Below are 56474 nucleotides of genomic sequence, written 5' to 3' on the forward strand. Positions count from 1 at the left end.
GCTAATTCCCATACAATACATGAACCGAGATAGTATCGCTAATTCTACGTAGGGTTGGATTTTCCCCTAACGTATTGATCCAGAAACGCGAGTAGAACCCAATTCTTCCACGACCCCCATTTCCTTCTCTTATGAGATTTTATTTTTAAGATCACATCACCTTTCATACCAAAAAGAAATCAGTACTCCATCTCCATCATTGCATATGGGAATATAGAAAGTAAAGAGGAAAAGGCATGACATCATCTCTCAGTTAAATACAATGTTAGTAGCACATTTAACTTCTTGTTTTCGGTGGACCACATACAATATTACAGCCGATGATTTTAATTTTATTTGCTTCTTCAAAAAAAAAAAATAACGTAAAGAAGTTCCTTTAAAAGTTAGTATCTTTGTGTGGCGTTCTCTCTGCAATCACATCCCCACAACTGATAATTTAATCGGGAGGGGTGTGAATATGGTTAACTTGCAACTTTGTGTGGGAAGGTGTAGCAAACATGAGGATTAGGAGTAGATGATTATTGTACAGGAGGGTTAGGATTAGGAGGGTGTAGCAACTGAGAATTCAATTTCATTTTCAAGACTATAGTGAAGATTTTATAAATGAAGGATGTGTGTCTTTATGAAATAGATGATTTTTGTCGTATGGATTCTTGAGAACGGTCTTCGTCTTAATAAAGGGAAGAGGAAGGGATTATTCCTCCCCCCGTAAGAAGACATGATTGGAATGCGGAGCAATATTTCTTATTCAGAAATGTAGTCACGTGTTTCAACTAAATATAATCTTTTAATCTCAACCATTAAATTGGATTCAATAGATATAGATGACTCTAAAAAAAAAAGTCATTCTCATTTTATATATATATATATATATATAAACAAATTTTAGTATGCTTTATCTAATGCTCTAAAGACTTGTTAACATTTTTCCAAAGTTAATGTCAAATTTTTGCATCTTCATCTAAATAATCTTGAATAAAACAAACAAGACACTCTTCAACACATATTTTTATTTGCTAAAATTTACAAGACCCCACCATATAATATGAGTCCTGTATAAATTTAGTGGGACACAAATGAGGCACAATTGCAGAACTCAGCTCCATTCCATCAATACATAGCTCCTGCATTTTAGAAATATAAAAGTTTTTTATTGTTTTGCAATATCCAAATAAGACTTAATAGAAATGCTCAAATTATTAAGGTTAATCACTAAAAACATTAAAGATACAGCTTAAGACAATATCATTATGTTGTAATTTCCTATTTTTATTTTAAATCACAAAATTATAGGCAAGCTTTTTCTTACCAAAGTAGATTTTTTGAAACAAAAATATCTCATATATCACATATTTTTAGAAATTGTCTCAAGAGAAACCTGTAAAATTAGAGTCTCCAGACTTTAAGAGTATGCCTAACAAACATTCACAGCTAACAGGGTCCAGTTCCAAATGTCTCAACATTCCAAATGGAGGAATATCTTCAAAATGTTTCGTTACTGAAAACAAGACAAACTACAAAAGTCGAACAATTGTTGGTGTTAGGACAATATATCGAGACCATGTCCATATATTGCCTATCAACAAAGTCTACAAAGCCTTTTTTCCTTATCTTGTTCAAAGAAAAATGTTTCGTGTCGTCAAAATCTAGTTTGGTGATAAATTTCCAGAGGTATATCCACTTCTTTGATAAAACGCTAGTACGAACTGCTTCCTTAGTAGGAAGAAAAAAAAGAATGTAACCAATAATGTGGTCAGGTAGGTTGCTTATCAAGTCTTGACCCTTGATGGAATTTTGCCTCTTAGAAAGCTTATGCTTACGTCTACCAATCGCATCAACGGAGATGGAGGTCATTTTTACAGCAAGTTCCTGCGAAAGCAATTAGATACATTTTAAAGCTCTATATATTTCCACATATATATCACATTGAATACATTGTAAGGCTCTATTAATACCAATATAATTAAGTATCACACAACAAATAGAATAAACCTCATACTTCTCAACTATTAGGAACAAAAACTAATGCAAATCTTCTCAATCTGCTTAACCAAAAATGAGAAACCCATTAATATGCCCAATTAGTTCATTCTAATATGTGAGTATTGATTAGGACTATGGTTGTTTTCCAGCGACCAGCGTAACTCACTATACTCTTTGTACTCAATTATAAAGCAAAAGCAACAAATTACATGTAAATTTTTTGGAAGCATGTTTAAAAGTATCAAACGTATCAAAAACAAATTGTATAAGTTTTCTCATGTTTTGCCACTTTATTTGACGCTGGGGTTGCGCATCCCACAGTAAAAACGTCGGTCCCAGGTATGAGTACTTTTTTAAGTATATTTTAGAGTAATATAATAGTTGACTACTCAAAACAAATAACACTATGAAAGAAAGCAACAGAGAGTGCATAGCGGGTTAATCACTCGAACTCAAAATTATCAAACTATTGTTACGTAAACAATTTGAATCATCATAATCAGGGACGGAGCCACCCCCCAGCTAGCCTGGGCACTAGCCCAGGCTCAGCTTCTACTTTCTTTGTAGCAAGTCCGGCCGTTACTAGAACCTCTCACTTTTCCTGCGGATTTACCTGCAGATTTTGGTGTAAATTCCGTAGGAATCACGTTTCCTGTGGATTTTGCCAAGGATTTAGGTTCCCAGGTAAATGTAATACCTTCGTGGGTAATTGTTTCCTTAGGATTTTAGGATCCGCAGGAAAGGTATATCCGCAGGAAATGTACAATTATCCGCAGGAAGGAAGTAACATTATATAGGAAGTCTATAAAATTATCGGTAGGAAATGTGCAATTTTTGCCCAGGCTCTATAAAATTCTTGGCTCCGCCATAATAACTTACAAACCAGCAAAGTCAAATAATTCATTAAACTAGTCGACTTTGATTAGTTGTTACATGAGAAGAAGAAAGAAAAAAAAAACTTATAGATTGATTTACTTATGAATTCTGATACAGAGGGCTGGGAGAGGTTGAGAAAAACGAAATGCTCAAACCGTGAGAACCCTATTTAATATATGCTAACAAATCTTTTTTTAAAATATTTTGAGTCCAAATCTTTTTTAAGAGAATTTAAAGTCCAAATCTTTTTTTTTTTTTTGACAAGAAAAATCCAAATCATTAACATTAATTTATGCTCATCCATTCTTAATAAAAATTGTTTTATTAAATTAAATAGGTTTCAATTTTACTCTTTTTCCGTTGGTTTCAATTTCCGTTGGTTTCAGTTGTTTTCAAATTTTTTTCAGGGAGGAGGTTTACCTTATAGTGTCCTTGCTATGGAGGTTTTGTCCTTGTTCTATCCTGATGTGTCCTCTAACAATTTTACTCTTAGGTTATGTTTGCGAATTTGGAGGGGAAGGGAGGGGAAGGTTTGGGAAAAAAGGAATGAGCAGGTGAAAGAAATAGAGAAAAATGGGAGAGGAGGGCTTTGGGGGGTTAACCTTTCTTCATAATACAAAACCCTCCTCATTTGGAGGAACTAAAAAATTGTATTGGAGGAGGGTTTTGGGGGGTTTTTGGAGGGCTTATATGAATTCTTCAAATTCAATCAATGTTGTTATATTATTTTTTAAATTAAAAATATAATAATCATATACATTAATTTATCATTCTCTAAGAAATTACTCTTTTCAAATTTTTGAAAGATTTCTCAATTTTCTCTCATATTTTCCACCCCTCAAAACCTTCCCCTCCAAACTCGCAAACAAAGCCTAAAAGTATTTGAGTGTAGAGTAAAACTTGATCCTAAAGCCTTAAAATGTGTCTTTACATGGTATTTTTCCATCTAAATTGGTTACGAACGTTATCATCAATAATCTCATAAATTCTCTATCTCTCAAGATGTAACCTTTTATGAACTACTTTGTTCAAACTCATTTTTAAGGAGAGAATAAAAGTAAGAAATATCACATACCCATAAAAGCCTTCCTCATGGATTTGGAAAATGGAGACACTGTATAAGACAAAGGCATATAGCATAAAACGCAAAAGGATTACATACGAAGGGAAATAACTTCTCATGATTCAAATTAAGTAGCTCATTTGATATTTAAGTTTTAGACTCACTTTCATATATAACTCACTAAAAACTGCATGTAGCATTCTCTAAATAAAATTTATTGATAAAATATGAACCAGAAAAAGATGATATTCTTATTTTCTATAAAAAAAGTCTCTCAGGTAAAATTTCTATAACAGCTGACAAGAACTTTTCTTAAATGAAAGTATCTCTTCTTGAAACATCCGGTCACAGCGAATACTAATCCTCTCCAATACCTGACCATTTTCTATGAAGAATTTGGCAATACTTAATCCATGCTTGTAGCGACCAAATTTCTCAAACTTGAGCACTTTAAGAGTAGATAGCAAACAATGAGGCACAATTGCAGCAGAACTCAGCATCATTCCATCGTCACATATCTCCTGGAAATCATAAAATAAAAGTTTTTTACCGTTTGGCAATGGCAACGTCCAAATAAAATTCAGCGGAAATGCTCAAATCCATAGTCTACACAAAAATTTAATGTTATAGCTTTAGACAATATTATCATGTTGTAATTTCCTGTTTTTATTGCAACTCATATTCCAACAGCCGACATTAGGATCTCGTTGGAGGCCTATCCTGACGTTGGGACTCAACTAACCTAAGATTTTTTGGAACAAAACTACCTCATGTATTAACATGTTTTTTGAAATTTAGAAATTCTCAATTACAAACCTGTAAAATTAGAGTCTTCAGACATGGCGAATTTAAGAGTATGCCTCTCAAATATTCGCAGCCAACAGAGTTTAGTTCCAAATGACGCAACATTCCAAATGGAGGAATATCTGCAAAAGAATGGCTCATTCCTGCAAACATGACAGGCTACAAAAGTCGAACAATTGTTGGTGTTAGGATAATATATAGAGACCGTGTCCATAAGATAAACTAAAACACTTGTCAATATATTCATTGAAAATAAAGGGAGACACAAGAAAAATATAAAACATACCTGGGAACTACAACTATGCATCTGCAGCTTTAGAGTTTCTGGATTAATGCAGAGAAGTTTAGTAACAAAAATCCCAATTTTTTTAAGACTATTCTCGTGATCATCATATAAAGCAATATCAGCAAATCCTACACTATGTGCCTCTAACAAAATTGTATCTGACATATAGCCAGAATAACAAAATTTTGCAGGGCGCATAGTATAAAACTTAATTTCAGCATGCAAAGTGTGATAGAAGCGAGAATATCTTATTGAAACAACTTCAAGAGGCACTTGTAAATTGACACTCTTCACATGTGAAAAAGTGCAATCTAATGTCTCATAATGTCTAAGAGCTGGGAAATTAAGTGCCAAAGTTTTGAATTTTTTAGAATAGTCGCAAAAAATATTGATTCTAGACAACTTCAGGATTGTAAGGGATGAAAGACAAACAATGCTAGGAAGTCTGAAGGCACATCCATTCAGAACCAATTCCGCTAAGGACTGGCATTTAAAAAGGGCATCAAAGGACGCAAATATTTTTTCCTGCAAATAGACGCAAAGATTTTTGACTCTCAGATTTATAACCAAAGATATCCACTTTTCAATATAAGAAGAATTATATTTCTCTAACATTGAAAGAGAAAAACTTCCGATCTGCGCACTATTCAGATCAATAAGTACCCTATCGACAAAGTCTACAAAGCATTTTTTTCTTATCTTGTTCGAAGAATGGTCCATGTCGTCAAAATTTAGTCGGGTGGCAAATTTCCAGAGGTTTATCCACCTCTTTGATAAAACACAAGTAGAAACTGCACTCTTAGTAGAAAGAAAAGAAAGAATGCAGCCAATGATGTGGTCAGGTAGGTTGCTTATCAAGTCTTGATCCTTGCTGGATTTTCGCCTCTAGGAAAGCTTATGCTTACGTCTACCAATCGCATCAACGGAACTGGAGGCCATTTTTAATGCAAGTTCCTGTGAAAGCAATTAGATACATTGTAAAGGTCAATATATTTCCATACATATCACATAGAATACATTGTAAAGTTAGTTTAATACTAGTTCTGGTGCCACACAACACATAGAATAAGTGTCAAACTTCTCAACAATAAGGGACACAAACTAATATAAATCTTCCCAATTTTCTTAACCAAATATAGAAACTCGTTAATGTGCCCGATTTGTTCATTCTGATATATCCGTGAGTAGGACTATGGTTGCTTTTCAGCACAATTCACAGACTGATTATTAACCCATCTATTATACTCTTTTTACTCAATTATAAGCAAAAGTAACAAACTATGTACCAATTAAGAACGGCGGTTGTCCTACAAGTACAGTGGTAAAAGACTGCAGAGATATTTGATATGTTGGGTCACGTGTTCGATCCTGTGATTCCCTACTTTTCGGTACTTAGAGTTTCACCCATAGGTTCTTAAGAATAATAACATTAGATAGGGTGAGAAGTATTAGATTTTGGTACACCAAATATGAATACTTATACTATATGTTAGAGTAATACTAGTTTTCTACTGGGTAAACCACCAAATTCGTCTACGACTTTGTATGACGCTCTCAAATAAGTTCATCGGAGCATGAATATTTCAAAAGGTTTATTGATTCCGTCGAATTTTACTCATATTACTCATATTAGTTCATGTTAGGAACTACATTGATAGTACGTGGTTAAATATAAAGTCTAAATTATTAGTAAGTTGTTAAAATATATGCTCAATAGCAATTTTAACCCCATAATTTTCCCAAAGTTGCGATTTTGGTCCCTAAGAAAAAAAAAACTACAAAACCGCCCCCTAAGTTTTGCATATGTGGCAGTTTTGGCCCCCAAGACCAATTTTGACGTGGTCTATGCTGACGTGGCACCCTAAGTGAGGTGTCACATGTTTTTTTTTTTTTTTTTTTATTTTTTACCAAAAATTGGCTATGGGGCCAAAACTGCTACAATTGCAAAACTTAGGTGGCGGTTTTGTAGTTCTTTTTCTTAAGGAGTTAAAATCGCAACTTCGTGAAAGTTAGGGGACGAAAACTGCTATTAAACCTAAAATATATGGCCTTAATTGATAGTAAGTGGTTAAATATAGGAATAATTGGATCAACCGTACAGTTTAATAGAATAGGGAATCTTTTTGAAATATCAATCTCAAGGGTCTATTTGAGAGCTTACTACAAAGTCAACGACTAATTTGGTGATTGTACTTGTTTAGTCGACTAATATTATTCAAAACAGGGAACTGCACTATAAAAACAATAGAAAAGTGCAAAGCAGGTTATTGATCACTCGAACTTATTATTACAGAAACAAATTGATTCATAATAACAGACAAAAAAAATCAAATAATCTATGAACTTAGTTAATTTTGATTAGTTGCTTGATGAAGAAGAAAAAAAAACTTACAAATAGTATGGATGAAGTATATCGGAATACTGATGCAGTAGCCACCAACCAGGCGCGAAATCCAACCAGAAAGAAGTGAGAACCCTACAGTTAATTGTGTAGGTGGAGTATATTTCAAGTCCAAATCTTTAATATTTGAACCATACTATTTTTATTTGTTGGTCTTTTTTTTCCTATGATATTTATTAGTAGTTTTTTTTTTTTTTGGGCTTTTAAGAAATTTCAATTTTCAACCCATTTAGAGTGTGTTCGATTTCAAATTCAATTCTTCTCATATGCCAATTTGAACGAGTTAGTTTACCTTTTAAAAAAAAAAAAATTGAATTTCATTTTGGTAACTTTGGTTTTTGTGAATTTTTTTCTCTCTCTCTTGATCAATGATTCTTTTTCATCCAAACAATTTATTTTAATGACAATAAGTATTAGTTTAGCTGACAAAAATACCGAAATTGTAAAATTGGATATCATGATCGTGGTTTGAACTCCGACCCTCTCAGTAGTGTTCGTGAGTTTTAATGATTATTTGTTTTCATTTATCTAAAAATAAATATTTTAATCAATCATTAAATACACTCAAGTCACAACCTCCAAAGTTAAGTGAAATCCAAAAAAAAAATAGGTGAGAGGATGATGCCCAAATGAAAGGCATGAAAGACCATCGAGTTTAAAGGATACTTACAAATATATTTATACTTACCTTCATCTAAATACACTATAATATGGCTGGAAATCGAAACTTTTGGGTGAAAGATTTATGTTTTTACTACTAGATCAAACTCTTGAAGATGTTCGTATTATTATAAATAATACATGTAATAATCTATTGCATAGAGAGAAATACAAGAAATAAGATAATAAACAATTTTTTTTTGAGCAAAAGATAATAAACAATTCTTTTTAATAATAAAAATAATTAATTCACAAAAAAAATTGAAGATATCGTTACAAAACAAAACATAATTGATTATAAAAATAAAAATAAAACATTTTTTTGGCCATTTAATGTTGTAATAATCTCTAAAATGCTTGTAATTTGCAACGTTTTACTTTAGTTATGACTGAGTTTTGAGCTTTGTTTATGAATAATATGATTATATCTTAGAAAGCTCAACCTCCATTCGGCCCTCCTACTTCAAGAATTCTCTCATAGATCAAACAAATTGAAATTGTGAGATTGAAAATATTTACGGAGGACTCAAATCGTTTTGCGGATCATGATCGTCATGTAAATCTTGGTCATGATGGCTAGCTTTATTTGACTGAGTTCTCATCTCCTCATCCTTCTTTACTTATTTATGTTTGTAGAGGAGGAATCTTTTTCTTTCGCATTGTTGTTTTCGTTGTAATTTTCTTTGTTTATAAATTAAAACTTTTGTTATGAATGAATCAAATATATAAACTAGAGTAATTTAAGTAATGAAAATAATCTTTAATAACATCATGTGATTAAATCATTTCCAATTACATTAATTAGTTATTTAATTTGATTAATTTCTTCCATTAATAAATTATTATAGATAGATAAACTCTTATAAATCATTCATGAAAGTGACAACTTTTGCAAGTCCTTACGTATATCTCCTGATATAAATGTTAAGCAAAGTTAAAAACAAGTACTGTGTTACAAAATTATTACACACTCATTCACAAGAAAAAGTAGCACATAGAGATCCAACCAAACCAACCATCCCATGCTGTCACGCACGTGCCAAAAGTGTCCTCGCCGTAATCGAGATTCCATTTTCCTCTCACACTCAACTCAGTCGTGATTATTGACACAACATAGACATAAAACAAAACAAGAAACAAAAAAGCTTCCATTCATCTTCAACACTTCACAAATCTAAACTATACCCGACCCGAATTCATCGATCCAATCCTGTGATCTCAGGCAATGGAATCGATACTGGGTCGGGCACTCGAATACACTCTCAAATATTGGCTCAAATCTTTCACTAGAGATCAGTTCAAATTGCATGGCCACACCGTTCACCTTTCCAATTTAGGTAAACCTTCTTCCATAATACCGACACTTCTGATTAAAGACGTATCCGGTATCAGTGTCAAACACCTACACATCTGATTACTTTCAATTCTTATAGATTATAACTTGCTCTGTGTCGTGTCTGGTGTATGTGTCATTCAGTGGTTTGTAGAAATGTTCAAATCTAAATTGAAATTCAGATTCGAGTTAGTTACAATTCGATTTGTTTTCAGATATCGATGGTGATGCTTTGCATTCCAGTGTTGGATTACCGGCGGCGTTGAATGTTGCATCAGCGAAAGTTGGAAAGCTCGAGATAACGGTTGAATTTCCGAGTTTGAGTTACTTGCTAACTAACTTCTTTGAAATGTTTCATGTGTTGTTGATTGATTGTGAATTTTGATTTTGTGTAGCTTCCGTCGGTGAGTAATGTGCAAACAGAACCGATTGTTGTGCAAATTGATAAACTTGATCTTGTTCTGGAGGAGAATTCTGATTTTGATGCATCTTCAACTTCAAACAGGTAAATGTGAAACAAAATTTGGCTTGGAATGATACTCAACTTGTATTTGGATAGATAGCTTAATTAAGTGATTATATATAAGCTATGAAACTGTTTGGATGAACAACTTAATTATGCGCTTATAATTCAAAAGCTTAAAATATATTGTGCTATAGTTTATGACTATGTTTGGATAAACAGCTTAATTATGTGCTTATAGTACAAGTACTTATGTATATATAATTTATGATTCTGTTTGGATAAAATTTAATTTACTGCTTATAGCATACGTGCTTATGTATAAGCTATTTCAATGAAAAAAGATAAAATAAAATCAAACTTTTTATATAAGCTATAAGTTGGTTCATAAGCTATTTTGGAGAGCTTATAAAAGTTATAAGCTGTTTATGGACATGTTATAAGGTGTTTTATAAGCTCTCCTAAAAAGTCTCTTAAGTGTTTATGCCACTATGTAAGCTCAAATAAATCAAACCAAATGCTATTGGTTTATTGATTTTCTTGGTTGTATTCTTTTGTTTTTGTGCAGTTCCACCTCTTCGCCTGCGCCTGCCAAGGGTAGCGGTTATGGTTTTGCTGATAAGGTTTGAGTTTGAATCTGATATTTTCTAAGACAGAGTTTATATGCATGATGAAGTGTGATATTCTAATAACACCTGCCATGTTTTTTATTTAGTTAGTTTTAGACACTGGGAAATGGGGATGTGGTTTGGGGATTTGAATTTGAATGTTTATGTTCTAAGTGACATAGATAAAGGTGGAGGCAAAGATTAATTTGTTGACTGTAGGCAGAGGTTACTGGATCTTTAACAAATATCGAGTGGAACAGGATGATAAGGATTAAATGAACAGGAACCGTAGGATAGTTAATAACTTCTATTAGTTGGTAAATTGGTGAGTTAGTTACAGTTACGAACCCTGTTATCAACATTGTTACATGTAGTTAAGTTTTTATCCTATGCTGCCTTGTATATAGGATGTAATACTAATATAGTAATATACTAATATGCACTTTTGTAAATCAAATCATTAATTTTTTTTTAAGAATCCAATCAAATCATTCAGTTAATCAGTTGATTTTATAAATCTCATAAGGAAACAAATCACATGCAGTGTTGTCAAATATCAGCCATGGCAGATATCAGTGGCGGGTTTTTGGCTTTTCGCCATGGCCAATTTTGTGAAGGATGGCGGCGCCACATGTTGACCAGTATGGCGGGTTTTTGGCTCTCTTCCATGGCTCGCCATCTGCCATCGACAGCGCTGATCACATGTCTCCCTTGCACATCCCTTTTCACGTCCTTCCAATTAAAAGATAAAACTTCACTCAAATTAATGACTAAGGTAGAAAATGCTGATATTTAATAGAGGAAGGGACAAACAGGGTAAAGGTTATTTCATTCCTAGTGGAGATATGGTTTGCTGCAATGCCTTTCAGCCTAACTCATTCGTTTCATTTAGATTAGGTAGTTCCTAGCAAATGCCAATCACTTGTCCACAAACACAAATATCGTTTTTGGATGCTATTTGATTTGATCATACTGATTGTGGGCTATCATTAGATTGCAGATGGCATGACTATACAGATTCAAACAGTTAATCTATTGCTAGAAACTCGCGGTGGTTCTCGTCGACAAGCGGGAGCAACATGGTAAGTTCCTGTTGTCAGCTGATAGAACTTTTGTATGGTTGTGTAGCATATGTGATAGCACATGTTTAGTTTTCCAGTTAATTGTGGCAGCTGTATGCATTCTGTTAGAGCTGTTTGTAAGTAGTTGATAACTGTTCCTTTTCTCTGTATTCTTTAAACACAGAGTTGTGTACTATTCTATCGTGGATAATGAAGATTTAATTAAATATACTTTTAATCCCCCAAAGTAAAATAAAATATTATTACACTCGGTCCGTCAAAAAAAAAAAATTTGTCAGCTTTTGGCACTTCTTTTCTGAAAATAATTACAATTGGTTTCTCTTTGTACTCTTTTGGTCAGCCTTTAGTCCCTCCTTTTTTGACAGAGAGGAGCAAATTGTGATCATTTTCAGAAAAGAGAAACCAAAAGGTGACAATTTATTTCAAGGGACCAAAAACATTGATTACTTACTTGAGGGACTAAAAAATATTTAAGCCTATAATGGATTACAAAATTATGGATTTTATGCAATTTTCAATTTCGCTACATCTATCACCCGAACTCCTAAATTTGATTTCTTCAATTTTTTTAATGCACTACCAACACTGCCAACTATTATGAATCTCCACAAATTGAATTTGGTTTTAGCATATTATTCTCTGCTTGGTGGGACCCCTTCCCGGACCCTGCGTATGCGGGAGCTTTAGTGCAACGGGTTTCCCTTTTTTATTCTCTGCTTGAGTTGCAGTATCTAACTACAACTTGTAAATTGTAATGAAATAAAAAATACAATAGGTAATTCTGTAGGGTAACTTTAAGCATAAATACGAGGAGTGATGACTGATGAGTTTTACTTTGGTTTTAGCTCAAAGATATGCTATAAGTTTTATCTTGAATTTTATATATATAAGCATCTCCATTCATTATCTCTGGCTGCAGGGCACCGCCTATGGCATCTATGACCATACGCAACCTTATGCTGTATACCACAAACGAAAATTGGCAGGTAATTACTTTGAAACTCGGTTCAATAATTTTCTGAATCTTGATTGGTGTAGCATTTACTGATTTTTTTTTAACAGGTTGTAAATCTTAAGGAAGCACGGGAGTTCTCCAGTAACAAAAAGTACATATATGTCTTCAAAGTAATATATCCCTCTTCCCTAGTTTTAGTATGTATGTGTAAATTGCTCTTATGTATTATTTCTCTCCTTTTCTTGCATGTTTTTATAATAAAAAAATATTTTCTGTTCTCGGTGATGAGGATAATGTCTTTCTTTTTGCTTTACCATCTATTAGTTCTCATTTTTTTGTCCTGTCCAGAAACTGGAATGGCAATCTTTGTCCATTGATCTTTTGCCACATCCAGACATGTTCGCAGATGTGGAAGAGGGATCAAACCAGAGGGATGATGATGGCGCAAAGAGAGTATTCTTTGGAGGAGAGCGTTTTATAGAAGGAATATCAGGAGAAGCATATGTAATAAATGCAGTTCCTCCAAGTTATTTTATAAATATTCTTTTTATTATAGAATGTCAGGAGTCATAAAATATAGGTTGGATGTGTATGATTACCAGATCACAATTCAGAGAACTGAATTGAACAGTCCACTTGGACTTGAGGTTCAGTTGCACATCAATGAAGCTGTTTGCCCTGCGTTAAGTGAACCAGGTACGTAAAAGGGCTCAATTTTTTTACTGTACCAGTATTGAATTTAATACAATGCATGGATATAGCACGAGGTTAATACAGCATATGTGAGCAGGACTTCGTGCACTTCTACGCTTCATGACCGGAGTATATGTTTGTCTAAACAGGGGTGATGTTGATTCAAAGGCTCAGAAGGTTTGTTATTGTCTTAACATTTTATTTCCTTTGAGAAGACTAAGTCTCAATAGTATTTTCCTTTGTTGTACAAAATCTTGTTGTTTTTGTTGCTTGGTTATGGTTTTTTCTGAGTCCCTCGGTAATTGAATTGTAACAGCGCTCCACTGAAGCAGCCGGATGCTCTCTCGTTTCAATTGTTGTAGATCATATATTTCTTTGCATTAAAGATGCTGGTTTGTCTTTGGCCTGTGCATAATTCTTTTTATGTTGATCTTTATCTCCTTCAATTATTATTGAATATCGTAGGGATACTAGTGTTATGTATAAACTCACCTGAAAAATGATCCAACAATTGGCATTAACTTGCAGAATTCCAGCTTGAGTTTTTGATGCAGTCCCTCTTCTTCTCTAGGGTAAGTTTTTTGATATTTTCTCTTGAATATGAATATTTCTCATTAATCTTGAAAGGAATGAAAACCAACTATTTATATACATGAGATATGATCTAAATAGGAATGCAATCCTATCATAACTCCTAATGATACTAACAGATCATACTATATTAAATATAATAATTATCAATATCTCAACACTCCTCCTCAAGGTGGAGAATACATATCATATGCATCTATCTTGTCACATATGTAAGTTATCCGAGGACTTCGTAGAGATTTAGTAAAGATATCTGCAAGTTGATCCTTAGATTGACAAATGAGGTTTTGATGACTCCAGAGAGAATCTTTTCCCTAATGAAATGACAGTCAACTTCTATTTGCTTTGTTCTCTCGTGAAAAACCGGATTGGAGGAGAGGTGTAAAGCTGATTGATTATCACATACGAGTTCCATCCATTTGACCAACCTCACAAAAACTTAATTCTTGCAGTAAATGTTTTAACCACACAAGCTCACTTGTAGCATGAGCCATTGCTCGATACTCGGCTTCTGTACTTGATCGAGCAACGACTGTTTGCTTTTTGCTCTTCCATGAAATGAGATTTCCACCCACAAAAATACAATAACAAGAAGTAGACCGTCTATCACTCGCATCTCCTGCCCAATCGGCATCTGAATACCCAACGATATTAGTGTGGCCTCTATCAGTGAAAACAAGTCCTTTTCCAGCTGCTCTTTTGATGTACTTAAGAATTCGAACAACTGCATTCCAATGACCGTCACACGGAGAATTAAGGAACTGACTTATTATGCTAACTGGAAAAGATATGTCAGGTCTTGTTAGGGTAAGATAATTCAATTTTCCCACTAGTCTCCGGTATCTTCCTGGATCGGAATAAGGCTCCCCCTGGTCGGGAAGGAGCTTCACATTAGGATCCATAGGAGTGTCGACTAGTTTGCAATCTATAAGACCTGTCTCCTCTAAAATATCAAGGGCATATTTTGTCTGAGAGATAGCAATGCCTGACTTTGATTGAGCCACCTCAATCCCAAGAAAGTAACGTAGAGGACCTAAGTCCTTAGTCTGAAAGTTTTGAAATAGGTGTTGTTTTAATGCTTTGATACCTTCGTAATCATCTCCTGTAATCACAATATCATCAACATAAACTACACGATAGATATATTGATTTGATGATGAAAATTTAAGAAAGACAAAATGATCTGATTCGCAACGGGTCATCCCAAACTGCTGCAAAACTTTGCTAAATCGACCAAACCATGCCCGAGGTGATTGTTTCAGGCCATATAAGGACTTCTGCAATTTGCATACCAGACTACGCCCCCCCTGAGCAACAAACCCAGGAGGTTGCTCCATATAAATCTCTTCTTCCAAGTCACCATGCAAGAAAGCATTCTTGATATCCAACTGAAATAAAGGCCAACGTTTCATGGCGGCCATAGCTATAAAGAGGCGAACAGATGTCATCTTCGCAACTGGTGAGAAGGTATCGCTGTAATCTTGACCATAGACTTGAGTATAGCCTTTAGCCACTAATCGAGCCTTTAATCGATCAACTTGTCCGTCAGGTCCCACTTTGACATTAAACACCCACCTGCAACCAACAGGAGGAGGTGAAACAAGCTCCCAAGTATGGTTGGATTCTAGAGCTACCATTTCATCAATCATGGCTTGTTTCCATCCTTGGTGAGATAATGCTTCATGAACTGTCTTAGGAATTGAGACAGATGACAGAGCAGAAACAAAAGCAAAGTAGGAAGGAGACAGTCGGTGGTAACTCAAAAAGTTGTAGACAGGATGAGGATTAGCAGTTGACCTTTTACCTTTATGAACTTTTACCTTTATGAAGAGCAATAGGTAAGTCATTAGAAGGCTCGACCACAACAGGAGAGGAGATTGGAGCAGTAGCCGAATCACTAGAATCAGTAGTAATAGTCTTTGGAGCTGAATCACTAGAATCAATAGGAGATGTTTCTGGTTACCTTGTAACTGTGGACAACTTTGAGTAGAGACAGGTGGCTCAAATATTGGGTGAAATAGAGGAATAGGTATCACCTGAGAATCGGTAACATCTGTTGTAGAACTAGTTGTAGTTGGTGAAGCAAAGAATGGTGTATCCTCGAAGAAAGTAACATATGCTGAAATATAAAAGCGACGTTTAGATGGAGAATAACACCGATACCCCTTTTGGGTTCTAGAATAGCCCAAAAACACACATTTGACCGCTCGTGCAAACAATTTATCGCGACCAGGAGTGAGATCATGAACAAAACATGTAGAGCCGAACACACATAGTGGGACTCTGTACAAAGGGTCCTTAGGAAATAAGAGTAATACCGAGGATGGCATACAGTTTATCAAATAACAAGCAGTGAGAATAGCATCACCCCAAAATTTAAAAGGTGCATGAGCATTGATCAATAAGGTTCGAGCTGTATCAACTAAATGACGATGTTTCCTTTCAGCGACGCCATTTTGTTGTGGTGTGTGGGGACAACTGGATATACTATAATAAATATCAATATCTAAACATTTTCTTTGTTTTGACATCATAAATTCTTGCACTCATTCTTTCTTTCTTGGGTACTTGTCCATACTACTCTTAATACTGTTGGTGACACTACCTTAACCTTATAGAACAGGATGTATTTTAAGCCAAACTTAAGCCAATACTGTTCTTGGCAACACTACTCTCAATACATATTTTGCATGATATGTTTTCTTCTTTTAATAATCAGGCTTTTAGTGGCAGTAGACTCATAGTGTTTGATTGACTATCCTTGTAGGCCAGTCTTTCTGAAGTGGATAACGACAAGAACTTGACCAAGATTACAATCGGTGGATTATTTTTGAGGTTTGTATCTTTCAGCTAATTTTGAACAACAACTATAAAAAAAATTAAGTGAGCTGTGCGTGTACGCATGATTGTGGGTGTTTATGTCGGTGTATATAGAAAGCAGGAGCCAAGTTTGTGTCGATGTATTCTTTGCTCATAGGGTTTGATGGAAACCGGTAGCCAACTAATCTGAATATATTAGTAATAGGTTATGAACCACTGCTGTTTTAGTTAGATATTCTGGACTGGAATGGGAGAAACTAATGCAATTGAAAAAGGGGGAAGGAAAAGAACATAAATTGCTTATATTCTTTAGTAGTAATATCCTTAAATAATTAATCATTTTGGTGGCTCTTGATAATTGAAATGACACAATCTTCTTCCAGTACTTAATGAAACTAAATTATAGTTTCCGTTTATTGGAATGCAGGGACACCTTTTCTTCCCCTCCATGTACTATAGTGCAACCATCAATGCAAGCTTTCACGGGAGAGGCTTTTCATGTGCCAAAATTTGGTATTAAGTTATTAACGCACTTGAGCAATTTTGATGTATTGTTTTTTTCTCTTTTTACCGGATGTATCATTTGTTAATTATTTGTTTTCTTTTGACAGCTAGAAGTTTTTGCCCTCCAATATATCCTCTAGGAGAACAACAATGGCAGTTGACCGAGGGTACCCCTCTAATATGCCTCCATGCTCTCCAGATCATACCTTCTCCACTTCCACCATCCTTTGCTTCTCAAACTGTTATTGACTGCCAGCCTCTTATGGTATGTGCAGGTTTTTAGAATAAATGCTCTATTATGGAATTATAATGCACCATTTTTATTTATTTTTCTCAATCACATTATTTGAAGCTTTTTTTCTTCTTCCAGATTCATCTCCAAGAAGAGTCATGCCTGAGGATATCCTCTTTTTTAGCTGATGGTATCGTTGTCAGTCCTGGTGACATTTTACCGGACTTCTCAGTGAAATCTTTTATTTTTACTCTCAAGGGACTGGATCTTACAGTTCCTTTTGACAAGGACAAATTGGAAATTTCTAGAAGTGTCATGGACAATACAACCAATACCTCCTTTACTGGAGCAAGGCTTCATATTGAAAACCTTTCATTTTTAGATTCACCTTCATTGAAACTAAGAATACTGAACCTTGACAAGGATCCTGCTTGCTTCTGTCTTTGGGAAGGTCAACCAGTTGATGCTACCCAAAAGAAATGGACTGTCAGAGCATCGCAGCTTACATTGTCTCTGGAAGCATGCACGGGTACAGCTGGACGTCAGACTGCAGGATTATGGAGATGTGTTGATCTGACAGAAGCTTGCATTGAAGTAGCCATGGCAACAGTCGATGGAAGCCCGTTGTTAAAAATTCCTCCTCCAGGGGGTATTGTCAGGGTTGGAGTTGCTTGCGAACAGTATGTGTCCAACACTTCTGTTGAGCAATTATTTTTCGTACTAGATCTCTATGGTTATTTTGGAAAAGTTAGTGAAATGATGTCAGTTGCTGGAAAAAGGAAACAACTGGAGGACATTCGGGACAAATCTTCCAGTGGAAAGCTTATGGACAAGGTTCCTAGCGACACTGCTGTGAGTTTAGCAGTGAAAGACCTCCAACTTCGATTCCTGGAGTCTTCATCAATAAATGTTGAGGGACTGCCATTAGTGCAATTTGTTGGAGATGATCTGTTTACCAGTGCCACTCACAGAACCCTTGGTGGGGCTATTGTTGTTTCATCTTCTCTACGCTGGGAGAGTGTTGAGATAAGTTGTGTGGATGCTGAGGGGAAGTTGGCATGTGAATCTTTGAGTTCTAGCATAAATGCTCCTTCACCGAGTGATAATGGATATCCTCATCTCAGAGCTGTATTCTGGGTGCATAAGAACGATAGACATCTAATGGATAGAAATGCACGTTCTTTCCCTTTTCTGGACATAAGCACGGTTCATGTCATACCATTACACGAACAAGACCCGGAGTCTCATAGTTTGAATGTCTCAGCTTTTGTATCTGGTGTTCGTCTTGGTGGGGGAATGAACTATACTGAAGTCCTACTGCATAGATTTGGAATACTTGAGCCTGATGGTGCTCCTGGGAAGGGTCTTTGTAAAGGGTTGGAAAACTTACAAAAGGGACCATTGTCAAAACTTTTTAAGTCAAATCCTCTGATTGTTGATAATTCAGAAGATGGTATGTAACAATGTCACCTGATTTTCTTTTGTTGATCAATTTGATTAATACATAATATATTTATTCTCAGTTCATATTCCTTATGTTCATATATCCATATCTTCATATGCTTAGTTTAAATTCAGTTTTCTTTGTTAATAACTTCTTACCAGTTGAAAGCACGGGCGATGGGAAAGAATCAGGTTTTCCCCACTTGAAGAAGCCAGATGATGTGGATGTAACTATAGAATTGAGAGACTGGTTATTTGCTCTCGAAGGTGCCGAGGATACGGCTGAAAAGTGGTGGTTCTCCAGCCATGAAGATGAAGGAAGAGAAGAGAGATGTTGGCACACATCTTTCCATAGTTTGCAAGTAAATGCAAAAGGTAGCCCGAATAATGTTACCAGTGGAAAAGGACAAATACATAGAATACGGCATCATCCAGTAGAACTGGTCACGGTAAATTAATGCTTTTTTCTGATTTTTTCTAAATTTATGTTCCAAACTACTGCAGAATCAAACATTTACTATCTGCTTTCAAGATTGAAATTATGTTGTTTTACACTATAATAGAAAATAACAAGATTAACTATTCCGGGAAGAAAAAAAGCCCGACATCATGCATTATATCGGCAGGAATAGCAAAACACAAAATGCCATATTTGTAATTCCGCATCCATGATACCATTTCTCCTTCATTTGCATGAAAACCATGCAAACTACTAGAATTAGGCTGAAGATATACTTTGTTTTTTTGTGGGATGGGGAACCTTAAATGGATCGTTTGATTTTGACCTGCTATTCTTCTGTTGACTGCCAACTACTGCTCTGTTTATAGAGAAACAATTCATTTATGATAACTGAAAAATAACCAACCTCTGCTTGCAAACATATATAGTCTCTTTCTTTTAATAAAATAAACTTCTCATGCTTGAAGTTTATTGAAATATTATAAATATTATTGGTAACGGTTTATGATATTGTGTTATTATGCATTGATTATATTTATTTAGCTTTCATTTCTCAGTGGACTCTTTCCCTAATTCTTGGGATTGATCATGTGTCTATATATTTGTACATTTCCCTTACATAATATAGACAATATATTCAGTCTCAAGTAAATTCATAATCTTTTAGTACACTCTTTTCTGAACTACCTTTCCTAATTAACTTTTTTTCTTTACAGTTTATAATAATACATCTAATTGGTTTTTGTTAGCTTTAGAATCCAGTTTTCATAATTTGTATAAAATACATGCACATGGACTATAAATCTATGATTAGTCCCGCATGAAAGCACTAAACGGGGAACCCAGTGTTTTATATCAGATCTTTGGAGAATGGTCGAAAGCATACACTGAATTCTCTCGTCAACAAAATTGGTATTACAGTTTTAAGAGCTTACCTGTACACAACCTTTAACTGACAAAATTTGCAGTTTGGTGCCTGCTTATTCATTGTTGTCAAAGTCGGAAGAAGAGAAAGTTTTCTTACATGGATTGAATGGATAAAGACGAGGCTAGAAGATTTTATTGTCACATTTTAGATGAATTATGATGATTATTCTTTACGACTGTGTATAATGATCAAAATACATTTGTTATATATCTCTGAAAATGTTAAATGTAATCTATTATGGGTTATATCTGATTTATCTGCTCTTGGTTAGAACATGTTAATACCAATTATCCTTATTTAAGATTTTCCTTCGTCTATCTTCTCATTTCTGTTGTCTGTATTTTAATATATGTCCTACACCTATCATACGATCTTACATACTGAGCCTGAACATGCAGGTTGGAGTTCAAGGGCTGAAAATCCTGAAGCCTCGTTTCCAAAAACACATTCCTTCATCACTGGTAATAGGCAATGGGGTTAAGGAATTTACTGATGCAGTTGGAGGAGTTGGTCTTGAAGTTCGCTTGATATTATGTGAGGAGGATGTTGATGATGAAACAACTAACTGGGAAGTGGAAAATCTAAAATTTTCTGTGCAACAGCCGGTAATGAGAATTATAAATTTAAGTATGGGCTGTCTCTATTTTATTAGATGGCTGTGTGTAATGTTGATTTTACCTTGCAGGTTGAGGCAGTTGTAACAAAGGATGAGCTTCAGCATCTTACTTTTTTGTGCAAATCTGAAATTGATTCAATTGGCCGGATAACTGCTGGAATTATACGGTTGCTTAAGTTAGAAGGCTCTGTTGGTCAGTCTGTAATAGATCAACTAGGCAACCTAGGTATGTTTCCAAAGTTTCTTATTTATTGAATTGTTTTTTTTACGTAGAATCGATAAAACCTATTGCCTTACCTTAAAGTTGGGAAGTAATAAGGCTGTTTTATCTTTAGATTTTTATCTTTAGATCATTGGACGAAAGATGTATTGGGAAAAACCCAAGTCCCACATCGGATAGACAAGACTCTTGAGAAGAATTTATAAAGAGGAGGCAATCCTCACCTTACAAGCCGGTTTTGTAAGGATGAGTTAGGCCCCCAATTTCAACAAGATGGAAGATGGATTTTATATTTTAGGTCTAGCCTTCTTGACTTGTGGTAGCATATAGATCAAAGAGAGGTGCACAAGACTCATTAATCACTAGCCGCAAGGGTTTTATTAGTTTTTTTTTTTTTTTTCTCTTTTAAAAAACAAAGCTATAGGAAATGGATATTGCTTCAGAACAAGGTGTCTAGAGTCCAAGTAACTGTAAAATTGATAAGTAACTCGGCTGGATACCATATTACCATATAATAATACTTCAAATGAGCAGTATAAACCTTGTATTGGCTAATGCTGAATTTACCCTTGAATTCATAGATAACAAGCACCTTGCAATGTGTCAGGAAAAACAAAGTCCTACATAGAAAAGATATAAGGCCTGATAAGACTTTATAAAGAGAGGCACCCTTGCAAACTGGTTTTGTAAGGACAAGTTAGACCCAATATCAAAACCTACTATGGTATCAGAGCCTATTGATTGGGCTGCCCACCATTTATAAGGATGAGTTAGGGCCAATATAACCTAATACAGCGGTATAAGTAAATTCTAATTCGCTGGAACTGGAAATGTCATGCTGATGCACTCTTGTTATCCCTTTTGTCAACTGTTATCGTCATCATCTAATAATGGCACGGTGATTTGCAGGAAGCGAAGGCATTGATAAGATGTTCTCCGGTGAAAAGTTTAGTAGAGACGGTAGTATTGGTAGTAGAGGACTTTCTCCGTTACCAAACCTGATAAGCGAAGGACCAAACAAAACTCCGGAACAGACATTAGCTTTGCTTGAGGAAGCAGTTATGGATTCACAGGCTAAAATCAATGATTTAATCAATGATGTTGGTACTTCAGAGTCTTCTTCCTCCCAACACCTTACCATCGTCAAACTGAGTCAAAAGATAGAAGCTATGCAGGGCTTATTAGTGCAATTGCGGGATCAACTTTAAGGTTCTTCTACCATTTTTGTTGTACAAATATATAGTCAATTGATTTTGAATTACATAGGTTATATACATATATTAATGTATAGAGGATACAAGTCCTTGTTGAGTGTTTTTTGAGCATGGCAGACGTCAAGGCTCCAATTGTAACAGGAAATTTTGTTCCCTTGAGCGAAAATTGCAAAATATTTTCCAACCATGTAATTAAGCACCGAAAGGGATATCATTTTGACAATTTCGGTGACTTGTTTTCGTAAAATATATAGTAAGGTTTTTTTTTTGGACACAATATATACCTAGGTTGAGAAGGATATTTGCTTGTATCATAATGAGTTGGGAATGGCTTTGGCTTGATGAATTATTATATTGAGGGCTGCATCATTGTCTTGAAAATGAAGAAGCTACTGGTAGAAAGATCCCAATTTTATTAAACAAAAAATAACTAAATACAATATAAACTTTGGTCATTGATGAATTATTATATTCAGGGCTGCCATCACTGTCTTGAAAATGAAGAAGGTACTGGTAGAAATATCTCCATTTCTTAAACAAAAAATAACTAAATGCAATAAATTGTTACATAGTATCTCGAATAAATTTGATATTTATACAACTATTTTGGTGTAATATTTTATTCCATTTCTTTTGGGACATAAACAATAGAGACATGATAAATAATTGAACATTCAATCCTTAAAAAAAAAATTGAACATTCAATTTGATCCTTGAGAATTTTGAATTTTGAATTTTCTTGCAGCCTATTTATTATTGGACGCAAATTAGTATTCTTTGATCTCAATTATAAACAACTTTTTACTTTAGATTCATTAAATAAATAATGTATGTGGTATATATTCAATCAACTTAAAAAGTGAAAAGTTGTTTATAATTGAGATTGGATGAAGTATAAACTGGTCCTTGCCATTTTAAATTGAGGACAAATTAGTCTTTTGTTATAATAAATCGAAGATATATGAGAATGTTATAAACTAATTTGAGTGTTATTTTTTGTGAATAACTAAGTTGAATCGCTAGAAAATTATGATAGGGTACTATTTATGTATTATGTGTGTAATATAATATATGAGAAATTGCATAACACAAGACCTGCACAAGCATAAAGTGTTGGTGATAGCACTATTATGCAAAATCAAAAATCTTAACCACAGTAGAAAAGAAAAAAAAAATCACACTCTCTCTTTGATAAGTAACTCACTTGAACTCTTCATACTCTCTTTGCTAAGTGAACTTCTGTCCTTTTTTCTTAATGTTGTTTATAGATATCTCGTGTTATATTCATTTCTCATTGTGTTTTATAAATTTGTTCTTCATACTGAGATTTGTCTTCATAATTGTGCTTCATGCTCTAAATTTGATGGTGCAGGTGGACCATTAGAGGACAATCAACAAGTTTTCTTCATGGTATGTAATCTTCTATACAAGATAAGTAAAAACCATGAATTTTTTTTCCTATAATTATCCATATGCCTGTTGAATAGCTTTAAGCATGCAATACATGCTTCTTCTTTGTCTCCAATTCACAGGTTTCCACAGCCAACTACTCTTGAAGCTACCACACTAGCAACATGAAGGCACACCAAAGCAATACAAAAATTACTCCTAAAAGTTTAAAGTTTATTTCAAAAGGAAAGATGATTAGAGTGTGAAAGAAAAATTGAATCTTTTAATATTTATACATTCTGTCCAAGGTGTAAATATAGTTTAACAACAAGGTTCTCATGTTTATTCAAGAATCCAGTCTATCAATTTTTTAACCGTGCTTCAAGCAACCACACCAGCAACATGTTGTATTCAACTTTAAAAGATTTATGTTTTTTATTATAAAATAAAGTCTTTCTAAACACATAAAAAAGAAAACTACATATTTTCTCACTAAAGAATAGTTATTTGGGGCATACATATGTATAAAATAAAATCACGTGGGACCAAATATAATAATCATATGAAATTAATCAAAGAAAAGTGATGTTACTTACAAGGGTAGATACGTTCAATTAGCTCCAGCCTTGTGCCACTTCTGAAACAATTAGGCTTCCTAGCAAGAATATGCAGAGGTGGTTTACAGCATTCACAAGCTTTGGATACATTCCAATTAATTGAAGTGCCAAATCTACATAGTATCAAATTACAGAGAAAAAATATATGAATGAAATGAACATATATAAGTTTAGTTAAATTCATAAAGTAAATTGCTTGATATATGATTAGAGTTTAATAACTATACTACATAAACATGTTTTAGTATAAAATTCAATCATATTTTATCATCTTGTGGTATTGTAGTTCTTTTCGTGATCTTTTGGATAATTTTCTATCGGAGACAATCATGTTTTAGTATTAAAGTATGGACGAAGTTTCTTTTCTCACCCCTCCGAAAGTATACTTTGGAACTATACTTTAAAATGAAGAATGGTGTCTCCATTGTTTTTTTTATTGAAAGTGAATCATCATCTTTATTCTGTTGGTGACCATGAAGACAAAGTGCATAAATTACCAGCCTTTTCGAATTCAACCAGAGTCATGAGAGTAATCTTGAGTTGAGACTCCACAGTGAAATGGTAGTGATGCTTCAAAAATGAAATTCCAAATTTAAATTCCGATAGGGAATTAGATTTCAAGATAGACATTGGAAATTTATGATATATACATAAATGAGTCTAAAAGACAGATTTTCCAACAAAACAAATACAAGATTAAGGTCTTAGCATACAAATTCACTAACTACAACTATGATATAATAATAACAAGTTTCTTTATATAGAGAAAATAACACATAATTAGCCTGCAATTATATAATAAGTTATTTAAAGAGTTTGATCAAGATTTAGGTAAAAACAGATATTAATTCAAAATTCATAACATGACAGTTTCTTAAGTATTTGTGGAAAAATCCCAGTATAGATTTGTGAAAAAATTACAATATTTTATCCAAGCTATTATATCAGATTAAATTAATACACCACATGCAAGGCTTGTTTGGTGTGAATTCAGAAGCTGGATTTTTTTTGTTGTTGATAAAACAAATGATATGACATTGATAAGTTAGTGAACTTGGGTCTCTAGGAACTCCCCCACAAACTTGAACCAGTGGATTGTTTCTCACCAGATATTTTGGGATACTTTTTGCCTATTGTGTATAAAGAAAATTGAGAAAGAGAGACTTTTATTAATTAAATTGAAATTAATAAAAAAAATTGGGTAAACTAATATATCCTCGTGTACAACTGCAGAGACTAATTAATTTTGTAATATATCATTCAAGGGATTGACATCTTCCAATATATATTTTTCCATACATATCAACCGGAGATTAAACATGTGACCAAATTGTATGACTAATGAACATTTTTATAACCCCCAAAGAAATTTAACCCCTCTCTTAAAGTTAAAAAGTCAAACTCTTACCGTTCACTTAAGACTTTATTTATAGTATTTAAGTATCATTCAATTGAATTTCTCTTTATAAGAAAATATAAGCAAAAATAAATCAAAAAAAAGTTGATATATTTGACTCGAATTTTAGACGAGATAAATCAACTTTGTTTGACTCATGTTTATGAAAAGTGAGAGAGACCTAATGCACATACGAAATCAACCATAAAACGAAAAAGCCTTATCCTTCATTCACTTTGCTAATGCTTCCAAACTAACACCATGGCTTCAACATTCCTCACATATCCTGCACCTCATCATCTACATAATCTCTTTCAAACCAACACATCTTCACAACTTTCAACTCACAACAACAAAACCAAAAAGCACTTCATCATAAAATGCACTACTCCATTAAATTCCACATCTTCTGAGCCAGAGTTTCCAACTCCAGACCCTACAAACACTACAATGAACAGTCCAGAAACATTTCCTATAGAGAAAAGAAGAAGATCAGAGATAATAAGACAAAGAAGGCCGAATACCGACCTTGCGAATGCCGAGCCACCAAATTTTGAAATAGGTTGGAAAAGGACAAAAGAGATTAACCTTGAGAAGCCAGTAGGGTATGTGGTAGCTGATTTTTTGGAGAAGTTGGAGGAACTTATGAAGAAGGAATTTGGTTCAACAGAATTGTTGGCAAAAGTTGGTGAAATTGTTGCTGAAAGAGCAAGAGAAGAAGCAGAAATTTTGAGAGATGAAGGAAAAGTTGAGGAGAGAATGGTTGTTGAACTTTTTAGAGTTTTGAGGTTGATGGAAATGGATTTGGCTATGGTGAAAGCTTCTGTTAAGGAAGATACTTTGAATGAGAGGCTTGATCAAGCTAAGGCTAGGTGCAGGCAAGCTATACTTGTTTGTTATTCCTTTTGAATTTTATTTAACTCTTCATGGGAATGTTGTAATAAGAAGTTGAGATTACTAATGAATATTTTGTTTGAGTGATTGATTGATATATTTCAATAATTATAAGACACTGCACTACCTCTTTCATGGCATTTTATAATATTCTTGCTTTGGTGATTCTAATGAATGATATGAAAGAGACCATTAATGCATCACTCATAATTAACTTAATTTGACACCCAAAGAATAAAGTTGAACAGATAAGTTGATCCTTAAACTTAATTAAAACTATTTGTACTAGTCCTTATAAATTTCAAAATGAAGTTACAGAACCTAATGAGGACTATTTTGCATTGTTTGATACTTATGTAATCCAGAATTCTGAATTACAGGGACTAAATTGAATTTGAAAATTGTACCCAAGAGAATAGTTGAATTTGAATTAAATTATGAGATTATAACTAACAGATTTATTGAATAGTGATAAATCGTTCACAAAATAGGAGTAAAAGGCTGTTGTAAAAACTAGTATTTGTTGAGGCAAAAAATGCAAGTGCTCTTAAAATCAACCACTAGTATGTGAGTGTTCTAAGCATTTTTTATGCAATCAACCACTTCTTTGTTATTGTTATAAAAACTACTTTTTAGCTATGAAATTTTCTTACAGAGCTTTTTTTATTTAGTTAAGAGTAAGAGGGAGTTCAAAATACTTGAAGAAATTCCTTTCATGGATTAAGTGCAGAATCAATTATTTCTTAACATGAAACATTTTTTTGGTTCACACTTATCACTCAAATAGGCTCTTAATTTTAAGGATCTCAATGACTTGTTGATAAGAATTGTAGTAGTTCAAATGGATATCAAAACTATAGCATAAGTTATAACATCATCTTAAACTATAAGATGGGGAATTTCTCTAATAGCAATTCTAAAAATGACATTTTTCTTTCTTTCAAGAGGGTGAAGAGAATTGATTATGTAGCATAATTCGTAGAAATTGTTTGTGGTACCAATCTGTATGTACACCAGCACCTATTGTTGTTAGTAGCAAAGTTATGAAGAGCACTACATACATATACCCCTCTTATTAAGGAGCCTCATTCAGCATTATGTGAATTAACATTGGCATTTGCAGAAGAAACGAACAGAGAATCGTAATATTTTTGTGAAGGCCAAAGACCAAGCTTATCCTTCATTTCTAAAAACAACTCCAGGCAAGTTTGCCGATGATTGGTTTCTGACTCTTCAATTCGAGAAAATACCTATAATCATGCAGACAAAAATTTATTGTCAAAACACGTCAACTTGTATGCTAATGGAACAAAAATCGTAATTAAGGTTGTCAATTTAACAATATTAAAAAATATTTTATGATCCAGGCAGACAAAAAATATTTTACGTCAGCGCTAAAGCACTACTATAGCTGCTTCTAGTGTATCGTGCAACAGTAATTTGTTAAAATTGCTATGCTATAGCGCTATAACACAACAACAGCCGCTGTGTGAAAACATTGGTTCCATATACCACATAGAAGTTTGATCGTGTTTTTTATTTGCACAAAAACTACAGTAATAACAACATATAGCTCTTAGAATTAGGGAGCAGGCCTAACTCAATTCCAAAAGTTAGCTCATGAGGTGAGGATTTCCTAAGCCTTATAAAGACTGGCCATACTTCCAATTAATGTAGGATCTCAAAATAGCCATGCTTTTGTCAACATTGAATTGAAAGTTCACACAATTTGCATAAAAAGGGAGCATGACCTAACCTTATCAAAGAGAACATTCATAACCAGTTCATCCATTTGTAACTTATCCTTGAGAAGCTTACACAAGTCAATAGCAGAACTGTCCAAAATCAAAATCAACATAAGTAAATATAAGAATACATTTTTTGTGCACATAAACCAATGGAAGTGTAAAATAAAAATAAAAACAAACCTTAAACGCTTATTCCAAATACAGCACAAGATGATTCTGCAGCAAGCATCATTCCAATAGGATGTATCATTTAGTTCCTCAAGTAGCAGAAGCAATTGATCGAACTCTCCATCAGAACAATTGTGCTCCTATGAGGCAAAGCATTCAGATTCAGATTTGTATAAAATTGAGTAAACAGAACAGTGACTTTGTTGTGGAAGGGGAAACCCTTTGAGGAAAATTAGCTTTTTATCAAGAATACATTTTTGACAAGGAAGATAAAGTAAATTTATGGGGAACAAATTATTTCTCAAGTCCCAACTAAAATATACAAAACTTTCTTTAATGGCTCAAAATCTGTTTGTCATGTTTCCGGACGAAAAAGTTCTCCCGTTTTTCATTTCATCCGAGTACTAGATTCTCTTTCTTTTTATAGACAAGGTTCTGGAAGTAACTTTGTAATCATGAAAACACACAGAAAATAGTGTACCTTGAGCAATGCACAGTTATGTGAAATGAGCTTCTCATATGATGAGGAAGAAGGTAAAACTTCTAGTTTTTCATGCAAATCCTTGAATTTATTTATGCCAACCTCAACCTTCAAGAACACCAACAATACATCAGATGAAACACACGAAACACAATATTTTGTCCAAACACACGATTAGTGACAGGTATCATGCAAAGAACATGTATGAATAAAAAAACCTTTGATAAATTTGATTGTGGCCAAATGTTCACATGGAACTATGCACTTTTTAGCATACAAACGCAATGTAGCAATACTTTAATGCAGTAAGTATTATGAAGTTTCTACTTCAAATAAATCAGGAAAAAATATTCATCTCTGAATGTTTCCAACATAAATCTACAATACACGCCATTTTGAATTATCTTGCGCTATCCACCAATTCTGCTCTAGGTTACTTAGAACGAAATCAACAGAATAACAATAAAATGTAAAAGATAAAAGATAAAGAATTGTGTCTATCAAAAGGCAATGATGGTAAGTATCCAAGCCCTTAGGAAACTCTCCCTTAAAAGCTAGCTATCGAGGGGGAAGAACCAAGCCACTTAAATTTTCCACCAAACATCCTATGCTACTTGACAAGAGACTTGGACACCCCAAAATATCCAAGTCCCTATCATAGCACTGCCCCTGAGAGCCGATGTCCCTGGAATCTACACTCTATGATGCTTTGTTCGGCCTTTGCGGTAAACCCCTCCATAGGTACCCTTTCCCAACCACCGGAAACTATTGGTAAGTATCCAAGCCTTGGGGGACCCTCTCTTAGAAGCTAGATATCGAAAGGGGAGAACCAAGCTACTTAAAATACTCTACCGAACATCTCATACTACTCGATGTAGGACCTGGCACCCCCATAGTACTTAAGTCCCATCAAATGATGACTACCCACATGGTGTTGGGAGAGTTGGTAACATAACTCCTGTAGAAAAAGAACTTGAGTTCAATTCATTATTATTAATGGGAGGGGTCAAACTTCTTCTATTGGAAAAAGCTTATATGTTATACTATATATATATAGTAAAACTAAAAACAAGATAAGAAAATAGAAAAATATGGGATTCCTATTATCTAGGGGAATATATTCGAATTTATTTTTTTTATTTTAGAAATCTGTAATTCTACTTTTTTAATTAATTTAAAAGTCCCCATTTTTAGGATACATCCCAGTTCTGTGTAAAAAATCGAATTTCCGACTGCAGACTCAGGGTTTAATTCCAGAATAGGTCCAAACTTTAAAGGACCTGCGCTTATGTTATTGATAATTATCACTAAAGTTTGCTGATTAAAACTAGCAAACTGCGTTTCATGCAACATCAATCATGATTAAAGTCTTTTTTTATCAAGTCTCATGATTAAAGTCTGAAGTAACACAAAAATGTGAAATTGGTGATATAGTTCTAGGATAAAGCAAACTGCATAAAGTAAAGTACTTAACGGTATCACATCATTACAGAAACTATATCATGCACGAGGATTTCCTTACCGATAAATCTGGAATGCTAACTGTGTAACTAGCAATGAAGGTTGTAATATTATCTTCATCATAATCTGCAAAATGTAAGAAAATGTAAGAAATCTCACTAAAATATGTACAAGGGAAAAAATTATAGAGAAAGGAAACGCCTAATCCCTCCATACCATCATAATAAACTCCAAAAACACACTGGTAGTAATTTAGAATATTATTTATTATTTAGTTCAGTACATTTACAATTACCAAAGAAATATATTTGCAGCCCTAGTTTATGTCAATTAGTGCATATCTATGAAGCACAGACACTCCTCGAATAAGGCGTGTCCCCGTGTCAGACAGGTGTCGTGTCCGATACCGACACGACACCGACACATATAATTACACTAAATTATGTGATTTTCTAAAAAAATTAGTTGTGTCGGTGTGTCAGTGTCCGTGTCGTGTCTGGGGTCCGTGTCCGTATCTGTGCTTCATAGGTGCATATCAAACATAAAAGTACAGATTTCAAGAGATACAGAAGCTCATATGTCATAAGAAAAGTGCATTATTCTTTTCCAAACCGAAGGTTACAACAAGAAGATAAAAATCACGATGATACCACTTGCTTTGAAGTCTAAAAGGAGCTCCTCTGCAACAGGTTCCAATAGTAGTCTTCCCAATGTCTGAAATACCTTCGCTATAGAGCCAACAGATGAAAGCTTTTTTATGTCCATGATTTCCAACACCTCCAAAATATTCTCCTTCCGTTCACTCTCACAAAGAGCCAATAAATAATTTTCTGCAACATAAGTTGAATAAAATCAATTTTTAAAGCACTACTTGAAACAAAATATCTGTTAATGTTGAACATCTATGTACAGAAAAGGCAGCATCATTTATGTCTCCAAACCAGACAGTGGATGCACCAATTTTGAAACATGCATGTTTGGCATTAAGACTTTTAATAATGAGCTGCATAACAGAAGTGTACTTATATACAATTTAGTTCAATTTATGTTGTCTCAACATGCTTTTGATTGAGCGCATACATGAATTCTCACAGATATAGTAATTTTCTTACAAATGTAATGGCATAAACATTCATATTAGAATAATCTGTTCCAACTAGCCACACCAAACATGGACAAAATAGTTCAAAAGATTAAAAAGTTACAAGACATCAATTATGTACAAACAAAAATGAACTTGCGAGTATATGTTAAGGTCGAAATCCAATGATAGAAGTTTGAGCATAGCTTCCGAGAAACAAATTATGACATAGAAATGCATGTCAAAAAAACAAATAAAGATTCACCCACCTCGTAAATAAAAAGTGTCGTCAGCATCATTCTCTGCAATATAATTACAGAGATCCTGAATTTTTTCTTCATTATTAACCTTTAACCACAGCATCATTTCATAGTAACCCAGTCTTGCAGTTGAACTGGGAACCTCTTCTTTGATAATATGACAGAAAAACTGAAACTCTTCAACCATGCCCATGTCAATTGTATACAAAAGAAGTGGGCGATATGTGTGCTCATCTGGCTTTAAACCTTGTTTCTTCATTAAATCAAAAAGGTGAAAAACCTTCCCCATTTCTTCAATTGCAATGTCTTCATTCTCAGCTTCCCTAGCCTTACCCATGCAAATTTCTACCAATGCATTGTATCCTTTCACGCCTGGTTTTCGTCCCACTTTATCAAACAACTCAAGGGTAGCTTCAGTTCCTAGTATCTTCGCACAGCTTTCAATTAAACGGCGAAAACGGTTTTCTTGAGCAATTTTGAACAAGCAATTCCTTTTCTTTTCACGAGAAACTTCTTTCCTTCGCAATGATATATTACTCTGAGGCATGTTTGGCAACTGCGATACATTCAGTATTCTTTCAAACTCATTTGCAGCATCAATTTTCTCAGTATCAGGTCTCTTGACTGACTCACCACCTGAAATAAGTAACAACAATACACTAGTAGTAGCTCAAGTGGCCAAGCAAGGACCAATGTTGTCGATCGGAGAAAATAGTGGTTTGTTCAAATTTCACTATGCTACAATGCTATAGCGTTGTAAATTGTAATAGCCTCTATGTGACAACACTATGTACTAAATACTGTATCATAAACAATAACAGTTTGTTCAAGCTCCGCTATGCTATAGCGCCACTATTTGACAACATTGCTAAGTCACTCTAAGAGTCGGAGAATCAGGTCCAAGTTTCGAACACTAACCACTAACATAAAACCAACTAACAATTAACACAAGACCTTTCAGACAACAAGAAAACAAAATGAAAATTAGTTAATTTTATTCATAGGAGATGAAAAAAGGTGGAAAAGAATTGTCAATAAAAAGTTAAAAGTTAAACTAATAAACTCTATGAAACACTGACACAACACTGGTAAAAATTTGAAAATATGAATCACATGTGTTGGCACCGGACAAGACACTTGACACAGATCCATCGACACCGATAAAAATTTGAAAACTAATAGAACATAATCACATTTGAAAACTAATTCGGCTACAGAGGTACATAAACTACATAACTCAAACATTCTTTGAGTTTTCTTCCATATCCTAAACAAAATAGAAACATACATTCTCATAGACATTTTAACAAACACTTACCGTAGAAAATAGAGGAAATCTGATGAAAGACCGCTTCAGACAATTCATCTGCAACAACAAAATATTACAACATAAAAAAATAAAAATGAGATTTTTATATTCAAATATTCAAACAAAAATAAACCCAGATTTTTTTTCTTAAATATAACAATACCCATTAACGTAATTGGTCAAAATAAAAAATACTTAGAAAAAAGTGAAGTTTTTATTCATTTTTCTGGCATAAATTGTGGTTAATATAGTGAAAAATGTACCTGAATCAGAGTTTCGATGAAGGTTGAGGCTTGCGAGGATAGAATCAACATCGAGTTTGGAATGGGTGGTTGTAGAAGATGATGAAAAAGAAGAAGAATGAAGGTTGAATTTGGTGGGTGAATGTGTACGAAAGGGGCTGCAAATAGTTCTAATAATGTGGAAGTAACGCATTTCAATTTGAATTTGAATGAATATATGATAAATTATTACGATGAAGATGAAGTGTTGCTGTTTCTGTAATGTGAAATGGAATAACGCAATGAGCTCAATTTACGAGTGATGAGAATGATCAATCTTTCTGCTTTTGGGAACTACCATATACTACTTTTACTTTTATCTTGGAATATAAGTTTTTATTTTTTTCCTTAACAAAAATTATTATCACTTTTTTGCAAACTTACTAATTTTAACACTTTAATCAATGTATTAAAAGTACTCATTAGCATTCTCAATATATACATATGGGGTTTGGTTTGAAAATTTAATCCAAAATACAATCCAATTTTAGAGGTTTTCACAAAACCACATCCACACACATCCAATAACATTCGATATTACGCGGTTTTCAGTTTCTTTGGATCGAGCTTGCAGTTTTAATTTAGATCGATTTGGATTTGAACACCCCTAATCGTTGCGACATGCCTTTCTTCACTAATCTCAAGCTGGATTTGCGTTCTCAAGCTTCTAGTTTCGTCGTTGAGGCTTTGTTATTGGTGGTTGCTCGTGGTTATCTGCCGCACATACCTCCTTTCACGACAAGTGTTTATTGAGTTTATTGCTTCATTGTTGAAGATATGGGAGAACACTTTCTGGGTTTATGGTTAGTTAAGCCTTACAATCTGGAGGTTATGCCCCAAATTGTGTTGTGGTTGTGTTTGATTCGCATGGCCTCGACGTCGCGATGTTCGATAAATCAAACGACATTAACTAAATTCAATATTGGACCGACGCCATCATTACAATTGTTTGATCTACCCCATTTAGGATTGTTTTTATTTACCCTTTGGGTTGTTTCCAAAACCACATTTGTTGTAGTTTGTCAGTTTCTAATACCTGTTAGGGTTGATTCCTACACTTTTGTGTGGTTCAACTAGGTCATGTTTATGTCCCTTAGTCTTTTGTTACCTTTTTCATTTTAATCTATTTAGGGTGTTGTAGAAGGTTCACTATTTGCACCCCATTTGTCAATAAAAAATGGTAGCATATAAGACGTTTTCAGATTTGTCTTGATGCATATTTTTAAAATATCAATTTTTTTATGTTTTTTTTTGCAAATTTAAAGATATTAAATGTTAAAATTGTGAATTGACATATATGAAACAGTTAACTAAATTATTTATGGCTTAAATGCAATTTTACCCCCCCTATTTTGATTGAATCTGAATTTTACCCCCCTATTTTAAAACTCGGAATTTTACCCCCTCTATTTTTATTGATTCTGGATTTTGCCTCCCCTATTTTAGAACTTGGAATTTTACCCCCCCCCCCCCCCCCTATTTTATGTTTTTCAGGATTTTGCCCCCTCCCCCTATTTTATCCACATAATTAATTATTTGTATTAAATGTTTTTTAATGAAAAAATAAAAATAAAACCAAAAAAATACTAAAAAAATGAATAAAAAATACAAGAAAAAATGCATAAAACTGGTATGATCTCTAAAAATAAAATAAAATACTAGTATGAAAATACATGAAAATAGCAAATATTTAGAGGTAAAATTCTGAAAAACGTAAAATAGAGGGGGTAAAATTCCGAGTTTTAAAATAAGGGGGGCAAAATCCCGATTCAATCAAAATAGAGGGTAAAATTCCGAGTTTTAAAATAGGAGGGGTAAAATTCAGATTCAATCAAAATATGGAGGATAAAATTGCATTTAAGCCATTATTTATTTATTGTGGGACGGATGGAGCAACAAATTATCATGCTCAATTTGTCTTATACTAAATTATAGGATGTCTTTGAAAAAATTGGGTAGGTTACACACAAATATTTTAGAATCTTAAGGTTGTTCATACCAACATAATAAATAATCTTATTTTTTATATTGTTTAAACCTAAAATAATTACACGTTAAGTTGGAATTGGCACAAATGCAATTTAAAGATATACGAGCACTATTACAACCCAGTAAGGGTCAATTAATTCTTTGTCGAGTATACTAAGTACATGGGTCTTGAAGACATCAAACTTGATCAAATCTCAAGGGAACCAGAAAGTAAGGTAACCAACTCGTGCTTCATGTTTATAGTGCCACAAACCAAAAGGAGTGTGCGACATGGACGCACGTTTCAAGGGAGGCAACACATACGTGTTGGAACAAAATGTGTTTCACAATGAACCTTATTAAGTTTTGATGATAACAAGGTATTAAAAATTGTCAATTGGTTATTACTAATTATTGTTCAAGTGTACAGGACCAAAGGCTACTCAAGTTATTTCAATAGGTCTTGGAAGAACAATGGAATGTAAAAGAAATTCTGAGCATCTGAAGAAAACTGCTCCTGAAGCTGAAGTGCTTCTGAAGTAATGACGTCATCAGAAGCAGAAGGTCATCAGAAGCAAAAGTTTTCATCAGAAGCAATATCTTCACCAGAAGCTACGTTTGATCCTTTAATCAAACTGAAGATTCAAAGTAGCTGATTCTCAATTCAGTCTTATCCAAGAAGAACGAAGAATTGAAAGGGAGGTATCAACGGATATATGGATAGCACTAAGCACTTGTCTCTCGTTAATAGAGTTGACAAAGTACAAGTGTACAACCACTACCTCCACTACTCTGTTTTCTGTCTTCGCTACAAGACAAAACAACAGCCATGCCTGCAGAATTTGTACACTCAAGATGGGAATGAATTTGAAGCTTATTCTTCAAAGGACTACACCCAAATCAGGCAAAGGATCACTGGTGGATAATCAAAGGATTTCAAACGACTCTTTAGACGTGCTGATTATCTCAACGTCTCTTTCACGCCTCTATATAAAGGAGTGAAGACTTGAAGATTGAAGAAAGAGATTCATAAGTTCAAAAGCGCCAAAACTCTGTCAATTTGATTCTACAAAGCACACTGAATTTCTGCACTGATTTGATACATCTTAGAAATTCAAAGTCTAGAGTCTTTACTGTATTGTATTGTGAACACCACTGATTGTATATCAAGTGTTCAATTCAAACTCAATTCTCTGTATTTTTGTTTGATTAGAAGTCTCTTGCCTGCGTGCTTGAGCATTAGAAGTCTCTTGCTTAGTGCTTGAGCATTGGAAGACTCTTGCTTGTGTGCTTGAGCATTTTTGTGAAGTCTCATACTTAGAAAGTACTGAGCAGTTGTAATCTTTGTGATTATAGTGAAATCTCCTTGGAAGTGCAAGGGGGACTGGACTACTTCCGTGTTGTGGAAGGAACCAGGATAACTGCTGGTGTCTTTGTCTTTCTTTTCTCTGCTCTGTTCTTTTCCGCTGCAATCTGTCTCTGATCATTTCATCAGAAGCAATCAAACTGCTTCTGGTGTTTTATCAGTAGAAGTATTTTTTAAAGAGAAAAAGAAAACACAATTCAACCCCCCCCCCTTCTTGTGTTTTTCACCTTCAATTGGTATCAGAGCCTGCTCTGTTATCACAGCACTTAACCGTGTTACAGTTCAAGATCTATTAGAAAAACATGTCTGGAGATGAGGAATCAGTTACTACAAAATACACAAGTGTCAAGCATGACTATGATACTGCTGACAAGAAAACAGACTCTGGAAAAGCTCCAAGGTTTAATGGAGATCCAGAAGAGTTTTCATGGTGGAAAACTAATATGTACAGCTTTATCATGGGATTGGATGAAGAGTTATGAGACATACTGGAAGATGGAGTTGATGATCTGGATTTGGATGAAGAAGGAGCTGCTATAGACAGAAGAATACATACTCCTGCTCAGAAGAAGCTTTATAAGAAACACCACAAGATAAGAGGAATCATTGTGGCTTCTATACCTCGCACCGAATACATGAAGATGAGTGACAAATCTACTGCGAAGGCTATGTTTGCTTCTCTATGTGCAAACTTTGAAGGCAGCAAGAAGGTGAAAGAGGCTAAAGCTTTGATGCTAGTTCATCAGTATGAACTTTTCAGAATGAAGGATGATGAGAGTATAGAAGAAATGTACTCAAGATTTCAAACTTTAGTTTCTGGATTGCAAATACTGAAGAAAAGCTATGTTGCTTCTGATCATGTTAGTAAGATTTTGAGAAGCTTACCTTCAAGATGGAGACCCAAAGTAACTGCTATTGAGGAAGCTAAGGATCTAAATACTTTAAGTGTTGAAGATCTTGTTAGCTCACTCAAAGTGCATGAAATGAGTTTAAATGAGCATGAAATCTCTAAGAAGAGTAAATCCATTGCTTTACCATCTAAAGGAAAGACCTCAAAATCTTCCAAAGCCTACAAAGCCAGTGAATCTGAAGAAGAATCACCTGATGGAGATTCTGATGAAGATCAATCTGTAAAGATGGCTATGCCGTCCAACAAGCTTGAGTATCTGGCAAGGAAGCAGAAGAAATTTTTGAGCAAGAGAGGTAGCTACAAGAACTCCAAGAAAGAAGATCAGAAGGGATGCTTCAATTGTAAGAAGCCTGGTCATTTCATTGCTGATTGCCCTGATCTTCAGAAGGAGAAGTTTAAAGGCAAATCCAAGAAATCAAGCTTCAACTCCAGTAAATTCAGAAAGCAAATCAAAAAGAGCTTGATGGCGACCTGGGAAGATTTGGATAGTGAATCTGGTTCTGATAAAGAAGAAGCTGATGATGATGCTAAGGCAGCCATGGGGTTAGTGGCAACAGTATCATCAGAAGCAGTATCAGAAGCTGAATCAGATTCAGAAGATGAAAATGAGGTATATTCCAAAATCCCTAGACAAGAACTTGTTGATTCTCTAAAAGAACTTTTATCACTGTTTGAACACAGAACCAATGAGTTGACAGATTTAAAAGAAAAATATGTTGATTTGATGAAACAACAAAAGTCAACTTTATTGGAACTGAAAGCTTCTGAAGAAGAACTCAAAGGGTTTAACCTCATATCAACAACATATGAAGATAGACTCAAGAGTCTTTGTCAGAAGCTACAAGAAAAATGTGATAAAGGTTCAGGCAATAAACATGAGATTGCCTTGGATGATTTTATTATGGCTGGAATAGACAGAAGCAAAGTTGCTTCTATGATCTACATCACATACAAGAACAAAGGCAAAGGGATTGGATATTCTGAGGAGAAATCCAAAGAATACAGTCTCAAGAGCTACTGTGATTGTATCAAGGATGGATTGAAATCCACCTTTGTGCCTGAAGGTACAAATGCTGTAACTGCTGTTCAGTCAAAACCTGAAGCTTCTGGTTCACAGGCTAAGATCACATCAAAGCCAGAAAACCCTAAGATCAAGGTGATGACAAAATCTGATCCTAAGAGTCAAAAGATTAAAATTCTGAAAAGATCAGAACCTGTTCATCAGAATCTGATTAAACCAGAATCTAAAATCCAAAAACAAAAGGATCAGAAGAACAAAGCAGCTACTGCTTCTGAGAAAACAATACCAAAAGGTGTCAAACCTAAAGTATTGAATGATCAGAAGCCACTCAGCATTCACCCTAAGGTACAAGGGAGGAAAAGTAAAACCTCCAAAACTAACCCAAAAGGACCCATGAAGATATGGGTACCTAAATCTGAATTGGCCAAAAATGCAGGTGTGCTTAAGGGCAAGAGAGAAACAAAGGTCATGGTACCTAGACAGCGGATGTTCAAGGCACATGACTGGAGAGAAAGCTTTGTTCCTTACCCTTACAATGAAAGATGGAGGAGAAGTGAAGTTTGGTGGCAACCAAACTGGAAAGATCATTGGTACAGGTACTATTGGTAATTCCTCCATCTCAATTAATAATGTGTGGCTAGTAGATGGTCTGAAGCATAACCTATTGAGCATAAGTCAATTTTGTGACAATGGGTATGATGTAACGTTCAGTAAGATCAACTGCACACTAGTCAACAAGGATGACAAATCCATTACATTCAAGGGAAAAAGAGTTGAGAATGTCTATAAAATAAATTTCTCTGATCTGGCTGATCAGAAGGTAGTTTGCCTTCTGTCAATGAATGATAAAAAATGGGTATGGCATAAAAGGTTGGGACATGCTAATTGGAGATTAATTTCTAAAATTAGCAAGTTACAACTGGTCAAAGGATTGCCTAACATTGATTATCATTCAGATGCACTTTGTGGTGCATGTCAGAAAGGGAAAATTGTGAAAAGTTCTTTCAAATCTAAAGACATTGTATCAACCTCCAGACCCTTAGAATTACTCCATATTGATCTTTTTGGTCCAGTTAACACTGCATCTTTATATGGAAGTAAATATGGATTAGTCATTGTTGATGATTACAGCAGATGGACTTGGGTAAAATTCATTAAAAGTAAAGACTATGCATGTGAAGTGTTTAGCAGCTTCTGCACTCAAATACAATTTGAAAAAGAATTGAAAATTTTGAAAGTCAGAAGTGATCATGGTGGAGAATTTGAAAATGAGCCATTTGAATTTTTTTGTGAAAAACATGGGATTCTCCATGAGTTTTCTTCTCCTAGAACTCCACAACAAAATGGGGTTGTAGAGAGAAAGAACAGAACCTTACAAGAAATGGCCAGAACCATGATCCATGAAAACAACTTAGCTAAACATTTCTGGGCAGAAGCAGTTAATACTTCATGTTATATTCAAAATAAGATCTATATTAGACCTATGTTGGAGAAAACAGCATATGAACTCTTTAAAGGAAGAAGACCCAATATCTCTTACTTTCATCAGTTTGGATGTACTTGTTACATCTTAAACACTAAAGACTATCTGAAGAAATTTGATGCCAAGGCTCAAAGAGGAATCTTTTTAGGTTACTCTGAAAGGTCAAAGGCGTACAGAGTGTATAATTCAGAAACACATTGTGTTGAAGAATCTATGCACGTAAAATTTGATGATAGAGAGCCTGAAAGTAAAACTCCAGAGCAAAGTGAAAGTAATGCAGGTACAACTGATTCTGAAGATGCATCAGAATCTGATCAACCTTCTGATTCTGAAAAGTATACAGAAGTTGAATCTTGTCCAGAAGCTGAAATCACTCCAGAAGCTGAGTCTAATTCAGAAGCAGAACCTAGTCCAATAGTACAGAATGAAAGTGCTTCTGAGGATTTCCAAGATAACACTCAGCAGGTTATTCAACCTAAATTCAAGCACAAATCTTCACATCCTGAGGAGCTAATCATTGGAAGCAAAGATAGTCCTAGAAGAACAAGATCACATTTTAGACAAGAAGAGTCATTAATAGGACTGCTTTCAATAATTGAGCCTAAAACTGTTGAAGAAGCTCTCTCAGATGATGGATGGATATTAGCTATGCAAGAAGAGCTAAATCAATTCCAAAGGAATGATGTGTGGGATCTGGTACCCAAACCCTTTCAGAAGAACATTATTGGAACAAAATGGGTATTCAGAAACAAGCTGAATGAACAAGGAGAAGTAACCAGAAACAAAGCCAGACTTGTTGCTCAAGGCTACAGTCAACAAGAAGGCATTGATTACACTGAAACATTTGCTCCAGTTGCAAGATTGGAAGCAATCAGGTTACTTCTATCCTACGCAATTAATCATGGCATAATATTATATCAAATGGATGTCAAAAGTGCCTTTCTTAATGGTGTCATTGAAGAAGAAGTGTACGTTAAACAACCTCCTAGGTTTGAGGATCTTAAGCATCCTGACCATGTTTATAAACTTAAGAAATCACTATATGGCTTGAAACAAGCTCTCAGAGCTTGGTATGATAGACTAAGTAATTTCTTAATTAAAAATGATTTTGAAAGAGGACAAGTTGACACAACACTCTTCAGAAGGACTCTTAAGAAAGATATTTTGATTGTGCAAATATATGTTGATGATATAATATTTGGTTCTACTAATGCATCTCTTTGCAAAGAATTTTCTAAGTTAATGCAGGATGAATTTGAAATGAGTATGATGGGAGAATTGAAATTCTTTCTTGGAATTCAAATCAACCAAAGTAAAGAAGGAGTATATGTTCATCAAACAAAATATACAAAGGAGCTTCTGAAGAAGTTCAAGCTAGAAGATTGTAAAGTGATGAACACTCCAATGCATCCAACCTGCACCTTAAGCAAAGAAGATACTGGAACAGTAGTAGACCAGAAGCTATACAGAGGTATGATTGGTTCTCTGTTATACCTCACTGCATCTAGACCTGATATTTTATTCAGTGTATGCTTGTGTGCAAGATTTCAATCAGATCCTAGAGAATCTCATTTAACTGCAGTTAAGAGAATCTTCAGGTATCTGAAAGGAACAACTAATCTTGGACTCCTGTATAGGAAATCCCTAGATTATAAGTTGATTGGATTCTGTGATGCTGATTATGCTGGTGATAGGATTGAAAGAAAATCAACCAGTGGAAATTGTCAATTCCTGGGAGAGAATCTGATATCCTGGGCAAGCAAAAGACAAGCAACTATTGCTATGTCTACAGCAGAAGCAGAATACATTTCAGCTGCAAGTTGTTGCACACAACTACTTTGGATGAAACATCAGTTGGAAGACTATCAGATTAATGCTAACAGTATTCCCATTTATTGTGATAATACTGCTGCTATTTGTTTGTCAAAGAATCCAATTCTACATTCAAGAGCCAAGCATATTGAAATCAAACACCATTTTATCAGAGACTATGTTCAAAAAGGGATTTTAGATATACAATTCATTGATACTGAACATCAATGGGCTGATATATTTACAAAACCTTTATCTGTTGAAAGATTTGATTTTATTAAGAAAAATTTGAACATGCATTTTGTGTCTGATTGAAAAATTGCTTGCCTCTGAATAAGAAGTTTGTTTCTGAAGTTTATTCAGAAGCATTTGGTTCATCAGAAGCTCTTAACTGAGGTTCTGAGGAAAATGTGCTTCTGAAGATGACGTCAGCACTAAAACTTCAGAAGTGGTATTCTTTGCTTCTGAATAGCATGGTTAGTGGGAACGTTGGTAGTTACTTTATGTAACAGCTGTCCCATTACCCAAAATGTAGTTTTCTGAAGAGTCTCTGACGTGGTCTATTTGTATTGGAGTATAACAAAAAGGGCAATGATGTTTTACTTGCTTTTTAACATACTAACACGCGCCCCCAATTTGTCATTAATGCTATGTTTGTTTGTCCCTTCTGAATTGCAAACGTTTTAATAAAAACACTAAGTCAATTCACACACTTCTCACTTCACAACAAACACTTTCTATTTTCTTCTCAACCCTCTGCGAAAGTAAGCGCATTCACTCATCCTCTCAAAACACCTTAGAACCCTAAAACTACTTCAAATCAATGGCATCTTCAAGTTCTGCTGGTGGTTCATCATCAAATATGGAAATAGATATTCCGGCTTATGAAATCAAAGGAAGAACCATGTCTATTGAGGAATGGGAGTTAATCATTCAAGCGGAAAATCCAGTGGATTTCACTTCTCTAACTCACCATGGGTGCGACCTAGTAAGGTTCTACAAGAAGCAGAAGCTAATGAGTTACTTCAGTCTTCTCAACGGTCCTACCTATGAAGTGCTTGTCAGACAATTCTGGGTAAGGGCTTCAGTCTTTGACATTGAAGCTGCTAGGCAGGAAGAAGCTCAACTGATTCTGGTTGATCCTACTCTGAAGGGAAAAACCAGAGAAGAAATGGGTCTACTCTCCTTCACCGGCACAGAGATTAGATCAAATGTCATGGGTATTCCCGTAACCATAAATGAGCAGGTTATCGCTCAAGCCATGGGAAGGGATACCTCTGACAAATACTTTGGAGAAGAGATTCCTAATCCAAGAACCAGCTCTTGGAAGGAAATTGTCAATGAGACCATTTACGGATCAAAGGATGCTAAGCCTTACAACACCTTAAGCATGGAAAAGAAGTTGCTGCTGAAGATTCAGAATGAAAACATCTTTCCCAAAGGTGGAGGAAATGATCAACCGTCACTTGGTCACAAGGTTTTTCTGCATCACACCATCACTCAGGAGACCACAATGAACGTTCCCAAGTACATGTTTAAGTACATGATCAAGGAACTCAAGAAGAGTCAGATGGAAAACAGAAAGTTTGTTCCTTATGGAAGGCTACTCTCTGTAATCTTTCAAGAAGGAGGACTTCTAAGTGCCTTGAAGGATGTTGGCATATATGATAACCAGAAGCTGGGAGCAGTAACTGGGAAGATAATCAATGCATCAACACTTGTGAAGATGAAATTGATTCCAGCAAATGCTCTCATGAAACTAGATTCTGATATGCATGAATCTGATGTAATATCTGACCTAGTCACTCATCACATCCCCATCTGCAAGAAAGATCCACTGGATGTACAAAGGGCCTACATCTTGGACTTCTACAAAAGCTACAACAAGAAGATCAGCTTGAAAGATGTCCCTGAAGAAATGTATGGTGGTGATCTGCCTGTGGCCAAAGGCAGAAAATCTAAGAAGAAGCAGATCACCAAGGAAGAATATCTTGCTCAAGATGCGGCTGAGAAGGGTGCTCAGAAGCATCAGAAAGCTAAGAAAGAAAAATCTGCAATGTCCACTATTCAGGAAGAAGTGGAAGATTTGGATAATGTCCCTCCTATCAAAAAGAGGACAAGGAGTGATCTAGAAACAGCAGAACAGCCTGCTTTTGAACAAACTGGTTCTGAACAAGCTGCTTCTGATCAAGCTGCTTCTGAAAAGCCTCCAAGTCCCAAAAAGAAAAGAGAAGCTGCTCTTCAGACCATCAAAAGGAAGAGATCTTCAAGGAATCTGAAGACAGCTGAAGGACGAAGGGCAGAAATGTTGGAAGAATTGGAAGAAAACTGGGATGAAGACTCAAGCCCCAAGAAGGCAAAAAGGACTATAACTTCTGAGACAATAGTCATGCCCAGTTTTGAAATTACTGAAGAATTAAAGCAGTACGCTAGGGAGTTTTCTGCATCCAAGATAGCAGAAAGAAAAAGGATGAAGGAGTTGTATGAGAAAGAAAGGGATGAGCGTCTCAAGGCTGCAGGGTATGTGCCTACTCCTGTCATTGCTGCTTTAGCATCTGAGTTAGAGCAAGAAACAGTTAAGTATGGAGCAACTCTGCTTTCACAAGCTTTGAAGAACAAGCAAGCTTCAGGAGCCACATCATCAGATCCTTCTACAAATGCTCCAGAAGCACCTCAGTCAGAACCTCTTTCTTCAGGTAATCCATCTAAAGCTCCAACTAATACTCAGTCTCCTTCTCTACCCTCTTCACCCTCTTCATCATCAACTGAATCAGATGACCAACCCCTTAGCCAACACATAGACAAACTTCTTAGAACCAAACCCACCAAACTAACAGAATTTGGAACACTTGACTATGAGAGTACTCAAATAGAATTTTCCAAAAATAGGATTAAACTGTGTGAGAAATTCAATTTACCTACTACTCATCCACTATATCCAGATATTCCAGAACCTGTTAGTATACAACAACCTGAACCTAACCAAACAAACCCACAAAATGACCAAACTCCACAAAGAGCCTCTGAAGTAGTTTCAGAAGCAACTACTTCAGAAACCCCTCAACAACAAGAATCCTCATCCCTTCACAATTTAGAAAAACACTTAGGTGGTGAAATGCAACCAACACCCACAAAGGCCTCTAAGACAGTCCCTGGAAAGACTGTATTAGAAAACCAACAAACAGAAACCATCCCTGAGCAAACTGTTTCTGAACAAGTTGCTCCTGACCAGCAAACAACTTCTGAACAAATAGCCTCTGACCAAAAAACAGAACCAGAACAACAACCAGAGCCACCAATAATAGACTTAACCTCTGACCAACCTTCCACATCAAATTCAACTCAAACTCAACCCTCACCCATCCCTGACAGTATCCTTGAGACTGAGTATATAGAGGAACAGCTGATCAGACTTAGTGATGAGATTCAGGCACTGATTCTTCACAGAACAGTTCCTGTACCTCCTATTCACTATTATGATCAGTGGATGGATCTGGAGAAGAGCTTTGTTGATCTGATAAGTCAGCTCAGAACTAAATGTGTGTCATCTCACTCTGCTATGCTGAAGAAGCTATTGGATGATATGCATGAAGCAGCTAAGGAGAAAGAGCTGAACTTTGTGCCTCTGCTGGACATCACTCCTTTCTATCCAGAAGAAGAGTACTGTTATCATGGTTTTTGGGTGCCAAGCCACTAATTGGACTTGAACCTTTCGACCGTTGATATCTCTCTTTTTTCTTGGGAAGGGAAAAAGGAGAAAAACCCTTAAAAAGTTTCTAGATTCGGGGGTCGTTTTCGCTACGGGAAGGTGTTAGGCACCCGGAGTGATTATGGTATTCCATAAGAACCGCTCTCCTAAGTTTATTTCTACGCTTTAGTTTTATTGCTTATTTGTAGAAAAGAAGGTGTGATTAGTGAAGAATGGGGGTGAGAAGAAGTAGAATTTGATTTTATTTCGGCTTGGATGAGTTTTGACTCGTTGCCTACGTACCCTTTTAAGGGATCAAAACCGTTCGTAGTTCATTCTCAAAAATGGTTTTTGTTTTTGTTGGTTGATTTTAAGTTTGAAAAGAGATTTTGAAGAAAGGAGATGAGAGGCCTCAAGGGCATGAGATTTGGAAAAAAGTGAGGTGGAGTTAGCTTTTTCAAAATGAAGTCCAAGTATAGTTAAGATTTATTAGAAATTTTACTTAAGAAAATAAAAGGGAAATAAGGAGTTTTGACTCCTAGTTTATTTTCAAGAAAGGTTTTCAAGTGAGGTTATTTGCATGTTTTGGAAAAAGTTGGATTTTCTCTAAGTGTTTAAGCCTAAGCATTCATCTAACCATACAATCCTATGCATACATCTAAGGTGAGTGTGTGCGTGCCGGTGCGTCATAGTGTCCATAGTCCATATTACAAAAATTCCCTAAATACATTCTATGGCCCCTTTGCCAAGCTACAAACCAATGATAACAAATTACATCACTAAATGGATTAAAACTTGCAAAAAATGAATACTAAACTAAAGGAAGTGAAGGAGATAGTGGTGACATGGAGAAATGCTCATGAAATGAATGGAACAAAAGAAATGAGGTGATTAGTAAAATAAAGCATAGAATAAGAGAAGTGCACAAAAAAGTATTAAAAGGAAAGACATAAAAGAGACTAATAAAGTGACAAAATGTGCATGAAAGTGGCCATAAGATTCTAGCCTGTGTATGACCTATGACCCCTTCATTATGGCAAAATTTTTAGAAGTCTTACTTTGTGCCATAAGGTGAGAATTAACAGGACATACTCAAGCTAAAACTCACGGCACATTTTTAAGCCATTTAACACCTTATTTAATTATTAAAACACATACTAATTGCAAGGCAAGAAGAAAAATAAGATTCATATTCACAAACAGCAAGCCACACATAGGATCAGCAACAAGATTATCATAAAATTGCATTTCAAAAATTCAAATCACATGTCAACAATTCATGGGGGATATGCCACTAAAAATACACAAGTTCATGTCCAAACACACTAGTTAACCAAGAAATATCACATGTTTTTTTTTATCATTTTAAAACCATTGAGAAATATAGAAACAAGTCATGAAAGTACATCAAGAAACATGTGATAATTTTTGGAGATTTTTAGAGAAAATTTTAAGCATGCAGGGGTTCAAACAGCAAAGAAAAATGGTGCAAATAGCAGAAAATAAACAAAAACGTAGAAAAGAACTAAGCCCAAACCAAAGCCCAATCCTACAAGGTCCGGATGCACAGGAGCCACACGATTGATCCAGGATCTTGAAACCCTAGATCAAACGGCCAGGAATCAAAGGGGAATGGACCGGTTCTGGACCGGTCCGGTTCACTGGCCTATATAAACAAGAGTGCACCGGTTTAATTCATTTTCCACTCCCCTTTCTCTCTCTACACTCAGAGCTTCTCTCTCTTCTCTCTTCTCTCAACTCACCGGATTCTGGCATGGCACGCCGGAGAGGATGAAGGAACGGCCGGAACCTTCATAGGTCGCCGGAAACTTCATCTTCTCCGGTGAAGATCTAGGGTTCCGCCGTGAAATTTTTCAGAAACTTATGATTTTTACATCTTTTGATTCGTCCTTTAACCCTAAACACGAATCCAGCAATTATTTTCCCATACACAGCTTGAAACGACGTAGATCTGAAAATTTTCGTACGGTTTTGAAATTGACTTTTTTGATTTCTTTTGAAAGAAAACGTTTAGATCTTTAAGGATCTACATCGTTTCGTCGTTTTATTGCTTTTCTGGTACTTGTTCTTGCTTTCAAAACTTAGATCCTTATGGATCTAGGTTTTGTGTTTACGGTTATGGCTTTCTTTGTGATTCTGGAAAATCTAGATATGCTTTGCTTGCGTGATTGTTTACCGGTTTAAACTATGATTAACACTTTTTGAAAAGAGATTATGAGTTTTACCTAAGGTTTTGGTTGAAACCTTTAATGGAGGAAATCTTTGGAAAACTTTGATTCTGTTCTTGATGATTCTTGATTCTTCTGCTTGCTTCACCGGTCCAGCTTCTGCAGATTCTGCTTCTTTCCTTCTTCTTTTCAAACTCTCAAATCCTTCGTGATCAGTGCTGGAGTTCGCCAATGGCGAATTCTCACTTTGAATTGCGAAGGAAATCAATTCGGTGATGAAGATTTGATACAGAATCTCTGAGAATTGTGAGGAATTTTGATGATTCTGTACTGATTTGTAATATTCTGTGTTGATTTCTGTTGATTTGAGTTGATTTGGATTGATTTGGAGTTGGTTCAGAAACGGTTAGGGTTTGAATGTTCTTGGTGTTCTTGAGAAATTTTTGAGAGATTTTCTGTTTTGATTCAATAGCTGAGAAAGAGAAAATTGAGTTTGTGTTTATGAGTTGGCGTGTGATTAATGGCTTTGAGTGGCACTGTGCACTATTTATAATCTGACATGTGTACATTGGAACCAATGGGAAATTGACATGTGGCATTGGACTGAAAAAAAACGCTGCCTGTAAATTTAACTTGAAGGACCTGTTTGCAATTTTAAAAAAAAGAAGGACTGGACTAAAAAAAAAATAAAAGCAAGGACTGAAATGAGATAAAAAAAACTTTTGGACACAATATGCAATTTTGGAACCTCAATTGAGGGACCAAAATGCAATTAAAATAAAATTGAATAAAAAACGCAATTTGACCAAACGTAAAGCGAAACAAAAGTAAAATTGACAAAACGGACTAAAACGAACCAATGGCCTAAATGAGGTACTTCAAAGTAACCTCTCTATGCCAAAATTTTGTGTGAAATGACCAAAATGCCCCTAGGGCTAAAATTGACCTAAACAGACTCAAATTGACTTGACACTGACTCAGATGCAAGTTTGAAATGAATTTAACAAGGTTTACTGACGAAAGGTTAAAAAACAATCTGAAAAAGACTCAGAGACAGTCACAAGGATGAAAATGGGTCCCACTGCAGGAAATGACCAAAGTACCCTTCTGTATGACTTTTTGCAAATTTTGAAATAAACTGTAGAAAAAGCAATGTAATGATTCAGAGACACTTTTGAATGACTTACAAGACAAGTAAAGACATTTCAAAAGGTTTTATGCAAGAAAAACACAGGTAAAATTGTGATTGAAAATACTGCGAGGTAGAGACAATTTGAACTGTGCAGTTGAATTTTGATAATTGACAAAGTTTGAAATGAAATTGGGCCTAGTATTTTTAGGTCCAAAAACAGGGTATAACAAGTACATCACAAGGGTTGCTAGAATTCAGGCTGGGTATAAAAGAAGAATGAGGGAAAAGGATGAACTACTTCAGAAGAAGGATGATCAGATCAAGTATCTCTTAGAACAGTTGTATAAGCAAGCCCAACCTTAGTTGCACACCCAACACTAGCTTGTTTTTTACTTTTGTTCTTAGTAGCTTTGTCTTTGTATCTTAATCTTTCTTTATATATATTATCATTGTTTCTGATCTTGTGTTTTTCACCTTCAATATGTTTTGCTCTGAAATCCTATATTTTTTTAAGGTTTATATGTTTATTCGTTTGTTTTATTTGCTCTGATACTCTTTCTTTTGTTTTTATTCTTTTTGTTGATGACAAAAGGGGGAGTAAATGTATAGTATTTTAAGGCACTGAGCCCTACTATAACCACTTTTAAATTTTTTTTAATACTTCTGATTTGATTTTTTATGAGTATTTTATTGAAATTTAATTAATAAGAATAGAACTCAGGGGGAGCTTACAAACCTCACCTTAAAGATCTATTAGACTCAGGGGGAGCTTACAAACCTCTATCCCAGTAGTCAACTTATTAATTAGATCAACAACAATTGAACATTTTAAATACTATTGTTTGTCATCATCAAAAAGGGGGAGATTGTTGGAACAAAATGTGTTTCACAATGAACCTTATTAAGTTTTGATGATAACAAGGTATTAAAAATTGTCAATTGGTTATTACTAATTATTGTTCAAGTGTACAGGACCAAAGGCTACTCAAGTTATTTCAATAGGTCTTGGAAGAACAATGGAATGTAAAAGAAATTCTGAGCATCTGAAGAAAACTGCTCCTGAAGCTGAAGTGCTTCTGAAGTAATGACGTCATCAGAAGCAGAAGGTCATCAGAAGCAAAAGTTTTCATCAGAAGCAATATCTTCACCAGAAGCTACGTTTGATCCTTTAATCAAACTGAAGATTCAAAGTAGCTGATTCTCAATTCAGTCTTATCCAAGAAGAACGAAGAATTGAAAGGGAGGTATCAACGGATATATGGATAGCACTAAGCACTTGTCTCTCGTTAATAGAGTTGACAAAGTACAAGTGTACAACCACTACCTCCACTACTCTGTTTTCTGTCTTCGCTACAAGACAAAACAACAGCCATGCCTGCAGAATTTGTACACTCAAGATGGGAATGAATTTGAAGCTTATTCTTCAAAGGACTACACCCAAATCAGGCAAAGGATCACTGGTGGATAATCAAAGGATTTCAAACGACTCTTTAGACGTGGTGATTATCTCAACGTCTCTTTCACGCCTCTATATAAAGGAGTGAAGACTTGAAGATTGAAGAAAGAGATTCATAAGTTCAAAAGCGCCAAAACTCTGTCAATTTGATTCTACAAAGCACACTGAATTTCTGCACTGATTTGATACATCTTAGAAATTCAAAGTCTAGAGTCTTTACTGTATTGTATTGTGAACACCACTGATTGTATATCAAGTGTTCAATTCAAACTCAATTCTCTGTATTTTTGTTTGATTAGAAGTCTCTTGCCTGCGTGCTTGAGCATTAGAAGTCTCTTGCTTAGTGCTTGAGCATTGGAAGACTCTTGCTTGTGTGCTTGAGCATTTTTGTGAAGTCTCATACTTAGAAAGTACTGAGCAGTTGTAATCTTTGTGATTATAGTGAAATCTCCTTGGAAGTGCAAGGGGGACTGGACTACTTCCGTGTTGTGGAAGGAACCAGGATAACTGCTGGTGTCTTTGTCTTTCTTTTCTCTGCTCTGTTCTTTTCCGCTGCAATCTGTCTCTGATCATTTCATCAGAAGCAATCAAACTGCTTCTGGTGTTTTATCAGTAGAAGTATTTTTTAAAGAGAAAAAGAAAACACAATTCAACCCCCCCCCCTTCTTGTGTTTTTCACCTTCAATACGTCCCTCTTGCCACTCACCCCCTAGCTTTAAGAAAATACCAGGATCTGGTAACTGGTAAACATGGTAGCCCCGACTTAGGGTTGGATTGAATCCTTGAATACGTAATTCCTTGATGCGCACTTGACACACTAAGAAATAAACAACAGTCTATCTTCACTGAGAAAGAGAAGTCTCTTCGGCTAGGGGTTCCCAGCTTCGCAAGACCATTTCGATCTGCTTTAGGCGAAGCTCAATGGGGCCTTCCTTTCTCAATGGAAAATAAATGGAAAAGAATCAAGATTAGGGTACTCAACGATTTCTATTATTGTCTATGTGAACAAATTACATCATGGAGTGTCACGCACCCCATTTGGAAAGAAAACTTAGGCATTACCCGCACAAACAGTGGGGTAATAAGAGGAATGTGAAAGAGAAAAGACATGAAGAATATAAAAGGAAAACAAAGAAACAGAGAGATGAATAAAAAAACACCATTTGTCTAGCTTTGATAATTTTCTTGTGGAAAAGATTGTAGAAGTGCTCCAAAGGCTCCAACACACTAATCACAGCAATACCTTGAATTGCAAAGTAAAGAGAAAGATAAGGACAAGATTGAAAGGCTCTAACATCTTGCCTCTTTGTAGCTTCTACTAATTTAGTTGATGTATCTCTTGTTAAATTGAAGTATAAACTTCTCCCTACCTTTAAAACTCCTTACCTTAAAAATTAATATGTTAGATTCTTGAATGAAAAAGGTGAAAATGTGCTTCATCTACTTGCTCCGTTTGATGTTTTTCCACAATTTCATTTGACCCTGGTGGATATCATGGACGTTTCGTTGGTTTGTGTTCTTTCTTCATGGAGGATATAATGAAGATGCTTAATTTTGTGGTTGAATTTCATCAAGAAAGAGGGAGTGACGAGGACCAATAAAAAAAAATAAAGAGAGTCCATATTTTAATAAATTAGGATGAACTTTTTTAAGAAAATTGCTAACTTGTGTCATGAAGAAATAAGTTAATGAGTCAAAAATGAAAATATTTTATTGTAATAATTCTTAGTTTGTTTTAATTTCAGATTTGTAATAGTTTTAGGTTAGATTCCATTGATGTCATGTAACCAATGTTCGTCTAGAGAATAGTATCACTTATGGCCCAATTAGATTTATGGTGAATTTTACTATAAGTAAACATTTGTAAATTCATTGGAGATAAAATTGAAATGAATTAGGTTTTTATCTTATGAGAATGGTGAGTGGCCTATGACACCTTTTAATTTTTGGATTAGAATTTACTTGAATCATATCAATGGCTTCCTTACCATTGTGCCGATTTTTCATTGACTTGTCAATCTTCTAGGTTGTGCCGTCTTGCATCTTCTCAACCTCATCCATCTTTTGTTATTTCCTCTTCAATTTGCTACTTTTTTACTCAAGAATCATTTGGTTATATACTTCATTAAACGTGGAAGCAACTAAATCCACATCAATTAATCATGATACATGGATTACAAGCTTGAATAAAAAACATCACCAAATCACATTTAGGTTTCTAATTTTGGGGCATGTGGGACCGTGAAATGCAAGGAGAAGAATCGAATCATTATTTGTATGTATAAAATTGATATCAACATATTTTAGCAACATTCTTTGTTGTTTGTTATAGAAAATCTATAACAAAATAAAATTATGTATCAATCACTCAAAATTGATTCACCTTATTCCTACTTATAACAAGAGCTCTAATATGTAACGTAGATGCATTGGTCATGGTAATATCACAATTTGATACATAAGAGCTTTAGTTACTTATTCATAAATCAGCATAGCTTAGAAAAAAAGAAAGGAAAAAAAAAACTAAAGCAGATAAGTAAGCAATTTCTTCCACAAGTAGATTGGGAGACATTCATGAAAACTTAAATATATGACCGTTTAATAGTGTGTTTGGAAACACTTTTGGAAAGTCAAAACCACTTCTCAATGCACTTTCATACACTAGTACTTAAATATACGATTGTTTTTTATTTTATTTTAATAATAAATTTTTATAAATTATAAAAACTGAAAAAAGAATAAATTTAAAATAAAACTTAAAAAACACTAATTTAATAATATATAAAATATGTACTGAATTAAAACAATTAAATTATCAATTGTCCTTTTAAGTCATTTTACCTTTATTAGTTAGTTGAACCGTTAATTTTACCAAACACTTTAATTAGCTTATCAGCTATCAGTCATCAACTATAAACTATCAGTTAAAAGTTATAAACTATAAGCTAACTTATAAGCTATCCGCTATTTTTATCAAACAGAGCCTACATGTTATTAGTACTAACATTTAAAAAATATAAAATCAGTGATTGTAGGCACGTGATCACCAACACAAAATCCACTAAAGCACCATTCTAAGATGACTATTATAGTGGACACTTTTGTAGATCTAGAGATTGAATATCATTTTTCCCTTCTTCTCCAATCCATATACTCCATAAATAAGATCAATACACCAATCATAAATCATATTTAAATCTTAATACAACAACAACAAAACTACATAAGAATACAAATTCAAGATTCAAACTAAATAAATAAACAAAAACACAACTATTAAATCAAATCAAATACTCCTAATAAACAAACTCAGTCAAAGTCAAGTAAACCCAAGACCAATAATAAACACAAGAAGCGCACGATAGCCTCCATACACTTTCCATGCGCCGGACACTATTACCCTTGGTTCCTTCCCCCCAAGCCTCACACTTTTCTTTCCCATTTTCTCCCCAGAATCTCCAATTTCCACATTTGCCCCTCCCCATAACCGATCTCTTTTAGTATACCAAACCAAAATCTTATACTTAACCGCAGTAATATAATCCACCCTTAAATAAACTTTACCATCAACAACACCCTTAACACTCGCAGTTAAATTCTTAACACCAGCTTCCACAACACCATTTTTCTTAGCTTTTTTCTCATGCCCTTGATAGAATCCATTAACAGTAACATTCCCAAGTGGAAGAGTAGTGTTGAGAGTATTGTAAAAGGTGAAGTTAAGATGAATAGGGTCATATTGAATACCTTTATCTTTATTAGGGTTAACAAGTTTTAACAAGAAGGTGAAAGTGGTGTTTGATTTGGCTGTTGTGTTTAGGGCTTTGTTGAGGGCAGGAAGGTAAATTTTGTCTATGTAAAGCTTTGGTTCGTCGACACGTAAGCTTAGCCATATGAATAGGGCCATTAAACCTATGGTTATTATGAAACCTGAACAGCAAGAACAACAGCTGTTGGGTTTTGATGATGCCATTTGATTTGAGGCTGTTGGATTTTGGAAAGAGAAAATGTTTTTGTGTTGTGTTTGTGGTTGTTTTGTTTCTATAAAGAGGTTTTGAGATTATGGGTTTGTTTTATTTTTGGTTTTGGGATGTGGAATGGGAAGGTTCCATGTTTTTGGTGCGTTATTTACTCGAAGGTTCATTTCATTTTTTGGAGTAAAATAAGACTAGAGTTTTGATCGAAGCTTTCAAATAGATTTGTAAAAAGGCAGCACTTCGATGACACAATGTGGTCGATCAATATCATCAATTCTTTATCACCTAAATGTTATCCGTAAAAAACCCAGTGTTAAGTTTGATTTCAATATTTAGTCTTTATATTTTTAATAACTTACTATCATTTTATTTCTTATAGAATTAAATAAACTTTCTGACTTTAAAAATATAACAAAATTTGATTTTAATATAAAATGTGATTTTTGTCTTTTAAGAGATGAAATTTTGAATGGTTTTTATATTTACGACATACTGAATTGGACATAATAAATCAACATAAAATAAACATATCTTAAATATAAAAGGGTCGTAATTTTAACATTAATATGAACATAATTTATCTATTAAGAACCAAAACTAAAGTAATTTTTTGAATGGTGAAAACATCTGCTATATTCTTTAAAGTAAAAAAATTCATTATATTTTTTCAACGAAAAATTTATTTGACTCTTATATTTAACGAGAAATTCTTTCTTGGTCATAACCACAAGAAAAATTAAAGAAAAAAAATTAAATGATATGACTAAATTCTTTTTCATTTATTTTTCGCTATTTATATAAGTGTGCCCAAACCTTTTTTATTTGTTTTTGTATTGAAGCAAATCTTCCTCACATTTAACTACATATTTGCCTAAAAAATACATATTATCGACTTAATTCTTAACATATTTTCAAAAGGGTTAATACAAATAATATTTTGACGCAATCATAGACCTTTTTAAATATTCAAAATTTTATCAACTCATCCAAAAGCATCTTATAAATTTAGAGTAGAGACTAATCCAATGATTTATTCTTTATTTTTTCATGTGATTATTATGAAATTGAGAAATGATGAATAGAATCTTTGTTTAGATATTTTCATTTATGTCCCATTAAATGAGAATTATGCAAGTAGATGATTGATGATGGATGTAGCTTTTTTGCCGTGGACAGCCTTGCCGTGTGGTCCCTACTTTTCCTAGTAGATTCCCTTGGCACAAAGAACGCGTAAGAAATTAGGCCCGATAATGTCTTCATAGTATAAGAATTATACATCATACCCTCCAATTATAATCCTACCCCCCCTAACACATGAACTTTCTCAATCCTACATACCGCAACAAAGTTTGGAGAATCGATTTTGGAGAAAAATATCCATCACTAGATTCATGGAAAATACCTGCTTCATGGAGAATTGATTTTGGACCACAAAATTGATTTAGGGTGCGTTTGTTTCAATTTTTAAAAAAAAATCGGAAGTTATTTTTGTTTTTGTACTATCCATAAAAATTCATTTAAAAAAAAAGAGTTTTAACTTGTACATGTGTGACCTCCTTGTTTTTGAAAAAAAAAAATATTTTGAGAAAAAATTAATCCTAATAACTTTTCATTTTAGAGTCAAAATAAATATATTTTTTTTTATAAAATGATTTTTCTAAAAATCTTAAACAAACGTGATTTTTTTTTTGAAAAGAATCTAAAATAAACAGGGCCTTAATAAAAAAATCCAAACTCCTTTGCAAGATAGAAAAATCTTGTTAGATGAAAAAGACCATTACTTTTTGTACCTTATGAGTTTCTCGCGCACTCTATTTAAATTCTAAAATTCGAAATATTTCAATATGTTTTTGAAGATTTTTATGGGATGTTTATGCCATTTGAATTCTTTAATCCGAACTGTAACATGCGAGAAACTCATAAGGTGGGAAGCAGCCTATAAAAAAAAGTGCTTCTGAGGCATATAGAAACTCAACCAACAAAGGCTTAATTAGGAGCCAAGGAGATGCTACTCGCACCCCTTTTTTTCATGATACAACTAAAAGCCAACAAAGGCATAAAGTGGATTAACTAAAAACCCATGTATGAATGTCTATTTGTACAAAAATAATGCAATTGCATGCTACTCAGTGGAATACAGTAAAAGGAAATA

At 34.5% G+C, this 56474-nt stretch overlaps 5 protein-coding genes across 7 annotated transcripts; 2 read left to right on the plus strand and 3 right to left on the minus strand.

The window, feature by feature from the left end:
- Window positions 1-4039: 4039 nt before the first annotated feature.
- On the minus strand, window positions 4040-8107 carry LOC11409982 (F-box/FBD/LRR-repeat protein At3g14710). The gene is made up of 4 exons (XM_039831109.1): window positions 8102-8107; window positions 5013-5897; window positions 4739-4885; window positions 4040-4443 (listed from the first exon to the last, which is right to left on the minus strand). The coding sequence occupies exons 1-4, from the start codon at window positions 8105-8107 to the stop codon at window positions 4210-4212; spliced, it is 1272 nt and encodes a 423-aa protein (XP_039687043.1). The 3' UTR covers window positions 4040-4209.
- Window positions 8108-9062: 955 nt separating this feature from the next.
- LOC11407931 (uncharacterized) lies at window positions 9063-23981 on the plus strand. Of its 3 annotated transcripts, XM_024776549.2 has the most exons (22): window positions 9063-9410; window positions 9622-9710; window positions 9802-9911; window positions 10438-10492; window positions 11471-11559; window positions 12479-12545; window positions 12622-12684; window positions 12863-13018; window positions 13117-13210; window positions 13305-13384; window positions 13524-13599; window positions 13736-13779; window positions 16566-16633; window positions 17046-17131; window positions 17230-17387; window positions 17493-18807; window positions 18960-19246; window positions 20584-20790; window positions 20871-21027; window positions 21931-22230; window positions 23608-23645; window positions 23768-23981. In XM_024776549.2, the coding sequence occupies exons 1-20, from the start codon at window positions 9299-9301 to the stop codon at window positions 22227-22229; spliced, it is 3612 nt and encodes a 1203-aa protein (XP_024632317.1). In that variant the 5' UTR covers window positions 9063-9298; the 3' UTR covers window position 22230; window positions 23608-23645; window positions 23768-23981. The 3 variants fall into 3 exon arrangements, with proteins under 3 accessions (XP_024632317.1, XP_003596631.2, XP_024632318.1); XM_003596583.4 differs by lacking the exons at window positions 23608-23645; window positions 23768-23981 and having other exon boundaries at window positions 21931-22536; XM_024776550.2 differs by lacking the exons at window positions 9063-9410; window positions 9622-9710; window positions 23608-23645; window positions 23768-23981 and having other exon boundaries at window positions 9825-9911; window positions 11478-11559; window positions 21931-22536.
- A 1822-nt stretch (window positions 23982-25803) lies between these two features.
- LOC11426355 (uncharacterized) lies at window positions 25804-26657 on the plus strand. Its single transcript, XM_003596585.3, has one exon. It carries the CDS (start codon window positions 25899-25901, stop codon window positions 26544-26546), a length of 648 nt encoding a protein of 215 aa, XP_003596633.1. The 5' UTR covers window positions 25804-25898; the 3' UTR covers window positions 26547-26657.
- A 736-nt stretch (window positions 26658-27393) lies between these two features.
- Window positions 27394-33620, minus strand: LOC11410691 (pentatricopeptide repeat-containing protein At4g04790, mitochondrial). Its single transcript, XM_003596586.4, has 9 exons — window positions 33303-33620; window positions 33049-33096; window positions 31740-32366; window positions 31040-31219; window positions 30451-30515; window positions 28929-29036; window positions 28460-28587; window positions 28288-28366; window positions 27394-27781 (listed from the first exon to the last, which is right to left on the minus strand). Exons 1-9 carry the CDS (start codon window positions 33472-33474, stop codon window positions 27617-27619), a joined length of 1572 nt encoding a protein of 523 aa, XP_003596634.1. The 5' UTR covers window positions 33475-33620; the 3' UTR covers window positions 27394-27616.
- A 19835-nt stretch (window positions 33621-53455) lies between these two features.
- LOC11410692 (protein NDR1) lies at window positions 53456-54504 on the minus strand. Its single transcript, XM_003596587.4, has one exon. It carries the CDS (start codon window positions 54316-54318, stop codon window positions 53665-53667), a length of 654 nt encoding a protein of 217 aa, XP_003596635.1. The 5' UTR covers window positions 54319-54504; the 3' UTR covers window positions 53456-53664.
- Between the last annotated feature and the right edge of the window lie 1970 nt (window positions 54505-56474).

This window comes from Medicago truncatula, chromosome 2, assembly GCF_003473485.1.
Source record: "Medicago truncatula cultivar Jemalong A17 chromosome 2, MtrunA17r5.0-ANR, whole genome shotgun sequence".
NCBI classification, from domain to species: domain Eukaryota; kingdom Viridiplantae; phylum Streptophyta; class Magnoliopsida; order Fabales; family Fabaceae; genus Medicago; species Medicago truncatula.

Bases quoted from the DNA above. Each gene is read 5' to 3' on its own strand.
- LOC11426355 (XM_003596585.3), top strand. From the start codon at position 25,899: ATGGCTTCAACATTCCTCACATATCCTGCACCTCATCATCTACATAAT.
- LOC11407931 (XM_024776549.2), top strand. From the start codon at position 9,299: ATGGAATCGATACTGGGTCGGGCACTCGAATACACTCTCAAATATTGG. The intron at 16,634-17,045 runs GTTTGTATCTTT...ATTGGAATGCAG, and splicing joins ATCGGTGGATTATTTTTGAG to GGACACCTTTTCTTCCCCTC. The intron at 20,791-20,870 runs GTAATGAGAATT...TTTACCTTGCAG, and splicing joins AATTTTCTGTGCAACAGCCG to GTTGAGGCAGTTGTAACAAA.
- LOC11410691 (XM_003596586.4), bottom strand. From the start codon at position 33,474: ATGCGTTACTTCCACATTATTAGAACTATTTGCAGCCCCTTTCGTACA. The intron at 28,588-28,928 runs GTACACTATTTT...TTTGCCTCATAG, and splicing joins ATAACTGTGCATTGCTCAAG to GAGCACAATTGTTCTGATGG. The intron at 27,782-28,287 runs GTTAGGTCATGC...GCATGATTATAG, and splicing joins TGAATGTTCTCTTTGATAAG to GTATTTTCTCGAATTGAAGA.
- LOC11410692 (XM_003596587.4), bottom strand. From the start codon at position 54,318: ATGGCATCATCAAAACCCAACAGCTGTTGTTCTTGCTGTTCAGGTTTC.
- LOC11409982 (XM_039831109.1), bottom strand. The intron at 4,886-5,012 runs GTATGTTTTATA...CGACTTTTGTAG, and splicing joins TGCATAGTTGTAGTTCCCAG to CCTGTCATGTTTGCAGGAAT. The intron at 4,444-4,738 runs GTTTGTAATTGA...TATGATTTCCAG, and splicing joins TGAAGACTCTAATTTTACAG to GAGATATGTGACGATGGAAT.